This window comes from Scyliorhinus torazame, chromosome 21 (assembly GCF_047496885.1).
Source record: "Scyliorhinus torazame isolate Kashiwa2021f chromosome 21, sScyTor2.1, whole genome shotgun sequence".
Classification (NCBI taxonomy): domain Eukaryota; kingdom Metazoa; phylum Chordata; class Chondrichthyes; order Carcharhiniformes; family Scyliorhinidae; genus Scyliorhinus; species Scyliorhinus torazame.
The window spans coordinates 121,887,803-121,959,891 of record NC_092727.1 but is presented as its reverse complement, the minus strand read 5'-3'; the positions used below and the strand labels follow the sequence as shown (position 1 = coordinate 121,959,891).

At 50.0% G+C, this 72,089-nt stretch overlaps 1 protein-coding gene and 1 long non-coding RNA gene across 2 annotated transcripts in view; one reads left to right on the top strand and one right to left on the bottom strand.

Moving 5' to 3' along the window:
- Nucleotides 1-16,379: 16,379 nt before the first annotated feature.
- On the bottom strand, nucleotides 16,380-53,580 carry LOC140398038 (uncharacterized). Its single transcript, XR_011937399.1, has 3 exons — nucleotides 53,448-53,580; nucleotides 17,868-18,037; nucleotides 16,380-17,629 (listed from the first exon to the last, which is right to left on the bottom strand). It is a non-coding gene; the product is annotated as an uncharacterized lncRNA (long non-coding RNA).
- Nucleotides 53,581-62,662: 9,082 nt separating this feature from the next.
- LOC140398074 (transcription factor CP2-like protein 1) overlaps nucleotides 62,663-72,089 on the top strand; it is a 57,731-nt gene continuing 48,304 nt past the window's right edge. Inside the window, exon 1 of the mRNA XM_072486283.1 lies at nucleotides 62,663-62,823. Coding sequence (XP_072342384.1) covers nucleotides 62,738-62,823 — 86 coding nt within the window. The 5' untranslated portion in view covers nucleotides 62,663-62,737. The remainder of the gene's footprint in view (nucleotides 62,824-72,089) is intronic.

Genomic DNA, 72,089 nt, shown 5'->3' with positions numbered 1-72,089 from the left:
ACAGCCTTCTGCGGCAAAGAGTTCCACAGATTCACCACCCTCTCCCTGAAGAAATTCCTCCTCATCTCAGTTTTAAAGGATTGTCCCTTTAGTCTGAGATTGTGTCCTCTGCTTCTAGTTTTGCCTACAAGTGGAAACATCCTCTCCATGTCCACTCTATCCAGGTCTCTCAGTATCCTGTAAGTTTCAATAAGATCCCCCCCTTGTTCTTATAAACTCCAACGAGTACAGACTCAGAGTCCTCAACAGTCCCTCATATGATTTTTATTGTACTGAGAGGTAAATTGCCACTTTGATGTAGGGAGGGGGGGCTTTTTGCTGTCTGTGGGACCTGTGGGAATCTCAACACCCTTACACACGATGGGGATAAAATTCAATGGAAAATACTCCAATAGAATCTTCCAAAACCGCCACCCAGGAACACAAGGAAAACAGATGCACCACCATCTGCAGGACCATTTATTTCTCTGTCCCTTCCGAGTCATTGGATCAAAATCCTGGAACTCCCTATCTGACAGCAGCATATGTCCCATTTAGGAGGAAGTTGCAACTGTGTCATTTGGAAACCTCTCTTCTGACTTCCTCAACTTTGCAGAGGTGATGAAGCTTACAGTCGGGGCAAAGGCAGATATTAAGAAATTGCCTACTGCACCTCAAAGCACCAGCTCTCATTGCACTGTAGAAAGATGATGTGGGCAGATTTGTGCACGCTCAATGATACCAACGTTGTTTTCTGCCTGATGGGTTTTGTAAACTAGAACACAGCCAAGCAGTATACACACTGAGTGAGTCTGTAAAGTGGCAGTGATCACTGAGAATCATTAGGAGCAGACAATCACTCATTTCAGAGTTCTTATTCTTTGACTATTGAAACCTGGGGAGGCAAGAATCAGTCTCTGAGAAAAGTATCAGCAGAGCTGCAGGACCAGGTCTACAGGATGACTTCATACAGTAAAGACAATTTACGAGGAGTGGAAGTGGAGACGGGGAGAGAAAAAAAAATAAAAGATAAGGAGGTAAGGGATAAATTGCCCTGAGTGTTCAAAAAGGTTAGGTTGGGTTCCGGGGATAGGGCGGAGGCATGGGCTTAAGTGGGGTGCTCTTTCCAAGGGCCGGCGCAGACTCGATGGGCTGAATGGCCTCCTCCTGCAATGTAAATTCTATGATTCTATGAGAGAGAAAGAAAAGAAAAGAAAGGATCAAGTGTGGTGAATGTGGTGTCACAAACCGCACTGATGTGATCTGCGAAGGTATCCCAACTTGGAACACCGGTTCATGGGGGGTGTAGAGTTTTATTTTTGGAATGGTGCGAGGAGTCAGTGAGAATAAATCCCAGTCAGAATAAACAACCCGGTCGTTGTGTAATAATTATTAAAGACTATCTATGAAATTAAAGGAAAGACAATTGCACACAAACAGGACTAAACTACTCTAAGAAAATTAGGTATGTGAACCAGTAAACACAGTTTAATGTAGAATGCATCTATGGTTCCAAAATATATCTACGATACCTGAACTTATTAAGACTTCCTCATTTCAACATCCAATTCAATAAATCTACAAGTTAAAAACCAGTTTATAGTTACCACATAATACGGGGATTTAAAAAAAAAACATTTAGAGTACCCAATTATATTTTTCCAATTAAGGGGCAATTTAACGCGGCCAATTCACCTACCTTGCACATCTTTGGGTTGTGGAGGTGAAACCCACGCAAACAAGGGGAGAATATGCAAAGTCCACACAGACAGTGACCCGAGTTGGGGTTCAAATCCGCGTCTTCAGCGCCGTAGGCAGCAGTGCTAACCACTGGACCACCGTGCCGCCCATCACACAATGCAGGGATGATAATCATGCCGGGGAAACATCTTGTCCTGGTCCAGCGAAGGTTTCTGCACTGCCTTGGCCCTAAGACTTAGAGGCTCTTAGATTAAAAGCGGTCTCCAGGTTGCTAGATGTAAACTGGCTTCAATTATACCATTGTTCCCATTTGATTCTGCCTTCTGTGTGTTTGACTGTTTGCCCCCTCAAATGCCCCCTCAAATGCCTTGACTCTAGAAATGAGCATGTGTGTGCGTCACTGATCTCCCAATCCTCTCGGTAGTCTGTTCCTCACTAATAGATGAGTCACAACTGGCTACTGCTGTCACTAGGCAGATTTCTACCTGTTGCTGGGCATATCACATCCTATTATGTCTTGTTAAATTTGTGTAACTGCTGGTACTAGGCAAATCCATGACAGTTGGAGAAAGTCCAGGGAAGAGATAGAAAGGGGGAGACTAAGAGAGAACAAATAATACAAGAAGTAGGAGTAGACCATTCAGCCACTTGAGCCTCCTCTGCCAGTTAGTATGTTACAATCCAATTAGGGGCCAGTAGCTTTTTGTGTCCTAGGCCCAGCCATCTTCAGCTGCTTCATCAATGACCTCCCTTCCATCATAAAGTCAGAAGTGGGGATGTTTGCGGATGACTGCACAATGTTCAGCACCATTCGTGACTCCTCAGATAATGAAGCAGTCCATGTCCAAATGCAGCAAGATCTGGATAATATCCAGGCTTCGGCTGACAAGTGGCAAGTTACATTCGCGCCAAACAAGTGCCAGGCAATGACCATCTCCAATAAGAAAGAATCTAATCACTGTCCCCTTACATTCAATAGCATTATCATTGCTGAATCCCCCGCAATCCTAGGGATCACTCTTAATCAGAAATTGAACCGGACTAGCCACATTATTACTGTGGCTACCAGGGCAGGCCAAAGGCTAGGAATTCTGGGGTGAATAACTCACCTCCTGACCGCCCCCCCCCCCCCCCCCCCCAAGTCTATCCACCATCTACAAGGCACAAGTCAGGAGTGTGATGGAATACTCTCCACTTGCCTGGATGAGTGGAACTCCAACAGCACTCAAGAAGCTCAACAACATCCAGGACAAAGTAGCCCTGCTTGATTGCTGCCCCTTCCACAAACATTCAAACTCTCCACCATCGATGAACATTGGCAGCCGTGCGCACCATCTACAAGATGCACTGCAGTAACTCACTAAGGTTCCTTAGACAGCACCTTCCAAACCCACGACCACTACCATCTAGAAGGATAAGAGCAGCAGATACCTGGGAACCCCACCACCTGGAGGTTCCCCTCCAAGCCACTCACCACCCTGACTTGGAAATATATCTCTGTTCCATCACTGTCGCTGGGGCAACATCCTGGAACTCCCCCCCTAACAGCACTGTGGGTGTACCTATACCTCAAGGACTGCAGCAGTTCAAGAAGGCAACCCACCACCACCTTCCATAGGGCAACTAGGGTTGGGCAATAAATGCTGGCCTAACCAGCGACAACATCCCGTAAATGAATGTTAAAAAAAACTTGTTTGCAAGCAAAGAAGATGTCACATCTCCAGTTCTCTGACTAAATAAACCCACCTGCTGTTTTATGCTTCCATTTTTCTTGTTGTTAACCCCTTAAGTCAATATAGCCCCAACCTTGTTAGCGTAATAGATTTTCTGAACTGCTTTAGTTGCATTTATCCAATTTTCTAGTTAAACTTTAATCTTCCCAGAACTAGTAAGAAATCTTACAACACCAGGTTAAAGTCCAGCAGGTTTGTTTCGAATCATTAGCTTTCGGAGCGCAGCTCCTTCCTCAGGTGAATGAAGAGGTGGCTTCCAGAAACACACAGACAAAGTCAATGATGCAAGGTGATACTTTGAATGCGAGTCTTTGCAGGTAATTAAGTCTTTGCAGGTCCAGACGGAGCAACCGGAGAGAGGGATAATCACAGGTTAAAGAGGTGTGAATTGTCTCAAGCCCAGGCCAGATGGTTGGGGGTAAATGTAATGCGACATGAATCCAAGGTCCCGGTTGAGGCTGTACTCGTATGTGCGGAACATGGCTATAAGTTTCTGCTCGGCGATTCTGCGTTGTCGCGCGTCCTGAAGGCCGCCTTGGAGAACGCTTACCCGGAGATCAGAGGCTGAATGCCCTTGACTGCTGAAGAGTTCCCAGACTGGAAGGGAATATTCCGCCTGGCGATTGTCGCGCAACGTCTGTTCATCCGTTGTCGCAGAAATAAATATTACTCTAAAATATTAACATTAAACATGAACTAGATATTTGACACAAGTAATATCAAGCCTGATTTTCAACCTTTGACCTTGTTCCCATATGGAGTTGTCAATCTCACACTTGTATGTAAGGCAGGATGTAAAAATGGGGAAACTTAAAGGAAGAGAGAAAGTGGGAAATGGCGACAAAGGGAAAGACAAGGAGGAGTGCCTCAAATGGTGAATTCTCAAATATATGTTAGCCCAGGTTGGCACTCTGCAGTGATTTTAAAACTGGAACATGACAGCATATTGCGGAACAGAATGTTCTGGACTTGTGCATTCTCCGGCGGAGTTCCCCTACTGCAGAGGTGACACTAACAAGTTAAGGAAGAATACAGCCTGTGGAGTCATTGTAGCTCGCCGCTGATTAGCAAAATATTCTCACATTTGACACATTTCACAAAGGACAAACATGGAGGATGGGATCGATAGTGTGAAATGGATCCTCAGCGGACAAGGTCTGATTATAATATGGGGGGGAAGAGATCCAGCTGTATTTGAGCTTCAGATTTATTTAAGGCTAACATTGCCGTTTGCAGTTATGCTGCCACCCTCCCAGTGCTGGAAAATCAAAACTGACTCACATCACTTTCCTCAACTAGCCAATTATTTGGAGACAGGCCCTGTCAAAAGGAAAAGCACAGCTCGGGAGAAAGTCTTAAACAGTCCCTTCAACTTTAGATGTAATTGATAGGCGCTGGAACGTGTGCATGCAATAACAAACTACCTTCACTGTGTGCAAGCAATGGACTCCAGCATTATTATTGTCCAGCTCAGAGGAGAAAGGGGGAGTTAATTAAATGTGCGAAATGAGGGACCAGTCGACTCCTTTTCCAGAAGGATTCTGAACATCACCGGGACACCAAAGGTCCACCAGACGGTAAATAATTGTTGAAGAGGTTAATGTTTTCAGTAATTGAGGAAGAAAAGCTATAATGATGGACAGTGCTGTGGTCAGATTACAAACACTTAACACTTACATAGCAGGCCAGATCCATGATTTGTGTAATGATTGGTAAATGTCATTTGGAAAATGGAGTCCACACTCCCCTCTCTCTCCTTCCCACCGTCAGCCAGCTTTCACCTTCACCATGCATCTGACTTTGAACCCTTCTACTTTCTTAAATCCTCCAAATGCAGCGCAATGCTTTACATATAGAACATAGAACATACAATGCAGAAGGAGGCCATTCGGCCCATCAGGTCTGCACCAACCCACTTAAACCCTCACTTCCACCCTATCCCCATAACCCAATAACCCCTCCTAACCGTGTTGGTCACTAAGGGCAATTTATCATGGCCAATCCACCTAACCTGCACGTCTTTGGACTGTGGGAGGAAACCGGAGCACCCCAAGGAAACCCACGCAAACACGGGGAGAACGTGCAGACTCCGCACAGACAGTGACCCAGCGGGGAATCCAACCCGGGGCCCTGGCGCTGTGAAGCTACAGTGCTATCCAATTGTGCTACCGTGCTTTGGTCGTTGATCATTCTTTTCAGGGGCAATTCGACTGTTGGGGGCTCCATAGGTGAACTCACCACCCCACGCCACCAGCCCCAACACCCACCACAGCCCTTTCCCTGCCCCATCCCAACCCTATCCTATTCCACCAATCTGTCCACATCCAACCACCCACGCATGCTCATGTTTTGGGCAGGGGGGGGGGGGGGCACAGAAATCCTAGCTCAAAGGCACTGAGTCCAATTGTAACCCTAACCCTAACCCTAACCCTAACCCTAACCCTAACCCACCACTTATCAGTGAACTTTGACCCTGGGATCTTCCTGGTCGAGCTGGTTCAGAACCACACAATACAAAGCACATAGACGTGGCGATAAAGGGTAATAATATATGGATATTTAGCTCAGTGCTACACAAATCTAACAGGAAGAATGATGCTGTTTTTGATGGGACAGTCATGAGGTAATACCTGCTTCTAAACTGGGGAATGTCAGTCGCATGTTGGGCTCCACAGGTTATGACGATTTGATCCCCCACACCGGAGCCACTCTGACTCTGCACTGTCACACGAGATGAAGATGAGGGACCTTGCCTCTTCTCCCTTTGGGGTTGAATGTCAGTGACCTGAATTTCAGGCCAGCCCACAAGCCGCCTGGAGCAGCCTCGCTGACCACACCGGAAACCATTGGTCAAGCTCATCCTCCCATAGCAAAGGTGAGTCTCCCTCTCACATCATCAAACTCTGAGTCCAGAGTTTATCCCTCCGCTCCTCCACCCTCAAGACCAGTTGATATTAGTCACTCTCGTTGTGGCCTTTTCCCCACTGAGTGCAACAGGGGCATCTTGCAAAACCGTTCAGATGTTCAACTTGAAAAAGGCTACTGAAAATAAGATTCCCAGATTGGAAACAGCTTGATCATTCAGGTCAGGTTGTTCTAACAGAGAAATTGTAACATTTAAACGGGCTTGCAGTCCAGTGGACAGAGACCACCACTTGGCCACGTTAAGTATTTGGTCCATTAACAATGCACACAGGCTATCCGTAGGCTTTGAAGCTTCCAATAACTTTAAGTGCTTGACAGGCTATGTTCGGTAACAGCAACGTTCCTTGGACTCAAAGCATTGAATTGAATCATCATTGAATTTACAGTGCAGAAGGAGACCATTCGGCCCATCGAGTCTGCACCAGCTCTTGGAAAGAGCACCCTACCTAAGCCCACACCCCCACCCTATCCCCATAACCCAGTAACCTCACCCGACACTAAGGGCAATTTTGGACACTAAGGGGCAATTTAGCACGGCCAATCCACCTAACCTGCACATCTTTGGACTATGGGAGGAAATTGGAGCACCCGGAGGAAACACACGCACCCACGGGGAGAACGTACAGACTCCGCACAGACAGTGACCCAAGCCAGGAATCGAACCTGGGACCCTGGAGCTGTGAAGCAACTGTGCTAACCACTATGCTACCGTGCTGCCCAATTGTATCCAGAGTGTGAGATAACTTTGAGGCTCATTAAGACAGACCTAATGTGTCCACCTCTCAAGACTCGCCGGACTGCAATAGGATTTCTGCAGCAGATTTGGGTAAAATCCAGTCCTTTTTCTCCTGCTCTTTCTTTGCCTTGATTTAATATCGGTCAAATAACGGGAAGAGAGAACAATGACTGTCATTTATGGTAGGAAACGCACGCTTTGAGAGTGAAATTTAAAAAAAAGGCGAGTCCCAGCTACTGATGGAAATGTACAGAAGAGTTTCATTAGCTGGAGCCCGAGGGAGCGAGAAAAATGGTACATCTCAGCTGAGCTTTACAATGACCCACTTAGGCTCAGGGATCATGTTAACTTTAGATTGCAGGTATTTTTCTTTCGAGGGGGATGGATTTTGTGCTACTCCAGGGCGAACAGCGCAAGGGCTTGGCGCTGAAACATGATTTAAAAAAAAAATCTTCACCTAGTACCATTCAATGACATTTCTGGGTGGGCTCAGCCTGGGTAAAATGTAGGCTACAGCTCCCTCTGAGAGCTGCTGGTTTCTGGAGCAAAGACTCATGCTGCCCACATGAGACTTTCCCCAGGTATTTCTTGCTTCTTGACCAACTTTCAGTAGGAGCAAAATCAGCAGGAATCAAACTAAACCCCCGTGAAATGGGAAATATTAACCAGATCAGTACTAGTACGCAGGGAAATAACTAGCTTAATCCCCATACTTCCAGAAAATGGGTCAGTTTCACCTTCATTAGGAAATGTAGAGCCATTTATTCTTAATGCGTTAAGGAATGTGGATAAATTTAACCCCAGCATATTGGAATACATGGAGCAATATAATTAGTGCATTTCTAACGTGCTGAAGTCATAACAGGGTTAAATTTTGATGCAGTCTATTGTTTAAAAAAAAGTAACAACAGGCTGATAAATTACAGTTTTAATAATTACTTCTTAATAACAGCAAGGGTTTAAAGGACACAACAGTACAAGTTACCTCTGCTTCTCTGTTACTGCCAACCTCATTATTTCAGAGGCAGTGAATCTTACCGTCAACAACTGGGACAAGGCACTTTTAATGAGCTCATTTACAGCGACGGCAGAGCAGCAGAAAACCCTTAGCCTGGCATTGTGTGCTCGTCGCTGGCCTGCCGCTGATTAGCATCAATTGTAATATCTCCGAAAGCTTCATCTGTTAATGAATGCTTCATTAACCTCATTTGAATATTCTATCTGTTGGAACTTTCAGTCCGTGTTCTATTCTTTTCTGAGGCACCTTTTGGAACTCTTACTCCCTGGAAAAATGCTGAAGCTTACTTTTCCACATAAATATTAAATTAAGCCCCTGAATGACAATTTGCAGGTAAACTTCCTCTGTTACATAAATCCCACCGAGGCACAATCTGCAACACACTACATCTTTCTCCTGAATTCCACAATTTTCTCCTCGGCCAAAGCCATGAATCCCTCACTCAGCCCTAGTTCCTGGGGTACAGGTCATCAGATAGTGACCACCACGTACGTGTTAACCTGGAGGATGGATGCTAGCAGGTTAGCAAACTCTTCTTCATTCATTTATGGGTGCAAGACCGTTACTAGCCATCCCTAATTTCCCTCAAGAAGAGTTGTCTTCTTGTACGATTGTAGTTCATAGTAGTGCTGTCAGGGAGGGCTTTCCAGCACTTGGTCCATAAGACATAGAAGCAAAATTAGGCCAGTTGGCCCATCGGATGAAGGAATGTCAATAGATTCCTAAATCAGGATGGTGTGAAGCGTGGAAGGGAATGTGACGGTGCTAGTGTTCCAGTACTCCTGCTGTCCTTGTTCTTCTAGATAGTAGAGGTCACAGGATTGGGGGGATACTGTCGAAAAAGTCTTGACGAGTGCTATAGTGCATTTTGCAAATGAGGCAGATGGTGGCAGGAGTAAATGGTAACTGCAGGGGTGGACATTACCACCATTCTTTAAGGAAGATAGTACCAGAATGGTACCAAGGTTGAGGAACCTCAGTGGTACAGGGATACTACAGAAGGTCCTTCCACCAGAGATTTGATAGAGGTGTTCAAAATTATAGGCCTGGGTGGGGTAGGGGATTGTTATACTGGCTAGGGAAAAGTTATTTCGATCAGCACGATGGCCACTTGTCAAAAGATACAAATTTAAGGGAATTGGCAGAAGAGCCAGAGATGAAGGAAAACTTTTTATTTAGTGCATTGTTATGATTTAATATGTACTGCCTGAAAGAGTGATGGGAACAGATTCAACAGCAACAGATCAAAGAGAATTGGATAAGTACTTGAAGGAGGGAATATTGCAGTAAGCGCCAGGGAGTGGGGCTAATTGGGTAGCTCTTTCAAAGAGCTGGCACAGGAAGGATGGGCTGAATGGCCTTACTCTGTGGCGTATCATTCAGATCCATCGATTGGAACACACAGGTACATTGTGGAAATCAGGAGGCAGGAACCGTCATCAGTTTAGTATTCGCAAAAAACTAACCCAGGCACGAGTAAAGATTGAAGCTGGGATCTTAATTGGGGTAGCTAGGGCTTGAGCTATTTGGTCAGAAGACCTGATCCTTTTTCCTCTATTTCTCTCTTCACTAAAATGAGGGAATGTTGGTGCTGGTAATTCATTTATTTATACCATCCAGAAATCCCTGCACAGAATTATAGGCATTCGCACCTAAGTTGAGGGAGGGGTTCGAATTTGAAAACCCTAATTCCTGTTTCCAGCTTGTACATTCATGGTTGCCTTATTTTATTCCTTCAATACTTAGCACGAGATGCGGCCTGAATTTTCAGCCTGGTGGGCATGTAGCCAGGGGACTGGAATCGGATGGGAAAAACACACCGGGAGTAGCTCAGCACTGCCGATGGTGGCAGGGAGAGGTTCTGTGCAGGCGGCACAGTGGTTAGCACTGCTGCCTCATGGCACCAGTGTTCAATCCCAGCCTTGGGTCACTGTCTGTGCGGAGTCTGCACATTCTCCCCGTGTCTGCGTGGGTTTCCTCCCGGGCGCTCCAATTTCCTCCCACAGTCCAAAGATGTGGAGGTTAGGTGGATTGGCCAAGATAATAGCCCCTTAGTAGGGCAGCACGGTGGTGCCGTGGTTCGCACTGCTGTCTCACGGCGCCGAGGTCCCAGATTCGATCCCAGCTCTGGGTCACTGTCCGTGTGGAGTTTGCACATTCTCCCCGTGTTTGCGTGGGTTTCGCCCCCACAACCCAAAGATGTGCAGGGTAGGTGAATTGGCCACGCTAAGTTGCCCCTTAATTGAAAAACATTAATTGGGTACTCTAAATTTATTTTTAAAAATTAATAAAATAATTGCCCCTTAGTGTCCAACGGTTAGGTGGGCTTACTGGGTTACAGGATAGCGCGGGGAGTGGGACTAAGTTGGGTGTTATTTCAGAGGGTAGGAGCCGACTCGAAGGGCTGAATGGCCTCCTCTGCACTGTAGGGATTCTATGGATTTAAATGCAGCTCTCTGAAGGACGGCAGTCAGTTCCTAGAGCATGGTTTGGATATCGGCACATTTCGTCACCTTACCTCATTTAGAATGCTGCTAATGTGTCCAGAATGCCATTGATGCCCAGAGCCCACACCAGGCATGACAGAAACGCTGGCGCCAGTCTGCCCCCCCCCCCACCCCAGTTTCTCCAGTTGTGTGCCCTAGGGGCTTTCTGGTGGCAGTTAGTAACTGTCTTGACCTCCTGCTGCCGAGGGATGGAAGAGGCCACCTCACGTGATAAAGAGGGCAGAGGGGAAGCCCTGGTCGGCGGCCACGATGTCATTCGCAAAACCTGGATCCAGTGGCGGAAAAGGGTCAGTGACCTCCTGTGCCCAGACCGATTCCAGTTTGAACCTCGAATAGATGTCTTTGTGGATGGCAGCACATGTTGATGCTCACGGGTGTGAACTGTAGAGCACAATGTGGCACCTAATCATGTGCCTTGATAGACCATGGCTGGCATGTATGTTTACCTGTTTCTTTCCGGGAGTGGAGGACAGATGCCAGCGGTGTTTAAGAGGGCCGGTGAACCCCACGCACAAGCCCTCTGTTCCTGTCCGAGACTGACGAGATTCTGGGGAGGCCCCCGAGCCCGGGGGCAGCAATATTTGGGGTATCGGATGAGCTGTTGAATTCAGGAGGAGAGAGAGGCTGGCGTGTTGGCCTTTGCCTCTCTGGGGGAGGATTTTGTTCGGGTGGCGGGCTTTGGAGTTGCCAAGGGCAACGGGGTGGGTGGGAGATCAGCTGGAGTTTCTGTATCTGGGGAAAATTAAGTTTGATATCAGGGGATCAGAGAAGGAGTTTTGTTCGAGGTGGAGCCTGTTTCTCTCCTTCAAGAGTTTGTAATCGTCAGCGGGGGCGGGGGGGGGGGGGGGGGGATTGGAGGCGGGGATGAGGAGAGGGTGTTTGTGCTGTTATAATAAAAGGGGGCACACAAGGTAGGATGGGGGTGGGTTGTTAGATATGAAATCTGTTTAGGGTTGAATGAGTGTTGTGGTTTTTTTTGTAAACTAGAAAATGTCCTGAATAAAAATATTACGGGTAAGAGTTCAGTGGACATGTCGAGTTGACATGAAGAGTTCCAGTCCATGAAGAGTTCATGTCCAGTGGACATGAAGAGTTCAGTGGATTCATGTCGCATTACATTCATCCTCCACCATCTGGCCTGCGAAATCCTACCAACTGTCCTGGCTTGGTACAATTCACACCTCTTTAACCTGGGGTTACCCCATCTCTGGATCTGTAAGGATTTAATCACCTGCTAATGGTCGCATTCCTAGCATTGTTTGGCATCTTTGAATTTGTCTATATATGTGTTTCTGGAACAGACCTCTTCATTCACCTGAGGAAGGAGCAGCGCTCCGAAAGCTAGTGACATCGAAACAAACCTGTTGGACTTTAACCTGGTGTTGTAAGACTTCGTACTGTGCTCACCCCAGTCCAACGCCGGCATCTCCACATCAGTGAAGAGATTGGTGGAGGGTATGAGAGATGTAGGTAGCAGTTGTAAGACTGCTGTGAAATCCAGTTATTCCCATTACTCGCCTATTCAGAAATCTTTGCTCAGCCAAGTGTCCATGCGGAGCAGCAACTTTGTAATGATGTTCGGTGTTGACAATTTTTATTCCTCCCTCAGATGGCTCATCATCATGATCCCAAAAGGACCCTGAGGAACCTCCTGTAACCATCGATGATGACCAGCTGCCAGATGCACCCACGTCACATTCACCCTTTGGTTGGTGCACCAGAGCAGATATAGCCACTGCCAGATGCATAACGGTGAAGGCATGGCTCACTCGCCTGAGGAGCTGGCAGAGGGAGAGTCTCCAGGGTGCTGACAGCCGGAGAATTGCTGGAAACCAGGGCAATGCTCAGCCTGAGGAAGGTGACGAACCTCTGGAGTCATCCATCAGGCAGCAGATGCTGAATGTCCAACAGGATGCATGGGAAGTTCTGGCAGAAATCCCTGAGGTCCAGGGTCCCAGAGGAGCCCCTGAGTGCTACATTAACCCAGAGCTCTGAATACACAGAGCTCCTTCACGGAGAGAATTGGGACTCTCAGGGAGCGATAGCTCCAGGAACTCAATCAGGGTTTTCTGGAGTTACAAAGAACAAAGAAAGGTACAGCACAGGAACAGGCCCTTCGGCCCTCCAAGACTGTGCCGACTATGCTGCCCTTCTAAACTAAAATCTTCTACACTTCCTGGGTCGCCACACTACCAGAAAGATGTGGAGGCTTTAGAGAGGATGCAGAAGAGATTTACCAGGATGTTGCTTGGTATGGAGAGCATTAGCTATGAGGAGCGGTTGAATAAACTCGGTTTGTTCTCACTGGAATGACGGAGGTTGAGTTGTGTTCAGACTCCAGACCCACACACTGGCTACAGGGCCCGCACGGCAAGTGTTCTCACTAACACATTGAGTTCGGAGTACTTTGATTTGCATGTGGGGAGACAAGGCAGGGATGTCCACTTTTGCCATTATTTCTTGTGTTGGCAATTGAGCCGCTGGCGATAGCGCTAAAGACATTGACTGAGTGGAAGGGTATAGAATGTCCCAAAGGCAGACGATTTGCTGCTACAGGTGACAACCCCGCTCTCCAGTGTGAGAAGGATTATGGATGTGGATTGGATTGGATTTGTTTTTGTCACGTGTACCGACGTTGGCTCCTTTTCGGGGTACAGACTTTTTTTTAAATTTAGAGTACCCAATAATTTTTTTTTCCAATTAAGGGGCAATTTAGCGTGGCCAATCCACCTGCCCTGCACATCTTTGGGTTGCAGGGGTGAAACCCACGCAGACACGGGGAGAATGTGCAAACTCCACATGGACAGTGACCCAGGGCCGGGATTGAAACCCGGGTCCTCAGCACCATAGGCAGCAATGCTAACCACTGTGCCACCTGCCGCCCTTCGGGGTGCAGACTTAATGTTGGGAAGAGTGAGGCATTCCCAGTGAGCTCTCAGTGACAGGGTCAGTGACCAGCTTAATGCAGCTGTTGATTGGTGACAGCACGTATCTCTCAGTGATCTTTGGAAAGAACCTGAGGCATAAAAATTCAGGGCCAATACTGTTATGCCCCATTTTGCGATTATATCCACAGTGTGCTGTTTCAGCGAGAGCAAAATCTGGTCAGGGAATCGGTAACAGGTGTGGGGTCCCAATCGGAACTGGTTTTCTGTTTGAATGTCTCGCCAGAAGGCTGCGGGAAATTAACACTAAAAATTACTCTTAGATCCAATCCCCATCATCATGGGGCTTCACTAGATCTTAACTCCATCTTTTACAAACCACATTCCCATTACTATTGCATTGTCACTCAAAACAATTCTAAACTCAGATGACAGAAATTTCTTTCCTCGTATAAACTTAATTCACGTTCGTCAGGAAGCTCCAAACCAACTAAATGGCAACTGTGAATGTTTTGTGGTCCATATATTGATTATCTATTGCTTGGAGTCAAATCTGGCGTTTAATTAATGATCTGAATCCAACTCTTTTTAAAAATAATTTGATGAAGGGATCAGAGTGTTCTTGGCTAGGCTGGTCTCTCCTTGCCTTTGCGAAGGTGGTGGTGAGCTGCTCTTTTCCATCGCTACAGTCCAGGAGGTGTAGGAACACCCATGGTGCTGTTAGGAAGCAAGTTGCAGGATTTTGACCCAGCGACAGTTATAGAATCATAGAAATAGAAACCCCTACAGTGCAGAAGGAGGACATTTGGCCCATCGGGTCTGCACCAATCCTTCGAAAGGCCACCTGACCTAGGCCCAATTCCCTGCCCTATTCCTGTAACCTTACCCAATTGTTGGAGACAATGGAGCAATTTAGCACAGCCAATCCACCTAAACTGCACATCTTTGGAACGTGGGAGAAAACCGGAGTACCCGCAGGAAACCCACACAGACAGGGGGAGAACGAGCAAACGCCACACAGTCACCCAAGGTCAGAATTGAACCCGAAGGGCAGTACGGTGGCGCAGTGGTACCACTGCAGTCTCACGGCGCCGAGGTCCCAGGTTCGATCCCGGCTCTGGGTCACTGTCCGTGTGGAGTTTGCACATTCTCCCTGTGTTTGCGTGGGTTTCGCCCCCACAACCCAAAGATGTGCAGGCCAGGTGGATTGAACATGCTAAATTGCCCCTTCATTGGAAAAAATTAATTGGGTATTCTTAATTTTTTTTTTAAAGAATTGAACCCGGGTCCCTGGCGCTGTGAGGTAGCAGTGCTAGCCACTGTGCTGCCGTGCCAGTCTGAGCTTATCAACCCTCCCTGCGATGAAAGGGAGGAAGGAAATATTGAAGGCATTTCCAGATTAAACAATATCACATTGTTCAGTGAGCTCATTGATCCGTTTACAATTTGATTAGGATCCAAGTTTTGAGGAATTATCTATCATCTCAAACATGACAGGTCTCACAATATGGACAATCCTTTCCCAGCAGTGCCATCCAGTCCTGATCATTAAACTATAAGATGACAAATGACACAAACCATGGACATTCAGACAGATATTTTCTTCCGAAGAGCAGAATAGTCTGTGGTACTTGTCACAATGAAGGGTTTTGTTAATATTATTTTATTATATGTTGCATATTGTCACAATACCCTATCAATTCCAGCCACACATGACTGGGAATCGCAACACAGGTGAAATAATAATTTACTTAAAGTACCCAAGGTCCTTGACTGAGCCCACTAAGCTACAGGTTCCCCACTAGAAAGTGCTTCTGATGCTACGCCACCTGGACTACTTGCTTGTGGGTTTTCCCTGTGTTTCCAACAGACTCAAACACTCAACCCATACATCTTGGACGGGATTTTCCGAGCCTCTGCTCCAGAATCGCGATCGGCGCGGGGGCGGAAAAGGGCGTTGATGTCGGAATCCGGCGAGACGCCGCTCCCGCGCTTCTCCGGTCCCCAGAGAATGGCCGCGAATCACGTGCGCCCGGTCTACGCGGCGCGCGTAGGGGGCCATTGACAGAGGCCCCCCGCGGCGACTCTCCGACAAAAACTGGCCGAGTTCCCAACGGCGGGGTTCTAACCACCTTTTGTCTGTCGGGAACGGCCAGTGGCGGCTGCGGAGTCAGCCCTGGTGGGGTGCGGGAGGATCCTTCACCGGGGGGTGCGGGCCTCACGGATGGCCAGGCTAGCGATCGGGGGCCACCGATCCGCAGGCGCGCCCGATCACAGGGGGGCCTATATCTTCGGGGCCGGTCCGCCGAAGGCCGCTGCCCTGCGCATGCGCGGACTCCCGACCGGAAGTGCAGGGCCCCGTATCGGCAGGCAGCGCTGCGAGGAGCACTCCGGGGCCCTGCTAGTCACCTTCAGGTAGGAGAATCACTAAGGACCTTCTTCAGGAATGTCCAGAGTGAAACGCCTGCGTTTTGATGCTGGATTGGAGAATCCTGCCCCATACTCCTCTGCCCTCTTAGCTTTAACTGGCCCTTCTATTTCTAATTCATTTGCCAATTTAATTAACTCGTCTTTTCGAAGGCCCTGTAAATAAAAGAAAGACAAGTCCTCCACCTGAAGGAAGGCCTTAGCAGCTTTCACTACTACAAACTGGTTGCCTGATTAATATATATGTTCCCACAATCATCGCTGTCTACCGTTCCGAAGGTCCCAGGACTGAACTCCCAAACTAGGTCATGAAACCCTGGACTAGTGCCCGGTCAATTCCAGCCCCACTTGACCCAGAATCGTAACACGGTGATGGTGGGTTGGGTGTTCTGGATCACAAACAGGTCACCGACACTGGAAGTGGTGCAACTCTATTTTATTATAAGGTTAACTATATTAACATACTTGAACTGTGGGTAAATGCAATACCAGCTTTAACTGTTGACCCTTGCCTAGTCCTAACCAGGTGATGCACTCAGCACATGGTGAATGTCTGTGTTGCAGGCTGTGAGCCCTGTGCTCCGAGCTGGCTGCTACTAGAATGAGCGGGAACTCTCCTGTCCCCTGTCTTTATAGTGCATGTGCTCTCACTGGTGATTGGCTGCGGTGTTGTGTATGCTGATTGGTCCCACTGCATCTCCATCAGTGTGTGTCTGCACCATGATGTACTGGTGTATATTATGACAGGTGAAATAAAGGATGGGATTCTCTGGTCCTCCGGCCATGTGTTCCTCGGCGGTGCACCGTTTGCAGGTGGCTGGATTTTCTCCTTCCTCTGCTTGTCAACAGGCTTTCCCATTGGAGTCACCCCATGCCGCTGGGAAACCCACAGGCGGGAGTGCACTGCCAGCAGGAAAAGTGAATCCCAACAGCCAGAGAATTCCAGCCTAGATTTTATTTAAAATACCCAAGGTCCTTGGCTGAGACCGATAAACTACAATCGGCAGGTTTGCAATTTTAACACAAGTAATCTTTTATTATGTACCATATTCTACTTAAACTGACCATCCAATATCCCTATCCCAACCTCCCTCCCCCCTTCCTAACTACCCCTACTCTCTACACACACACACACAAACAAACAACACAGAGGAGGAAGTGAGTGGTTGAGAGGGAAAGATAATAGTAACAAAATTAAAGGATCTGTACTGCGGTGACTTCCATTTAATGTCTTTCTGAAGTTCAGGATTTGTTTTTGGTACTTCTTCCTCTAGGCTTAAGATGGTTTTCCCTGGCTAGGCTGTCTATTTTCTCTGCAGACTCAGGATCGTTTCATGTTCACAGTGAAGATGTGCCAAGATCTCACTGGTTTTAGGACAATAAAGCATTTCTTTCACTTCAGCGAGCAAGAGGCAGAGAGAAAGTGTTTCTTCTCCTTCCGAGGCTCAAACACTTCTGCCCAATTCTCTCAGAAAACATCAAGCAGGAACCAATCCCTGGTCGTTGTCAGGAAGAACACTGTTCCTGGCCAACTCGCCGGTTGCCAGCTCACCAATCAAGCCAACTTCCTCTAAAACCGGCTCCTAAGATTCACCCGGTGCCGGGGACTCTGGCCTCTGGTCTCCAAACCCAAACCTGGGAACACGCTCTCCTGGCAAACAGGCCGTTTCAACTGAGCCTTCTGCTTAAAGGCACATCCTGATCATTGGTCCAGGGACCTAAAATAATAAAATGATACAAATGAGAACAAAGGAAGTAAGCAGGAAAGACTCTTCGAATATGCTATTACATGGCATTGCATCATGCGTAACAAGTTGATAAGCTATTCTTTTGTCAGCTGTTTTAATAGAAACACTAGCCTTCCAAAATAAGAGGGTTTGCACCTGCTTTTCAATAGAGACAGTATCATACAAATGTATTAAACAAATGAATATAAATTAGTTTTTGCATTCTCACAGTTTCTGAGCTGTAAAAGGTGCAGCAAGGGAGAGTTTAAATTAAGAGCTGGAAGAGTTAGCGTCCACACTTCTTCAGGAAGGCTTCATGCTGTGTTCACTTCGCCATTGTATTTGTTTTCCATTTAGCACAGTAGGGATGTGTTCTCTCTCATGCAATGGTGCAATTGTCTGAAAAAGATTGAGAAAGCAGATCCAAAATGCTGGAAAATACAACAATTGTAAGTGTCAATAAACAAGAATTATGTGAAGGGCGCGATTCCCTGAGATATTTTCACTAAAGGTCTCCGTCCTATCTCGAGGATAACTCCCACACTTTTGAGCCAGTAGATTATGGGCTTCAGAGGCCTGGACACTGAAGGCCTGGAAATTGAAGGGGCTTTTCATTTGTTTGTGTGATGTGACTGTCACTGTAAGGCCAGCATTTATAGCCCATCCCTAATTGCCCATGAGAAGGTGGTGACGAGCCACCTCCTTGAACTGCTGTGATCCATGTAGTGTAGGTACAACCACAGTGCTGTTAGGGATCAAGTTCCAGGATTTTGGCCCAGCGACAGTGAAGGAGTATCGAAGGGCGGGATTCTCCGCTCCCCCAGCCATGTCTTTCTAGGCGGTGTGATGTTCGCTGGCTCCGGGATTCTCTACTCCCGCTGCTTGCCAATGGGATTGCCCATTAAAGCCACCTCACACCACCGGGAAACCCACGGGCGGGGGTGCGCTGCCAGCGGGAAGAGACACTCCCAACGACCAGAGAATTCCTGCCGATATATTTCTAAATTGGGATGGTGAATTATTTAAAGGAGAGCACGCAGATGGATTATGCCCCCATGCGCCTGCTGCCCCTGCCCCATTTGGGTGTTCGAGGTTACAGGCTTGAAAGATGCTGTTGAAGGAGCCTTGGCGCGTTACGGCAGTGCACCTTGTGGATGGTGCATCAGTGGCGTAAGGAGCGAACGTTTAAGATGGTGGATGGGGTCCGAATCAAGTAGCCTGGTTAGCCTTGGATTTTGTCTGGCGCCTTGAGCGTTTCTAGAGTTGTACTCATCCAGGCAATTGGGTTGTTTCTCTTTCCAAAGCATAGTTGGGCCAATGTGCTGAATTAATGGCCTGTTTCTGCCGACACTGCGAAAGGATCAGCCAATTGCATGGATCTTCCAAAGTGTCAGAAAATGCATACTAGGCTCTTTTGGAGCAGTATAATCCCATGATTCGGTGAACCACAGCTGGATCAGGATGTCTCCATTTGATTTGTCCTTTTATTCTTCTGAGCAAGCACCTCCTACCGATCACCTCCTCATATGGACCCGGCTGTGAAAATTCCATGCAGGTTGCACTCCCGTGATGCAGCACATTGAAGGACTGGGTTTGGCCAATCCCAGTGACAACAGCCCCCCCCCCATTAATGGGTTGTCTGGGGTGCCAGAGATTTCCTGAGATGAGCAACCGTTTAGTGTGACTCCACGCCAGGGGTCAGCAAGTTTACCTTGTTGTTCCTTACAGCCCGTAAACAACAGCCTCGAAGAATTTTAATAACCTGAGGTTTGACACAACTTCCTTTTCATGTACCACCGGGCCAGGTTTCGCTTTATTGCTCAATGCACCTGAGATGATCCCTTCATAACAGACTCCAGTAATCTTTGATCTCAAGATATTAAACCAACCGGTCTGTAATTTCCACGACAGGCAATCAAGTTCCAGGACAAGTTGGAGGTTTTATTAGTGCGAGTCTGAAGCAGAGTATGGGGCAATATGGTGCAAAGAACCATTAGTGCCCTCTACTGGATCTTTGTAAAGTAATGTAGGTTTCTTTGTGTTGTTTTATCCAATATTGCAAACACAAGGCTTCATTATTTCTTTCATTGTTGGGGTTTATTTTTACCTCATTCCTATGTGAACTGAGAGGCAATCTTTATTTTTATTTCTACGACGGGATGCAGAGCTGGGCTGAGAGGTGGCAGATGGAGTTCAACCTTGATAAATGTGAAGTGATTCATTTTGGAAGGTCGAATTTGAATGCTGAATACAGGGTTAAAGGCAGGATTCTTGGAAGTGTGGAGCAACAGAGGGATCTTGGAGTGCACGTACATAGATCCATCAAAGTTGCCACCCAGGTTGATAGGGTTGTTAAGAAGACGCATGGTGTGTTGGCTTTCATTAACAGGGGGATTGAGTTTAAGAACCGTGAGGTTTTGCTGCAGCTTTATAAAACTCTAGTTAGACCATACTCGGAATATTGTGTCCAGTTCTGGTTGCCTCACTATAGGAAGGATGTGCATGCTTTGGAGAGGGTGCAGAGGAGATTTACCAGGATGCTGCCTGGACTGGAGGGCATGTCTTATGAAGAAAAGTTGAGGGAGCTGTCGTGTTGGGTGTTCCGATGCACAAATGATCCAACACGGCTGTAGATGGTACAACTCTGTTTTATTGTCTTAACAACGACAACTACTAACTGCTGGCTTGGGTACGTGCTTCACCAGCTAACCTGTGGACCCAGCCCTATCACTATCTAAGTGAGGCACTCAGCACATGGTGTATGTCTGAGTGGCACGCTGTGAGCTCTGTGCTCTGAGCTATCTCCTGGTAGAATGAGCGGGAACTGTGATGTTCCCTGTTTTATAGCGCGTGTGCTCTCACTGGTGATTGGCTGCGATGTTATGTGTGCGCTGGTTGGTCCAACTGCCTGTCCATCAGTGTGTGTGTGATTGCACCATGATATGCTGATGTGGATATCATGACATCCCCCCCTTTCACAAGGATATGTGCCTACATGCTAATAAATAGAAATGTATACTGAGTGCATCTGAGTATGTGTGTGCAATATTTATAACATGTACATGAGGCTAAACTATATACAAAGGAAGGTGTCAGGTGCAACAGAGCAACGAGGTTGTACCAATAACAGAACAAATGCAATCAGCAAACGACGAAAGAAAACTTCTGGAACAATGAATGACAAGAAAAGAAACTCATTAACAGTACTGTAAAGGATTCAGTGAGTCCAATGTGCTAACAGGCTCATAAGTCAAGTCTCTCAGGTGGGCGACGAATTTGGGTTGACCGTTAGGGTGGCACACCACTCATCGCCCGGATCAATGCTGTGCACTGGCAGCGGCTGGTGGTTCCGACTTGGGGACATCTGGTTCTTGTGGATTACCGCAATGCAGAAGGGCTCCCTGTCTTCGGTATCGCTGGTCTGCATACTGTCTGGATATGACTCAGTGTAGGGGGGCTGAATCGCCCGCATGTCCCTGATGGCTGGCGGAATTGTTGGGAGTTGGCAGGTTGAGCTGGTCGACAGCTTGGCCGGACATTGCCGCTTTAAAAGGGCGGAGCCACAGTTGCCGCATGTCGTGACATCATGCCGCTCGTTGCACCGTCTGCGGCCACCCTAGTTGGGGGTGGGGGATCTGTCACTCGGGGGGGGCGGGGCCTCCAGTATGGCCAGGCCCGCCGTGCGCATGTGCAGACCCGCGGCTGGAGGTACAGGGCCCCTTATCGGCAGCCGGAGCTGCGAGGACTACTCCGGGGCCCTGCTAGCCCCTTTCAAAATGGAGAATCACTCTGGACTTTCTCCAAGAAAGTCCAGGATGATTCGCGCCCGTTTTCTCGCAGGCGTGGGGACATAGCCCCATTATTAGAGAATCCCGCCCCAGGTTTTTCATGGGGGAGCATCGAGGTTGAGTGCACCTTTTGTTACTCTTTTGGGGGGAGTATTCTTGTGGGGGGGGGGAGTTGGGAGTGGTAGAGAAGTTGGAGGCCTTGGGTGGGGCTACCATGATAGCTGGGCGGGCTAGTTAACGGGAGTGAAGTGGAGGGTTGTCAGGAGGCAGGCACGGTGGGGGGGGTTGTGTTCAAGGGTGGGGGAGAGTGACGGGAGGGTTGCTGACAAGGGTGCGGTTGATGTGGCACAGTTGGAAAAGAATCGATGACGGTGGACATTGTCATGTGAGAGTACCTTTAAAAAATGTACCTTTAAGGAATGGAGCTGCTCATGTTACTGGCGTGATGTCAGAGTGTGGGTGGAGCTGAGCTCTACTTCTGCTTTTTAGTTTCAGTTTGAGAATAAGCTTGGGTGTGTCTGTGTTTTTCAGTGAGCTGCATCTGAAGTTTAAACAAAGAGCTGTACCGTTGATCTCTGCCATCCAAAGACTATCTATGGATCATTTGGTGAAATCAGAATTGTAAAAGGTCTCATTATTGAATATAAACCTAATGTGCTCCTGTTTGAAGGGTTGTTAAGTCTTTTGGATGTTAAAAGGACAGCTTACAGGGTTACTTAATGCAGAAGTCTTTGGGGTCGTATTTGAATTAATGGTTGCTTAGACATTCACTGTTTGTTTTAAAAAGGGTTCATAGAATAAACATTGTTTTGCTTTAAAAAATACTTTCCATTTCTGCTGTACCACACCTGTAGAGTGGGCCGTGTGCTCCCCATAACCACAATCCATTAAAAGTTGTGGGTCAGGTGAATTCCATGATACACTTTGGGATTCTCTAAACCCTGGCCCATAACAACATTCGAGGGGGGGTCCTGGAGAGTCACGTAACATGGGCCAGGGGCTGGCTCATAAAGGGATATGGCTGCTCAGCAGGGAAGTGGGGTGGGGGGCTCCCCATCCACGCTGGTCACATGGAACGCGAGGGGGCTGAATGGGCCGGTCAAACGGTCACTGTATGTTGGCGCACCTGAGGAGTCTGAAGGCGGACGTGCCTTTTTGCAGGAAACGCACCTGAAGATAGGAGACCAGGCGAGGTTGAGGAAAGGATTGGGTGGGGCAGGTGTTCTAATCGGGACCGGACATGAAGACGAGGGGGGGGGTGGTTTGTGATGGTTAGTGGAAAGCTGGAGGCGATGCCGGTGGTTTTGGTAAACGTTACCGCCTCAAATTGGGACGACGTAGATTTTATGAGGTGGAGGTTCCTGGTGTACTCCCAGATTGACTTTTTAATGATAGACAAGATGTTGCTGGCGGAGGTGGTCGACTCGAAATATTGCTGATTGGGGTTTCCAACCCTACACTGCACTGGGTGGATTTGCACATGGCCCGGGGTGGGGGGGGAGGAGCGGGTACAGGCTACCATTCTGGGGTCCATGGCGTTAAACGACACGGGGGAGATCTGGGATTGGATTCTCTGATCCCTAACGGCGAAATCGTGTTCGACAACAGGGCGGAGAATCCCTGATGACGGTGAAATCGGGGGCGGCACCCGATGCTCTACCCCCTGAAAAGTGGCATGCTCGGAGAGTGCGCCGCACACCGTATCCACGGCCTCCGAACGTTGGCTGAGGCCCGCCCCGCAATGCTCTGTCCCCGACCGGCCGAGTTCCCGACGGCGCGGGTCGCGTGTAGTCCAGCGCTGCCACAGTCGGGGGAGGGCTGATCTACGGGCGGGGAGGGGCACATAGTCGGGGCTTGGGGGCACTGTGGTTGGGCGGCCCGGGGCGCACGAGCCAAGCGAACAGGGGTCTATTTCGTGGGTCCACGAGCGGCATCCGCCATGAAGCACGGCGCGGCGGCTGCAGGCCGCCCACCTGCGCATGCGCGGCCACGGATCCGGCAACTCTCCAGGCCGCAACGGCAGCTCGAGCTGGGTGCTCTATGCTGCCTTGCTGCTCGCCCCCCCCCCCGGAATAGGGAATCGGTGCCCGTTTTGCGCTAGTTTTCCTGGCGTAAAACGCCGCCGTTTTCAGGCCGCTGTGGGGACATAGTCTCCAGATGGAGAATCCAGCCCCACAGAGGCACTCAAAGCGGTGGTCAGGGGAGAGTTCATCTCAATTCAGGCGCATAGGGGGAAAGCAGAGCAGACGGCTGCTGGACAAGGTTTTGAGGGTGGACAGGAGGTTTTCGGAGGCCCCTGGAGGCAGGACTGTTGAAAGAGCGGCAGAGGCCCCAGATGGAGTTTGGGTTAGTGTCGATGGGGAAGGTGGCGAGGCCGTTATGGAGGGCCAGAGGGGCAGGTGATGAGTATGGGGAGAAGGTGAACATGATGCTGGCCCACCACCAGTTGAGAAAGCAAGGGCCGGCAAGGGTGATTAGCCAAGTAAGGGATGTTAAGGGTAGAGTGGTGTTGGACCCGGACGGGGTGAATGGTGTGTATGAGGCTTTCTACAGAAGGCTACACGAGTGTGACATCGAGGACAGTATGCGCATTTTGGAGAAGTTTGGTCAGTTCTCCAGGTACAAGTTGAATATGGGAAAGGGCGAGGTGTTTCCGATTGAGAGAAGAGGGCAAGATTGGAGGTTTGGTGAGCTGCCGTTCAGGGGTGATGGGGCGAACATGGGCACCCAGGTGACCCGGGGCTGGGCGCAGCTGCACAAGTTGAGCCTAGTCCGGCGATGGAGCAGGATGGGGAGGTGCTGCCGCTGCCGCTGGCGGTGCGAGTACAGACAGCAAAAATGACGGTGCTGCCCAGGTTTCTGTTTGTGTTTCTGAATCTCCCAATTTTCGTCCCAAAATCGTTTTTCAAGAAGGTCAATGCGCTGATCTTTGGGTTTGTGTGGGCGGGGAAGACCCCGCGGTTAAGAGGGTTTTTCTGGAGGGGGGCGAAGGGAGTGCAGGGGATGGCACTGCGAACATGATGAACTATTACTGGGTGGCGAATATCATTATGGTTAGGAAATGGGTCGTTGGGACGGGGTTGGTGTGGGGGCTGATGGAGTCGGCATCATGTAGGGGAACGAGTTTGAGGGCTTTGTTATCGGAGCCTCTGCCGTTTTGCCGGCCAAGTACTCTGTGAGCCCAGTGGTGGTGCCGGCCCTAAGGGTGCGGGGGCAGTGGAGGCAGCATTTTGGTGCTGGAGGGTGCCTCGATTTGGGCACCGAACTACGATAACCATAGGTGACCTGTTGATAGGGGGCAAATCTGCGAAGCTGGAGGACCTTGAGGAAGAGTACGAGCTGCCCAGAGCGAACAGTTATAGGTACCTGTAGGTCCGGGATATTGTAAGAAGAGAGGTGCCGTCCTACCTTTGGCTGCCGACCCTGGGGTTGCAGGACAAGGTACTGTCGAGGGACAAGATAGGGTAGGGGAAGGTATCCGAGGTCTACAAGGAGCTGACGGATTGGGAGGGGGCCCAGATGGTGGATATAAAATGCAAGTGAGAAGAGGAGCTGGGAGGGGAGGTGGGGGCCGAGACGTGGGCAGAGGCCTTGCAGAGAGTGAATGCACCCTCGTTGTGTGCGACGTTAAGCCTCATTCAGTTTAAGATAATACATAGAGCACATATGACAGTAGCAAGGACGAGTAGGTTCTTTGAGGGGCTAGAGGTTCAGTGTGGGCGATGTGCGTGGAGGCCCGTGAATGACATCCACGTGTTCTGGGCATCTTCAAGATTGAAGGTGTTTGCGGACGTAATGACCTAGATGCTGGGGGTGGGCGTGGCCCCGTGTCCAGAGGTGGTGATATTCGAGGTGTCGGAAGACCAGGGAGTCCAACGGGTGAGAGAGGACGATGTTTTGGCCTTTGCCTCCCAGATAGCCCGGAGACGGATCTTGCTCGGGTGGAGCGACTCGGAGCCGCCGAAAGCGGGGGTGTGAGTGAACGAACTGGCAATTCCTGTGGCTGGAGAAGGTCAAGTCCGTCTTTAGAGCATCGGCGAATGGGTTCAGCCAGAGGTGGAAGCCAATTATTGATTTTTTTAAGGAGATTTTAGGGGCCTGGAGGGAGGGGGGGGTCAAAATGGGGAAGGCAGGATGGGAGGAGTGGGTGGTATTAGGAGAGCTGGGGGGGAGTGGGTGGTATTAGGAGAGTTGGGGGGGGAGTGGGTGGTATTAGGAGAGCTGGGGGGGAGTGGGTGGTATTAGGAGAGCTGGGGGGGGGAGTGGGTGGTATTAGGAGGGCTGGGGGGGAGTGGGTGGTATTAGGAGAGCTGGGGGGGAGTGCGTGGTATTAGGAGAGTTGGGGAGGAGTGGGTGGTATTAGGAGAGTTGGGGGGGGAGTGGGTGGTATTAGGAGGGCTGGGGGGGAGTGGGTGGTATTATGAGAGCTGGAGGGGGAGTGGGTGGTATTAGGAGAGCTGGGGGGGGGAGTGGGTGGTATTAGGAGAGCTGGGGGGGGAGTGGGTGGTATTAGGAGAGCTGGGGGGGGAGTGGGTGGTATTAGGAGGGCTGGGGGGGAGTGGGTGGTATTATGAGAGCTGGAGGGGGAGTGGGTGGTATTAGGAGAGCTGGGGGGGGGAGTGGGTGGTATTAGGAGAGCTGGGGGGGGAGTGGGTGGTATTAGGAGAGCTGGGGGGGGAGTGGGTAGTATTAGGAGGGCTGGGGGGAGTGGGTGGTATTATGAGAGCTGGAGGGGGAGTGGGTGGTATTAGGAGAGCTGGGGGGGGGGAGTGGGTGGTATTAGGAGAGCTGGGGGGGGAGTGGGTGGTATTAGGAGGGCTGGGGGGGGGAGTGGGTGGTATTAGGAGAGCTGGGGGGGAGTGGGTGGTATTAGGAGGGCTGGGGGGGGGAGTGGGTGATATTAGGAGAGCTGGGGGGGAGTGGGTGGTATTAGGAGAGCTGGGGGGGAGTGGGTGGTATTAGGAGAGCTGGGGGGGAGTGGGTGGTATTAGGAGAGCTGGGGGGGAGTGGGTGGTATTAGGAGAGCTGGGGGGGAGTGGGTGGTATTAGGAGGGCTGGGGGGGGGGAGTGGGTGGTATTAGGAGAGCTGGGGGGGAGTGGGTGGTATTAGGAGAGCTTGGGGGGGGGGGGGGGGTTGGGGGTGCTGCTGTTTTTAAAAGCTGTTTAGCTGTCCAGTTTTTGTTAGTTTATATGAAAATATCTTGAATAAAATATCCCAAAGTTCCTTACAGAGGTGCAGGCCACCAATTTGATAATGTCCAATTTCACCTCCTGAGAGGGGTGACTAAAATTGTCGCCAACAAAGTGGATTTTAAAGAGGATTTTAAAGAAGGGTCAGAGGTGACGGGGCAGGAGGTAGGGGGTTGGGGGGGGATTTAAGGAATTACACAAGACACTCCATGCAATACAAGACTGGCTACATCCCATTCGTTGTGAAATGTTAATTGCCCCAGGGATTTAACACTAATTTAGCTGATTCAGTTTCCCTTATCTGTTAACGCACCATCGACCTCACTGACCAGGGTGAGGATTAGATAGGACAGGTGTTTGACGATGAAACACCATTAAAGGAGGCTGTTCATTCAAAACCCCCACGACAGGCACTTTGATTTACAGTAACAGTACCCAGTTGTATTTTGTATAAGCATTTTTGTTTGCAAACAGGTCGATGTTGTAAAGTGACACACAGCTGTGTTTTCTGTGTTGAACAAATAGACCAAGCATTCTGCTCCTAATGACTACTTTCTCCTCCAGACCCCATCTCATTTAGAGTTTGGATTAGAAACCAGAAATTCTGGTTACATAAACACTTGAAAGTAAGCCTCAGCCAGTGATATTAAAGATGGTAGAAGACGTGGAGCTATCACAATTCCCCTCCTGGTGCTACGCGCTGTTGGGTTGACAGAATGCAGCTTGTCTCACATTTTGCATATTTGTTCTGGAGAAAAAAAGCCCCGACCTTTAACCTTTTCTGATAAATAGATCCTTTCCGATACAAATTTAATTCCCACACCCAGGGTGCACTCAGCCAGACGTCTGTCTGCTTCCTCACTAGTAATTCACAGAACTGGTCGCTAGTCTGTTGCCAGAGAAGCGCCACTCTGCCACACACGTTGTTGACGAAGATTCTGTTCCGATCTTACCGCCAGCCATTTCCGTGTTTTGGAAGGATCTGCAGGTTGACACACTCAACCTGTTTGGCCACGTTATGAACACACCGTCCTTGGCCATCAAATCCTGGGGTGGGCATCAAGGTCAGAGACAAAGATGCTACACGTTGCTCCAGAAGACCTCCACAAGTATATCCTTTAAGTTTTGGTCAACCATTTTTCCAGATTTCTACCCTGGTGTATTAAGGAAACATGTTTGAACCTGTTCTGTGCATTGGATTCCCAGGCAAATATGAGCACAATTCCAGGTACCAACTAACAACACATCCCTGAACCCAATACAACTATTAATGCACCCAAAGGACCCAATGTACATTTTACATACCTCAGAGACCCAATATTATTCCTGACACACCCAGGGACCCAATACAATTCCTGACACACCTGTATTATTCCTTGTGTCTGAATAAAGCTCATAATCTTACAGTTGAAGTAGATGCTTTATTTCTATTAGTTCATTCTCTCTCCAGTGCTTATACTGTGTTACATCTGAGCTGCCTGTCTGTGTCCTGCTCACCAACCGCCGTTCCTGTGAAGAGAGAGACTGACTTCCTGTTTGTCTATGTAAGAGGTGCTCCCTCTAGTGGTTACTTAGGGGTAGTGCATTTACCTTAACCCCTTGTGTATAGACAGTGATGCATATCACTACATCCCCCCTTTTTTCTTTTTACATATTTTATGTACTTTGTTAAAGAAGATTGTACAAAACAGGTAGATAAATGATGATATGCACAAGTTGTGATGATATTGATGATTATACAATGCCAATTAATATTTATGAGTCCAATCTTAATTTTAACAAAAATTATGAGTCCAAACTTTATGAATTTGTTTGTTGAGTTGCTTTCCTCTTCGGTTGTTGAAGTGGTGATGTTGATGGTGTCATTTCTTTGTGAACGTCGTCAGTGTTCTTGTGTTTAGGTAACCAAGAAGTCATCATGAGGTGTTCGAATGGCCAAATCACTTTGTTGTCTGATTTGGACTTTTTTTTCTATGCTTGTGGTAGCGTTTCTGTGTTACATCTTTGTTGTCTGACCTGGACTTTTTCTGTGCTTGCAGTATTGATTCTGTATGTCATCTTTGTTGTCTGACCTAGACTTTTTTCTGTGTTAGCGGTATTGATGCTGTATGTCATCTGCCTTGAAAGCTGGTTTGCTTGTTTGTAGTTGAGCAAATGTGAATTTGTGAGATCATTGTCGTGCCATGGTATATTTGCAATCTTGCCATTGTTTTGAACTGTGCTGTTACATTGTCCTTCATGTGCAGAGTTGTACCATGTTGTACAAGTTGTTGTTTCATTGTTGTTGTTTTTGTCGTTTCTGTCTTTGTTGTTTTTGTTGGCGTACTTGTTGTTGTTTTTGTCGTGCTTGTTGTTTATGTTTTTGTTGTTTTCATTGTTGTTCTTGTTGTTGTCATGTTTGTTGTTGCTGTTGTTGGCTTCGTTATGTTTCTTGTTGTGCTTCTTGTGGTTTTTGTTGTTCTTGTTGCGCTCAATGACTGTTCCGTGTGGATAATTCGAGTCATTCTCAAAGTTATTTGTGTCAGTGTCCTTTGTGGTATCTGATGTTTCATTGAGCATTTCTTCTTGAGGATTGTGAGAATGACCTGATGTTGCATTGATCTTGGTGACATCACTCCTTTGTGGTTGATGTGATTCCTCTTTGGTTTCTTGGTGCTCCTCTTTTGGAGTCATTTCTGATTCACTTGAATCATCTTTGATTCCTTGGTGCTCCTCTTCTGGAGTCAAAATCTTCAAGATTTCATTTTCTTGTGGGTAGTTAAGAGTAGATGAAGTTTTAATTGACGTGGTCTCACTGGACTCGAGAGTAATTTCACTTGGATTGTTGAGTGCTTCTGTACAAACAAGCTGAGATCTGTCAGTCTCGCAGTGACCTTGCACATCTTGCACGGGTCGGCGCGTCGATTCTCCGGCCCAAATGGGCCGAGCGGCCGTTATCAAAAGGATGAGTCCCACTGGCGCCGTTCTTTTTTTTTTAATATGTTTATTCAAAATTTTCAACAATTTTCAACCAAACGCTCCAGAAAGAAAGACAGAAAAACAAAATTGTACATAGGAAATCAAACAAGGAGACATTAACCCCACTTAACCAATAAATACAAAAGTGGGGAAAACGCCCCCTTCTAACAAAAACATAAACCAGAACAACACCCCCCCCCCCCCGGCCGGGTTGCTGCTGTTTCGACCTCCACCTAACGCTCCGCGAGAAAGTCTAGGAACGGTTGCCACCGCCTGGAGAACCCTTGCACAGACCCTCGCAAGGCAAACTTTAACCTCTCCAACGTAATGAACCCTGCCATGTCGCTGATCCAAGCTTCCACGCTCGGGGGCTTCGCATCTCTCCACATTAGTAGGATCCTCCGCCGGGCTACCAGGGATGCAAAGGCCAGAACTCCGGCCTCTTTCGGCTCATCCGATACCCCAAACAGTGCTATCGCCCAGCTTGGCTTGACCCAGGTGTTCACAACTTTGGACATAGCCCTCGCAAAGCCCCTCCAGAACGCCTCCAGCGCCGGGCACGTCCAGAACATATGGGCGTGATTCGCTGGGCTCCCCGAACATCTCACACATCTGTCCTCCACCCCAAAAAACCTACTCATCCTCGCCCCTGTCATATGCGCCCTACGTACTACTTTGAACTGTATTAGACTGAGCCTGGCGCATGAGGAGGAGGAATTGACCCTGCTCAGGGCATCAGCCCACAGACCCTCATCCAGCTCCTCCCCGAGCTCCTCCTCTCACTTGCCCTTCAACTCCTCCATCGAGGCCTCCTCCGCTTCCTGAAGCTCCTGATAAATTGCCGAGACCTTGCCTTCTCCAACCCATACACCCAAAATAATCCTGTCCTGAATCCTTTGTGCTAGAAGTAGCGGAAATTCCCTCACCTGCCGTCTCACAAATGCCCTCATTTGCATATATCTAAAAGCGTTTCCGGGAGGCAATCCAAATTTTTCCTCCAGCGCCCCCAGGCTAGCAAAAGTCCCATCTATGAACAGGTCCCCCATTCTTTTAATTCCTGCCCGATGCCAACTTAGGAACCCCCCCCTCCATCCTGCCCGCCACAAACCTATAATTATCCCGTATTGGGGACCGAATTGAGGCCCCCACCTCACCCCTATGCTGCCTCCACTGCCCCCAGATCTTCAATGTCGCCGCCACCACCGGGCTCGTGGTGTACCGCGCCTGCGGTAGCGGCAACGGTGCCGTCACCAGCGCCCCCAAGCTAGTACCCACACAAGACGCCGCCTCTAGTCTCTTCCACGCCACCCCCTCTCCCTCCATTACCCATTTACGGATCATCGCCACATTAGCTGCCCAATAATAGCCACACAGATTCGGCAGCGCCAGCCCGCCCCTGTCCCGACTGTGCTCCAGAAAAACCCTCTTCACCCTCGGGGTCTTGCTTGCCCATACAAACCCCGTAATACCCCTGCTTACCCGCTTCAAAAAGGCCTTGGGGACTTCCGGTTGAGGCGATGCGGAGCTAAGCCGCACATTTCGGCAGCTCCCGCTTTAACAGACTTTTGGGCTCTCCAGAGGAGCCCCAACGGGAAACGTTTTGATTGAATCCCGTGTGGGAAGGGGAAGTAAGGCCCCCCCTTACGTTGTATGGTGGAGATTAGCGGTGGAGCGTCGGAGAAAGAGGCTCTGGAGCAGCGGCACAAACGAGGGGGAAAAAACAAGATGGCGGAGGGCAGAGATCAAGCAGTATGGGGGCCGGACCAGCAGGAGTTCCTCAAGCGCTGTGTGGAGGAGCTAAAAAAAGAGGTGCTGGCGCCAATGCTGTTGGCGATCGAGGGGCTGAAGGAGACCCAGAAGGCCCAGGTGGTGGAGCTCTGCGAGGTGAGGGATAAAACGAATGAGAACGAGGACGAGATCCTGGGCCTGGCGGTAAAAATGGAGGCGCACGAGGCGGTGCACAGGAGGTGGGCCGAGAGAATTGAGGTCCTGGAGAACAGGTCGAGGAGGAAGAACCTCCGGATTCTGGGTCTTCCCGAAGGAGTGGAGGGAGCTGATGCCGGGGCGTACGTGAGTACGATGCTCCATTCGCTGATGGGTGCGGAGGCCTCTCCGAGCCCCCTGGAGCTGGAAGGGGCTCACCGGGTCCTGACGAGGAGACCCAAGGCTGATGAGCCGCCAAGGGCGATAGTGGCAAGGTTCCATCGCTTCGCGGGCAAAGAAAGTGTCCTGAGATGGGCCAAGAAGGTGCGGAGCAGTAGATGGGAGAATGCGGTGATCCGAGTCTACCAGGATTGGAGCGCGGAGGTGGCAAGGAGGAGAGCTGGCTTCAACCGGGCCAAGGCGGTGCTGCACAAAAAAAGAGTCAGGTTCGGAATGCTGCAGCCTGCGCGACTGTGGGTCACTTATCAGGACCGACATCATTATTTCGAAACGCCAGAAGAGGCTTGGACCTTTATCCAAACGGAAAAATTGGACTCGAACTGAGGGGCTGTGGTTGTGGGGGGGATGTTGGTTGTATACGGGGTTGTAAATATGGGTAAAGAATGCTTCATGGGTGGGATGATGGATGGGGATGTGGGTAGAGTTCTAGTTCATTTTAAAATTCTTTCTTTTTTCTGTTGACGAGATAGTGGGGAATGTGGGCATCGGTGCTGGAGGGAGGTGAGACTCGGGGATGGGGGAACTGGGATAATGGCCGCAACAGGAGCTGTGCCACAGGGGGCGGGGCTGGCTCAGGAAAGCGCGGGCTTTTTCCCGCACTGGGGGGGGGGGAATGGAGGAAGGTAAGGAGGAGGAGAGACTCCCACACGTGGTCATCAACGGGAAGGCGGGGGAAGCCGGGGTCAGCAGAAGTCAGCTGACTCACGGAAGTAGTATGGGGGGAGCAAAAGAGCTAGATGCGGATCTAGCAGGGAGGGGGGAGGGAAGGGGGGAGAGGGGGTGACAATAGGGTTGCTGCTGCACTGGCCGAGGGGGGAACTGAAAATGGAAGAGATGGTCGGGGCGGGTGTACCCCATCTGGGGGACTGGAGGGTGCGGGAGGCGCGGGCACGGGACTGGCCTAAGATAGGAGATGGCTAGTCGGCGAGGGGGGGGGGGGGCGCGGGGCGGGGGGGTGGTAGCCCCCCAATCCGGCTAATCACGTGGAATGTGAGAGGCCTAAATGGGCCGGTTAAGAGGGCCCGAGTGTTCGCGCACCTAAAGGGACTGAAGGCAGACGTGGTCATGCTTCAGGAGACACATCTGAAGGTGGCAGATCAGGTCAGGTTAAGGAAGGGATGGGTAGGACAGGTGTTCCATTCAGGGCTGGATGCGAAGAATCGAGGGGTGGCAATACTGGTGGGGAAGCGGGTGTCGTTTGAGGCCAAGAATATAGTAGCGGACAATGGAGGCCGATACGTGATGGTGAGCAGTAGGTTGCAGGGGACGGAGGTGGTATTGGTAAATGTATACGCCCCGAACTGGGACGATGCTGGATTCATGAAACGGATGTTGGGGCGTATTCCAGACTTGGAGGTAGGGAGCTTGATAATGGGTGGGGATTTCAATACGGTGTTGGACCCTGTATTAGATCGTTCCAGATCTAGGACGGGGAAGAGACCGGCTGCGGCCAAGGTGCTCAGGGGGTTTATGGATCAGATGGGGGGAGTAGGCCCGTGGAGATTAGCCAGGCCTTTGGCCAGAGAATTCTCTTTTTTCTCCCATGTACATAAGGCCTACTCCCGGATAGATTTTTTTGTTTTGGGCAGGGCATTGATCCCGAAGATGGAGGGAACGGAGTATTCGGCCATTGCCATTTCAGACCACGCCCCGCATTGGGTGGAGCTAGAGCTGGGGGAGGAGAGAGACCAACACCCGCTGTGGCGGTTGGATGTGGGGCTGCTGGCAGACGAGGAAGTGTGTGGGAGGGTGCGGGGGTGCATCGAAAGGTACCTGGAGACCAACGACAATGGGGAGGTGCAGGTGGGAGTAGTATGGGAGGCGCTGAATGCGGTGGTCAGGGGAGAGTTAATCTCCATCAGGGCTCATAGGGCGAAGAGAGAGGGCAGGGAAAGGGAGAGGTTAGTGGGGGAGATTTTAAGGGTGGAGATTTTAAGGAGATATGCAGAGGCTCCTGATGGGGGACTACTCAGGGAGAGACAAAGTCTCCAGACGGAGTTCGACCTGTTCACCACAGGGAAGGCAGAGGTACAGTGGAGGAAGGCACAGGGGGCGATGTATGAATATGGGGAGAAGGCGAGTCGGATGCTGGCACATCAGCTCCGTAAGAGGATGGCAGCGAGGGAAATAGGTGGAGTCAAGGATGGCAGGGGAACTACGGTGCGGAGTGCGGTGAAAGTGAATGAGGCATTTAAGGCCTTTTACGAGGAGCTGTATAGGTCCCAGCCCCCAGGGGGAAAAGAGGGGATGCAACGATTCTTGGACCAACTGAGGTTCCCGAGGGTGGAGGAGCAGGAGGTGGCTGGTTTGGGGGCCACCATTGGGATGGAGGAGCTGGTTAAAGGACTGGGGAGCATGCAGGCGGGGAAGGCCCCGGGGCCAGATGGGTTCCCTGTGGATTTTTATAGGAAGTATGTAGACCTGTTAGCCCCGTTGCTGGTGAGGACCTTCAATAAAGCAAGGGAGGGGGGGACCCTGCCCCCGATAATGTCGGAGGCGACGATCTCTTTGATCTTGAAGCGGGATAAGGACCCACTGCAATGCGGGTCGTATAGACCGATCTCGCTCCTCAATGTAGATGCCAAGTTGCTGGCAAAAATGTTGGCTACGAGGATTGAGGACTGTGTCCCGGGGGTGATTCATGAGGACCAGACGGGATTCGTAAAGGGTAGGCAGTTAAACACTAATGTGCGAAGGCTCCTAAATGTGATAATGATGCCATCGGTGGAGGGAGAGGCGGAGATAGTGACAGCCATGGACGCGGAGAAGGCCTTTGACTGAGTAGAGTGGGAGTACCTCTGGGAAGTGTTGAGGAGGTTTGGTTTTGGGGGGGTGGATTTATTAGTTGGGTTAAGCTCCTGTATAGTGCCCCGGTGGCGAGTGTGGTCACGAACCGGCGGAGGTCGGAGTATTTCCGGCTGTATCGAGGGACGAGGCAGGGGTGTCCCCTGTCCTCTCTGCTGTTTGCATTAGCAATTGAACCTTTGGCCATGGCGTTAAGAGAGTCGGGGAAATGGAAGGGGGTGGTCCGAGGGGGAGAGGAACATCGAGTGTCGCTGTACGCAGACGGCCTATTGCTGTATGTGGCGGATCCAGTGGAGGGGATGGTTCAGGTCATGCAGATCCTAAGGGAATTTGGAGACTTCTCGGGCTATAAGCTCAATGTGGGAAAGGGTGAGCTCTTTGTGGTGCATTCGGGGGATCAGGGAAGAGGGATAGACGACCTACCGTTGAGGAGGGTGGAAAGGAGCTTTCGATACTTGGGGATTCAGGTAGCTAGGAGCTGGGGGGCACTGCACAAACTTAATTTGACGTGGCTGGTGGAACAGATGGAGGAGGACTTTAAAAGGTGGGACATGTTGCCACTCTCGCTGGCGGGCAGGGTACAGTCGATTAAAATGGTGGTCCTCCCGAGGTTTCTTTTTGTATTCCAATGCCTCCCAATTGTGATTACCAAGGCCTTCTTTAAGAGGGTAAGCAGGAGCATTATGGGATTTGTGTGTGCGAGCAAGACCCCGAGGGTAAGGAGGGGGTTCCTGGAGCGTAGCAGAGATAGAGGAGGGTTGGCGTTGCCGAATTTTGGTGGCTACTACTGGGCAGCCAACGTGGCGATGATCCATAAGTGGGTGATGGAGGGCGAGGGGGCGGCATGGAAGAGGTTGGAGATGGTGTCCTGCAAAGGAACGAGCATGGGGGCGCTGGTGACGGCACCGCTGCCGCTCTTGCCGACGAGGTACACCACGAGCCCGGTGGTGGCGGCAACGCTAAAGATCTGGGGGCAGTGGAGACGACACAGGGGAGCGATGGGAGCCTCGGTGTGGTCCCCGATCAGGGATAATCATCGGTTTGTCCCAGGAAGGATGGGCGGGGGGTTTCAGAGCTGGCATCGGGCAGGGATTAGAAGAACGGGGGACCTGTTCATCGATGGGACGTTTGCGAGCTTAGGGGCGGTGGAGGAGAAATTTGGACTACCCCCGGGAAATACCTTCAGGTACATGCAAGTGAGGGCGTTTGTGAGGCGGCAAGTGAGGGAATTCCTGCTGCTCCCGGCACAAGGGATTCAAGACAGGGTGATTTGGGGCGTATGGGTCGGGGAGGGCAAGGTGTCGGCGATATACCAGGAGATGAAAGAAGAGGGGGAGGCTTTGGTAGAGGAGCTGAAGGGTAAATGCACTATCAATTACGACAGACGAGAGTAGAGAGTAATCAAGGCTTTATTTACAGCAGCTTACGAAATGGCTGCTGTTCAGCGAGCGCACACATTTATCCTCCACCTACTGGGCGGAGCCAGCAGGCAGGGATCTACCCCCGTACCTGAAGTACAGGGGCCTTACCATAATACCCGTATATACAATATAATACAACAGTGGTGACTACCACAATTGTCTCCCTTGGTGTGTCAGCAATTGTATTGTGTTCCTGGGTGAGCCAGGAATTATGTTGTGTCCCTGGGTGTGTCAGCAATTGTATTGTGTCCTGGGTGTGTCAGAAATTGTATTGTGTTCCTGGGTGTGTCTGGAATTGTATCGCCTCCCTGGGTGTGTCAGGAATTGTATTGTCTGCGTGGGTGTGTCAGCAATTGTATTGTGTCCCTGGGTGTGTCAGGAATGGTATTGTATCCCTGGGTGTGTCAGGAATGGTATTGTATCCCTGGGTGTGTCAGCAATTGTATTGTGTCCCTGGGTGTGTCAGCAATTGTATTGTGTCCCTGGGTGTGTCAGGAATTGTATTGTCTCCCTGGATGTGTCAGGAATTGTATTGTGTCCCTGGGTGTGTCAGGAATTGTATTGTCTCCCTGGATGTGTCAGGAATTGTATTGTGTCCCTGGGTGTGTCAGGAATTGTATTGTCTGCCTGGGTGTGTCAGGAATTGTATTGTGTCCCTGGGTGTGTCAGGAATGGTATTGTATCCCTGGGTGTGTCAGGAATTGTATTGGGTCCCTGGGTGTTGGAGTGATATGCATCACTGTATATACATAAGGGGTTAAGGTAAATACACTACAACTAAGTAACCACTAGAGGGAGCACCAGAGATGTATATATACATAGACAAACAGGAAGTCAGGGCGGGATTCTCCCATCGGGTGGCTAAGTGCCGTAGCCGGAGTAAAAACGGGAGTGTTTTACTCTGGCATCGGTGCCCGTTCCGGGATCCCATTCTGCCGCCCACAGGGGGCTAGGACGGCGCTGGAGCGGCTTCCGCCGCCCCAGCTGCCGATCCCGTCCTGAACTCGGGTCCGCGGGGTCCACGCATGCGCAGTTGGGACGGCGGCAACTAGCGCATGCGCAGTGGCCTTCTTCACTGCGGCGACCCCAATGCCAAATGGCGCAGGGCTACAGGAACCGGCACGGGGAAAGGAGGCCCCCAGCCAGAGAGGCCGGCCCGCCGATCCGTGGGCCTCGTTCGCGGGCCAGGCTACAAGGGAGGCCCCCCTGGTGCCGAACCCCCCTCCCCTCCCCACTGGCCGCCCCCGGACTCTTCAAGGCCGAGGTCCCACTGACTCAGAGGATGTTAGAACGGCGCCAGCGAAGGGGGGAGCGGCCGGTGTCAGCTGACTTACGGGTGTGCACTATATTACATGTTGTACGGTTTTGGCTCTGCCCGTGGCTCCTCCCCCTAGGGCCTGGGTATATAAGCTGCCGACCTCTCACACTGCCTCATTCTGGGGCACGCTGCCAGCTCTGTTGTAAGTCAATTAAAGCCATAGTTAATTCACTCTGCGTTCTCCGTCTTGATTGATGGCATATCAATTTAATTGACTGACATTAAATTAAAGAGCTGTTTAACATGGATCCAGGCCTCAAAACGGACCTCCTGCAGATAGACCCCCAATCAGCCGATGCCGATGTCAACTTCGCACACTGGCTACACTGTCTAGAATCTTTCCTCAATTCTGCCGCCGTCGCCGTCTCCGAGGAGCATAAGCTGCGAGTCCTCATCTCCCGGGTGAGCCTGCAGATATTTTGCATCTTCCAGGACGCGGCCTCGTTTGATGAAGCCATTAATCTCTTGAAAGGACGGTATGTGAGGCGGGTTAACGGGCTGTTCGCCAGGCACCTCCTTGCCACGCAGCGTCAGCGCCCTGGAGAGTCGCTGGCAGAATTTCTGCCTGTTTTGCGGGTGCTCGGCGGGGCCTGCAACTGCGAGGCGGTGTCGGCTACTAAGCACACCGAACTCCTGATCCGGGACGCGTATGTTGCCGGCATTGACTCACACTGCATTCGCCAGCACCTGCTAGAGAGGGAGACACTCGACCTCCGGGAAACGGTGCAGCTTGCTGAATCGCTGGAGGTGGCCTTCCGTAACATGGGTGCCTATGCCTCCGACCATGCGGCACCCTCGTGGACGTCATCTCCGACGCCATCTTTGAAGTCCACCGCTGCCTCCCGGAACTCCTGCTCGCCCGTCCGTGAGCTGGCCTCTGCTACACTTGACCGGCCCACCCGCTGTCCAAAGCCCGCCCGCCGTCCGAAGCCAGCCCGCCGTCACGTGGCCGCCTCCATCACCCTAGACCAGTCTCGGCCTCGTCAGCTCGCAAAATCTATGATGGCGGTCCGGATCAACGGCCACGAGACGGCCTGCCTTTTGACTCCGGGAGCACAGACAGCTTCATACACCCAGACACGGTACGGCGCTACTCCCTTCCCGTTTTACCCGCAGCCCAGAGAATCTGCCTGGCCTCTGGGTCGAATACCGTGCAAATCCGTGGGTACTGTGTCGTGACTCTCATGGTACGGGGCGTAGATTTCAAAAATTTTGGGCTCTATGTCCTCCCACACCTCTGCGCGGAAGTTCTTCTGGGTCTCGACTTCCAGTGCATCCTCCAGAGTATCACCCTGATGTTCGATGGACCCCTGCCCCCACTCACCGTCTGTAGCCTCTGTAGCCTATCAACCCTTAAGGTCGTCCCTTCCTCGCTGTTCGCCAACCTCACCCCAGACTGTAAGCCCGTCGCCACTAAGAGCAGACGATACAGTGCTCGGGATATGACCTTCATCAGGTCGGAGGTTCAGAGGCTCCTGCGGGAAGGTATCATAGAGGCCAGTAACAGCCCCTGGAGAGCTCAAATGGTGGTCGTCAAGACTGGGGAGAAGCATTGGATGGTCGACTACAGTCAGACCATCAATCGGTACACGCAGCTCGATGCGTACCCCCTCCCACGCATATCTGACATGGTCAATCAGATTGCGCAGTACCGAGTCTTCTCCAACGTGGACCTGAAGTCCGCGCACCACCAGCTCCCTATCTGCCCGGAGGACCGCCAGTACACTGCCTTCGAGGCAGCCGGCTGCCTCTACCACTTTCTCCGGGTTTCCTTCGGCGTCACCAATGGGGTCTCGGTCTTCCAGCGAGCGATGGACCGGATGGTTGACCAGTACGGGCTGCGGGCCAGGTTCCCGTATCTGGATAATGTCACCATCTGCGGCCATGATCAGCAGGACCACGACGCTAACCTCAAGAAATTCCTCCACGCTGCCCAGCTCCTTAATCTGACATATAATAAGGAGAAATGCGTTTTCCGCACAACCCGATTAGCCATCCTTGGCTACGTCGTGGAAAATAGAGTCCTAGGGCCTGACCCTGACCGCATGCACCCCCTCCTGCAACTCCCCCCCTCCCCCCCTTCCCCCCCTTCCCCCTCCCCCCCCCCCCCCCCCCCCCCCCCCCACTGCCCCAAGGCCCTGAAGAGATGCCTGGGGTTCTTTTCGTACTATGCCTGGTGGGTCCCCAATTATGCGGTGGCACACTCACCATTTTTCCCCTGACGGCTGAGGCTCGCCTGGCCTACGACCGCATCAGAGCCGACATTGCCAAGGCCACGATGCACGCTGTGGACGAATCCATCCCGTTCCAGGTGGAGAGCGATGCGTCGGACTTTGCCCTGGCCGCTACCCTCAACCAGGCAGGAAGGCCCGTGGCCTTCTTCTCCCGTACCCGCCAGGCTTCCGAAATCCGGCACTCCTCCGTCGAAAAGGAAGCCCAAGCCATTGTGGAAGCTGTGCGATATTGAAGGCATTACCTGGCCGGCAAGAGATTCACTCTCCTCACTGACGGTCGGGTGCCTTCATGTTCAGTGACACTCAGCGGGGCAAGATCAAGAATGATAAGATATTGAGGTGGAGGATCGAACTCTCCACCTACAACTATGATATCCAGTATCGTCCTGGGAAGCTGAATGAGCCCCCAGATGCCCTTTCCCGAGGTACTTGTGCCAGCGCACAAGTAGACCGACTGCGGGCCCTCCACAATGACCTCTGTCACCCGGGGGGTCACCCGGCTTTTCCATTATTTCAAGACCTGCAACGTGCCTTACTCCATCGAGGAGGTCAGGACCATGACCAGGGACTGCCAGGTCTACGCGGAATGCAAACCACACTTTTATCGGCCAGACAGAACATGCCTGGTAAAGGCCTCACGTCCCTTTGAACGCCTCAGCAATGATTTCAAAAGGCCCCTCGACTGACTGTAACGTGTACTTCCTCAACATCCTTGCTGAGTACTCACATTTCCCTTTCGCCATCCCATGCCCAGACATGACCTCTGCCACAGTCATCAAGGCCCTGAGCAGTGTCTTCACCTTGTTCGGTTTCCCCACTTACATCCATAGTGATCGGGGTTCCTCCTTCATGAGTGATGAGCTGCATCAGTTCCTGCTTAGCAAGGGCATCGCCTCAAACAGGACTACCAGCTACAATCCCCAGGGGAACGGACAGGTGGAGAGGGAGAACGCGACGGTCTGGAAGGCCGTCCTTCTTGCCCTATGGTCTAGAGGTCTCCCAGTCTCCTGCTGGCAGGAGGTCCTTCCCAATGCGCTCCAATCCATCCGGTTGCTTCTCTGCACCACTACTAATGTGACCCCCCCACGAGAGGATGTTTGCCTTCCCCAGAAGGTCCACCTCAGGAGTCTTGCTCCCGACCTGGCTGACGGTTCCAGGGCCCGTCCTCCTCCAATGACATGTGAGGACTCATAAGTCGGATCCTCTGGTAGAGAGGGTCATTCTCCTCCATGCAAATCCCCAGTACGCCTACGTGGCTCACCATGACGGGCGGGAGGACACAGTCTCCCTTCGGGATTTGGCACCCGCCGGTTCCCCAGCGACTGTCACCGGCGCTCCTGACTCTATTCCTCCCCTCTCCACTACTACTCGACCCGACCCTATACCCCCTTCCCCCGTTGCTGCCCACCCGCCTGAGAACACAGAAGCTGTCTTGCGCCCGGGCACGCAGGCCTCAACGCTTCAGCCGACTACGATACCCACATCACAGCCGGAACTGAGGCGGTCACGGTGGACAATCAATGCCCCCGTCAGACGTGATCTCTGCGCAACTTGTTCATTTCACCCCCGCCAGACTTTTTTTTTAAACAGGGGGTGAATGTGGTGAAACCACTGTGTTGTATTGTGCTGCCACAGTATTATGTGTTGTACAGTATTGCTACTATATGACATGTTGTACGGTTTTGGCTCTGCCCGTGGCTCCTCCCCCTAGGGCCTGGGTATATAAGCTGCCGACCTCTCACACTGCCTCATTCTGGGGCACGCTGCCAGCTCTGTTGTAAGTCAATTAAAGCCATAGTTAATTCACTCTGCGTTCTCCGTCTTAATTGATGGCATATCAATATGTTTAATAACATCGATGAGATAAATAACCAGACTGTCATTGCCCCCACGGGTAAACCACTGTCAATCACCCCATGGGACCCGTGGAGTACGAGATTCCCAGGTAAGGAGCGGAGGCCACCAGCTGGGGCTCGTTAGACTTTCATATAAAGCCGGCCCAAGCAGGGCCCGGAGCTGTTCGTTGTCCCAACAGGGACTGGATTGGGAGAGAGTTACTGTCGTGGGCAGAGCTTGTACATAGTTCAATAAATCCTGTTCCACTACCGCCAACTTCCTCAAGTTACTAAACAGACAATCTGATTTTGTTTCTGGTTGAGGGACATTAACCAGGGCACTAGAAGGGAACCCCACTTCTCTTCGAATAATGTCTAGGCATCTTGTACCTCCACTTGAGGCCTTTTTTTAATGCCTCCTCCAGAAGGCCCATTTTTAAAAAACCTGTCTTCCTGATGCTGTTGGGCTTCTTGGGGCTTTGGGGGGCTTGGGGTGGCTTGGTGATTGGGGAGGCGAGGAGCTGTTGTGAGGGGTTTGGGTGAGGGGAATGAGATATGAGGGGTGGTGGGGGGCAGGAGTATGGTGGGTGGCTTAGAGTGGGGTGGGTTTAGTACCGCAAAATTAAATACTGTAGAATTCTGAATATTCTCTTTTGAATTTAAACCAGCATTTAAATTGCATTCTAAATTTTAATTAAGCCCTAATGTAAACAGAATTCTGAATACATGTTGTGTTGATGTACCAGACAGAGACTTGAGAGACTTGGGCCTCATCCAAATAAATGCAACAAACAAAAAATTGGGAATTATGCAAAACACAAAGTCAATTCAGTAATGTCCATTTAATTGCTCTTGCAAAGTCTGGGGTTGAAATCCCAATTTCAGAGTAAAATAAAGTTTGCTTATCTCTGCTCCATCCCAGGTTTACCCCAGATAGACTGTAAATTCACAATGTACAACATAATTTGTTTGATGGCTTCTGGAGGAAGGTGAAATAATCTGGGGCTAGATTCTCTGTTTTCGGGACTATGTGTCCACGCCGCCGTGAAAACTGTGGTCTTTTATGCCAGGAAAACTGGTGTCAGAAGGCCACAGATTCACCGTCTTGCAGGGGGCTGGCAGATGGCTATCGTGGAGCCCGCCGCCTCAGCTGCCGATACGGCTCCCCACACTTCCGGGTCAGAGGCCGCGCATGCGCACGGCGGCAGCATCCAGCCATGCTCCATGGCGGACTCAGCCCACGGACCTGGAACCGCCGAATTAGTGCCCCGCAACGGCCGCTCACTCGCCCCGGACCGCCAACACACATAGCCGCCAATCCCGAATGAGGCCCCCCTGCCCTCCGATCGGCCCTCCCCCGAGTTCCCGAACAGCAGAACCAGATTAGAGCCACACCGTTGGGGATTCGGCCGGTCGGGTCAGAGAATAGTGGGACGGGCCTCAGGCAATGGCCTGAGGCGGTGGATACTCAGCGCGGAGTACTCCTGAGTATGCACCTTTTTCTGGGGGCGGAGAGTTACTGGTAGATGCCTGATTGACATATTTTGGTGACAGTCTTATTAGCATAAAAGGAGCTGATGCTCCTTTGGCACCACGGAAGTCAGAACGGTACGGTTGTATTAGCTACAGAGCTGAATTGTTTAGTGAATGTAGTGATTTTGTTTGTATCCACTTTCTTAACAACAGTTGATTGCTCTGTGATTAATTATCCTTAGAGAATCAGCATTGGGCTCCAATTTCACCATTGGTACAGTTATTCTACATACTGTCTGCAGATGTAATGAAAGAAAGAAAAAAAACTACATTTATCGAGCATCTTTCACAATGTCACAAATCACTTTACAGCCAATTTGGTACTTTCCATTTGTCATTACTGTTATGGTTTAGGCAGGATTGCGCTTGGCAATACTTATACCAAAGCCTGCCTGATAGAGTTCCTGCAGTGGGGGTTGGAGTATAATGCTGGGAGAGTGCGTGTGTGGGGTGGGGCGGGGGGGGGGGGGGGGGGGGGGGGGAGTGATAGATTCAGGTCTCCAGCCCGTTATTTACATTCAAAACAATTCAAATCAGCAGTTTGCATGTTCCTGCTGGCGTGGGGCAGGAGGCCCGCTACGGCCAGTGGCCCGGTAACGGAGACTGGGGACAGTACGCCGCCCGGGCCGATCCCGTGGGGTTCTCCGCCCGACCGGGATTCCCGATCTTTGCAAAGCCGAATGGAGAATGCCACTCGCTGACAATGAAGATCTGTGCTGTTGAACCATTCCACCTTATTGTTCAGGGGACATTTGATCTTTCTGTCCTGTGAGATTACTGGTAAAATAGAATTCAGTTGCACCCCTTCTATGAAATAATTATATAGAATTATAGTTTATACCCAGGCAGAAGCAAATCTTGAAATTCTTCTACAAAACGGAAAAACTATTATGCAGTTTATCTGGGCTGCAGATATTGAATCTTTCCCCGAAATATGAATTTACTGTCACCTTGTCCATGTGCTGCAATGTGCCGAGCATGTTAATGAGGCTGAGGCGGTCACTAAAATCAGTGTTATCATTTGCAGTTGTTATAAATGACTAATGGGATATTTGCCTGTCAAATTAAGAATATTGCACGATGATCACAGTGAGATCACCTACAGGGTGCACACAGACTAACACTGTGTTATATCTTAGCTCCTCTACAGGGTGCACACAGACGAACACTGCGTTATATCTTAGCTCCTCTACAGGGTGCACACAGACGAACACTGCGTTATATCTTAGCTCCTCTACAGGGTGCACACAGACGAACACTGCGTTATATCTTAGCTCCTCTACAGGGTGCACACAGATAAACACTGCGTTATATCTTAGCTCCTCTGTAGGGTGCACAAAGACTAACACTGCGTTATATCTTAGCTCCTCTGCAGGGTGCACACAGACGAACACTGCGTTATATCTTAGCTCCTCTACAGGGTGCACAAAGACTAACACTGCGTTATATCTTAGCTCCTCTGCAGGGTGCACACAGACGAACACTGCGTTATATCTTAGCTCCTCTACAGGGTGCACACAGACTAACACTGCGTTATATCTTAGCTCCTCTGCTTGGTGCACACAGACTAACACTGCGTTATATCTTAGCTCCTCTGCAGGGTGCACACAGACGAACACTGCGTTATATCTTAGCTCCTCTACAGGGTGCACAAAGACTAACACTGCGTTATATCTTAGCTCCTCTGCTTGGTGCACACAGACTAACACTGCGTTATATCTTAGCTCCTCTGCAGGGTGCACACAGACTAACACTGCGTTATATCTTAGCTCCTCTGCAGGGTGCACACAGACGAACACTGTGTTATATCTTAGCCCCTCTGAACATTAATGACCCATGCTGCATATATATCGGACAATATTTGTAACCAATTGCCAACAATGGGTGTTCTCATTTTACTTGGACCTTTCTGCGCTTGTTTGGTGAATTGATTGGTGAATCTTGAAAGGGGAAAAGATATCATGCCTAAAGTTAGGGTGGGGTGGAATAAGGGGCCTGCAAACAGGAAAAGCAGCAAAGCAATGGGGCCAGATTCTCCGATGCTGAGGTTTTGTGCGGAGGGTCTGTGGCGTTTTACATGGAAAGAATCGCGGCGCCCCATCATCGATGCTGTGACTGATGAGGGGCGAGCATCATCGCGCCATGTAAAACCCCCGGCCTCCACAAAATAAACGGCTGGAGAATGGCCGATTCCGTGGCCGCGCATGCGCGTGGTGACCTGCAGTGGTCACGCCGTAAAGCACGGACCCGACACCTGCCAGATAGTGCCCCCTGGCCACCCGGTGACCACCCCTCACCAGTCCCCGCAGCCCTCGCGGAAGCTCCCCCGGCCAGCAGCACGGCTCCCGCCCGACTGTGGCAGCGCTGGATACTGTCCACAGCCGCCACGCCGGGTTCCTGCGCGGCTGAGACCATAAGGGAACCGCGCCGCCGGGAACCCGGCCCTTAGGGGGCGGAGCATCAGGGGAGGGGCTTCAGGCGACGCGCTGAGGCTGTCCCAACGGCGTGCGGCGCGTGCCACGATGTCGCCGTTGTGGAAGGGGCGGAGCTATGAAACCTGCGTCGGCCAGGCGCCGCTCCCGATTTCAGAGTCTGAAGAGATACTCTGCTCGATTGCTCATTACGAAAGTGGCCTCGGGGAGGGAGAATCCCGCGCATGATTACTCTCTGTGCAACTGATGGGGAGGGTAGCAGGGCTCCCGGCCTGTAATCAGTGACCATTCAATTCAACTAACTAAAAACTGAATGAGACCTAATGGCAGAGACCGGCTGGAAACTTTAGGCCCATATGGGTGTCATGGAAGGGGCCAGCTACCTGTGGGTGGCCTCCCAGTGGCAGACCTGGGTACTGTGCTCCAGGCAGCCTGAATGGACACTCTTTGCCTGCTTGGCTCTCGCTGAAGTACCCGCCACAATGGTGGCTTGGTTGCTAAGGCCTTTTTTATTTTCAATTTTATGAAGTTGGAGAGAGGGGGCTTCAGTCTTGAGGAACTGTCTCCCTCACTTATCTTGAAAGGTCAGCTACTTCTTCTTCAACGCTGGAGGCCAGGCCTCTTATTGTTTCTCCAGCTTAGTCAGCCTGCTTGCCACCCTTAATTGGGCAGCAAGTTCACCATCTGGCCATTAATTGGCCAATTTGGGGAAAATCACAGACGACTGTTTGCCACACAGTGCGGGACATGGCGCTCATTAGATCCTGACAGTGGGCTCCTGAAGCCCTCAAGGAAAATCCTGCCCTTCGGGACCAATGTGAGTGTTTTGCCAGCAGCAACAGAGGGCAGTCGCTTGTAATGGCATCATTTTGCAACCCCATGGCATCACCACATTCAGTAATGACTGTCACCTTGAGGTGTCAGCACTTTACGCTTACAAATTGGCCAAATTCTCGCAGCCAGTCTGTGCATGTGCAAAATGAGGAGCCTTACAAAGCAGCTGGTTTCGAGCAAGTATACAGACACAGACGGACAGACACAGACACAGATAGAGAGACACAGGCGGACAGACACAGACAGACAGAGAGACACAGACAGACAGACACAGATAGACAGACACAGATAGACACACACAGACAGACAGGGACACAGATAAACAGACACAGGTGAACAGACACAGACGGACAAACACAGACAGATGGACACAGCTAGACAGACACAGATGGACAGACACAGACGGACAGACACAGATAGACAGACACAGACGGACACAGATGGACAGACACAGACAGACAGGGACACAGATAAACAGACACAGGTAGACAGACAGATAGACAGGCACAGACGGACAGACACAGATAGACAGACACAGATAGACACATATGGATAGACACAGACGGACAGGGACACAGATAAACAGACACGGGTAGACAGAGACAGGTAGACAGACACAGACAGACAGACACAGATAGAGAGACACAGATAGAGAGACACCGACGGACAGACACAGACAGACAGACACAGACAGACACAGATAGAGAGACACAGATGGACAGACACAGACAGACAGACACAGATAGACAGACACAGATGGACACACACAGACAGACAGGGACACAGATAAACAGACACAGGTATACAGACACAGACGGACAGACACAGATAGACACAGATGGACAGACACAGACGGACAGGGACACAGATAAACAGACTCGAGTAGACAGAGACAGAGAGACAGACACAGACGGATAGACACAGACAGACACAGATAGACAGAGACACACAGACACAGATAGGTCCCACTTGCACGTTACCGTCTAAAATAAAAATTTGAGGAAGCAATTTCTAATTTCATCAAGGATATTCTGCTTCTGAAACAATGGTGCACTTTAGAAAGGATTCAGTGGAATATAGCCTTTAATATTTCATATTTTCTTTTAGCATTTCATATTTCCTTTAATTCAGTGAAATCCTCCACAGTTTACACTTGGCTAACCTAGTAAAATCTCATTAAAAATCTTAATGTCTGCATCAACATTAGAACAGAATAATATAGGAACTTTCATTCCTTTGAACCCATTCTTCCAGTCAATTAAGAACAAAGAAAAGTACAGCACAGGAACAGGCCCTTCGGCCCTCCTAGCCTGCGCCGACCATTCTGCCCGTCTAAACTAAAACCTTCTGCACTTCCGGGGTCCGTATCCCTCTATTCCCATCCTATTCATGTGTTCATCAAGATGCCTCTTAAACGTCGCTATCGTATCTGCTTCCACCACCTCCTCCGGCAGCGAGTTCCAGGCACTCACCACCCTCTGTATAAAACCTCACACATCTCCTCTAAACTTTCCCCCTCGCACCTTAAGCCAATGGCCCCTGCTAATTGACTTTTCCACCCTGGGAAAATGTATCTGACCATCCACTCTGTCCATGCCACTCATGATTTTGTAAACCTCTATCAGGCCGTTCCAGTGAAAACAATTCAATCATTCTATAATTCTATGGCTGATCTTTATCTTCATTCCATTGGTCCCATAATCCTTAATACCGTTGCTGAACAAAGACCTATCAATCTCATTTTTGAGATTTCTACTGATCGAACCTCATCCTTGGTGAGGGAGAGAGTTCATATTTCCACGACTCATTGTGTAAGGAGGTGCTACCTAACTTTAAAACTACAGCTAAGCACTTCAAGGGTAATATCGCGCCTTCAGGTGTCAGCTCTGTCTCATTTGGTAGCACTGAAGTGCAGGACTGAGGGAGTGCTGCACTGTCAGCGTTACCGTCTTTCCGACAAGGCATTAAACTGGGGTTCGGTCAGGCGTCTCAGATGCATATGAAATATTCCATGGCACTATTATGAAATAAAACAGGGAAGGCCACCCTGGTGTCCAGGCCAATACTTTGCCATCAATTAGCTGAATATCTTTTTTCCCCCTTTTTTTTAAACTTAGATTACCCAATTATTTTTTTCCAATTAAGGGGCAATTTAGCGTGGCCAATCCACCCAACATGCACATCTTTGGGTTGTGGGGGGGAAATCCACGCAGACACGGGGAGAATGTGCAAACTCCACACAGACAGTGACCCGTGGCTGGGATCGACCCCGAGTCCTCAGCAGCAGAGGCAGCAGGGGTAACCACTGCGCCCTATACAGCTGAATACCTGCTCATTATCACTTTTCTGTTTATGGGAGCTTGCTCTGAACATCTCATTTCCCCCACATTGCAACAGTGGCTACATTTCAAAAACACTTTGAAACTCATTGGCTCATCCTGGGGGATGTGAAAGGCACTATATAAATGCAAGTCTTTTCTATCTGTTCCGATGAAAGGTCACCAAGTTGAAATGTGAGCTCTGTTTCTCTGATACCTGCCGAGTATTCCTGGCATCTCCTGTTTTTGCTTCAAGTCCTCCTTTTGGTTATTTGGTCTGCCATATTGAAATGTCCGGTAGGTTTATATTCATATTGGCAGCGGCTGTTACAGGAGAAGCAACATTAATGTGTAAGTGAGGTGTGCATCCAGCTGTAACTGGCAGAGATCAAGTCTGCAGAATTCAGGTGGAACTCACCTTTGATCATCGCTCCAGTGTACTTGTTGGTGTTTGTAGTGTAAACAGAGTCTCAAGCCACTGTGTTTCCTAAACAGTGAGTGTGACGCGGAGACGCGGGGCTGATAAAAGACAGGGGCAGGGACTGTAAGCAATGGCTCTTGCAGCTAAAAGGGAAATCACATCAGACAGCATGACTGAAAGGTCTGTGATCCACCATCAGGTCAAGCTGATCGAGCCACCTGTACTGAGATCGACAGTCCCTCAGCAAGAAACGTTCAGCTCCGGTTAATCACCAATAAGTTCAACAACCACTTATATACCACCGTTAATTTAATGAAACATCCAAGGGCTTCTCAGGAGCGATGTAAAAGAAAATACACCATCGAGCCAAATAAGGAGATATTGGGTCAGGTGACCAATAGCTTGGTTACAGGTGTAGGTTGTGAGGAGCAGAATGGTTGGGTAGTGTTTTCTTTTTGTTTTTCTTGCGTGGGATGTGGGCACCTCACTGGCGAGGCCAGCATTCCATTGCAGAAGGCTTAAGCACATTGCTGTTGTTCTGGTTTCACAGGTAGGCCAGACCCAGTAAGCTGGCACATTTCCTTCCATGCAGGACATTAGTAAACCAGATGGGATTTTACCGCAATTGATGGATAGTTGTCCTGGTCACCATTGCTGAGACTAGCTTCATTTTGCAGATCCATTAATTGAACTTAAATTCCACCAGGTGCCATGATGGGATTTAGACCCGTGCCCCCAGATCAATCTTGGTCTCTTGCGCATACTTGATTTTAATCGCCCTGCCGTTGGTGGTGGTGATTTTAGCTACTGGGCCATAAACTGTAGAATTCCGTCACTAAACATCTCTGCCTCTCTTTCCTCATGGGCTGCACAGTGGTTAGCAGTGCTGCCTCACAGCGCCAGGGACCCAGGCTCAATTCTGTCTGTGCGGAGTCTGCACGTTCTCCCCATGTCTGCGTGGGTTTCCTCCGGGTGCTCCGGTTTTCTCCCAGTCCAAAGATGTGAAGATTAGGTGGATTGGCCATGCTAAATTGCCCTTAGTGGCGAGGGATGTGTAGGTTAGGTTACGGGGTGATCTGGGGAGTTGCCCTGATAGAATATTCTTTCAGAGGGTTGGTGCAGCCTCGATGGGCCGAATGGCCTCCTTCTGCACTGTAGTGATTCTATGATGCTACGGCATTCCTTAAAACTTTGATTAAAATCTTACGTGGTTCAGCGTATCCAATTAATTTATTTTTCAATTAAGGGGCAATCCACCGAGCCTGCACATCTTTGGGTTGTGGGGGTGAAACCCACGTAAACATGGGGAGAATGTGCAAACTCCACACGGACAGTGACCCAGAGCCGGGATCGAACCTGGGACCTTGGCGCCGTGAGGCAGCAGGGCTAACCCACTGCGCCACCGTGCTGCCCTTGTGGTTCAGTGTTTAAGTAGTTCGAAGTTAAGGTATGGTAAAGTTGTCATAGTCCCAGATGACCACAGGCTGTTTTCCCCTTTGAGGGGGGAGAGCTGACTGGTGGTGATTTAACCTGAGGGTCTCCACACCTCAGGCGAGGGGCAGTGTTGAATCACTCTGGACTTCATGAATAACCTCAGACGGTACGGGAATTGAATGCGCTCTGCTTGCCTCGCTCTGCACCATGAACCAGCTGTCCAGCCAAGTGAGCTAAACCGGCCCAATCACTCCTGGGAAGAATCTTGAGACAGCTTTACAATCTTAAAGGTGCTATATAAATGCAAGTTGTTATTCGTAAAGGACGAAGAGCATATCATGAGAAATACGACTTCTTTAATCTTCTCTGCTGTTCAATAAGGCCATGGCTGATCTGATTCTGGCCTTGATTGCACTCTCTTGCCTACACACATGACCCTTGACACCCTTGACAATCAAATATCTGACTCACTTAGCCTTCAGTATATTCACTGCTCCCTCGGGAAGAGAGTTCCAAACACTAACGGCCCTCAGAGAGAAGAAATTCCTCCTCCTCTCCATATTAAATTGGAGCCCCCTGATTCTGAGACTGTGCCCCTAGTTCCAGACTCCCCTGTGGTGATAGACCTATGGGCTATATCACAGATGGATGGTGAGTGACCTCCAACCAGCAGGTGGCGGTGCAGACACACCATACGGTCTCCAGACCAAGGTCGTGTGAGCTGTGACTCCCATATAAGGGGAGACACATCCGGCCATCTTCAGAAGAAGATTGAGAGGGTAATAAGACATACATCTGAATGGTCAGTGCTTGGTGCAAGTTCCAGAGGAGTATTAAGCAAACTCCATGATAATGTGCTCTGTGTCAGATTGCTATCTTACCATGCGAGACTCAATAAAAGATTCTGGTTCGGACAAGTCAAGGTGTTTGGTGGACTCTCTGAACCTCCGAGCCGAAATCGCGAACGTCGCTGGGGCGGAGAATGGGCATCAACGCCGAAACCCGGCAAGACACTGCTCCTGCGATTCTCCGGTCCCCGCGGGTAGGGGGCCATTGACAGAGGCCCCCACGGCAATTCTCCAGGTATAACTGCCGAGTTCCCGACGGCGTGGTTCTCTCATGGTCCCACCCGTTGGGAACTCGGCGTGGCGTCTGCGGACTCGGTCCGCGGCCGCCCTGGTGGGGAGCAGGGGGACCCTTCGCTGGAGGGGGGGGGGGCTCACAGGCGGCCAGTCTATTGATCGGGGGCCACCGAACCGCGGGCGCACGCAACCTCAGGGCGGTCTATCTTTTTGGTGCCGGTCCGCGATGTGGGCCCGCCATGTCGCGCGGGGCGGCTGACGCAGGCCGCCACCGTGCGCGTACGCGGACCCCCGACCGGAAGTGCAGGGCCCCGTATCGGCAGCCGGAGCTGCGAGAAGCACTCCAGGGCCCTGCCAGCCCCCTCCAGGTAGGAGAATCACTCTGGACCTTCTGCAGGAAAGTCCAGAGTAATTCGCCCGGGTTTTCACGCTGGAGTGGGGACATAGCCCCATTACTGAAGAATCCTGCCAACATTCCCCACAAGGGGAAATATCCTCTCAGCATTCACCCTGTCAACCACCCTCAAGTTCTTACATGTCTCAATAAGGTCGCCTCGCATTCGGCCTAACTCCAATCAGGCCCAACCTGCTCAAACCTTTCCTCGTAAGACAAACCGTGTCATCCCAGGAATCAGCCAAGTGACCTTTCTCTGAACCGCCCCCAATGTAAGTATTTCACTCCTTATGTGGAGTGATCCTGCACACACTGTTTCTTGGTGTACTCTCGCCAATGTCCTGTATAGCTTCAGAAAGACATTCCTGCTTTTATATTCCATTCCCCTTGCAAGAAAAGCCAACACTGAGTTTGCCTTCCAAATTATTTGCCAACTGGTGGGGCATCAGTACTTTGTGGTTCAATGTCAGTATGAATTTAGCAGGAGAGCAAAAGAGAGAGCATTGTACAGAAAATGCAATAAGAGCATGGCGGCAAAATGTAACACAGGAATAGACACACCTGTCCTCCAATGATAGCAATATTGTCCTGATACCATTGTATAATTTGGGACAATTACCAGATCATTGTTTGTTTAGAGGATAAAGAGTAACACAGACAAATTGGTCCAAATGGCCTGTCTCCAAGCTGAAATTCCTACGTAATTCTGTGTAATTTACAAATTTAAGATTAAGAAAGAACTTGCTTGAGCGACAGCAGCGAGAGATAAGTAGCCAATGAATGCGCTGACTTTAAAAGCAGTGGAGGAGGTGGTCATGGGAGAATGTGAAGCAGTTTATTGTTCAATGCCCACACCATCTCAAATGGCTTTTGGTTTCCTGAGATGCAACTATTGACAAAGAACCTTCTCGAGTGAATAATAAAATCTCATCAGAACTATTAAATCAAACAAGACTGAATAAGTTGGATTGCACTTTGTATCAGAATAACAGGGCCTCAGTTGGACATCTCCCCTGAAGGACAGCACCTCAGACACTGCAACATTCCATCAGTGCTGCATTGGAGCATCAGCCGAGAATCTTATGGGCAACATAGAAATATGGAAACATGGACAATCAGAGCAGGGGTAGGCCATTTGGCCCATCGAGCCTGCTCCATGATTCAATGTGATTGTGGCTGATCCTCTATCTCGACGCCACACTCCCACTTTCTCCCCACATCCCTGGACTCCTTTAGTGTCTAGAAATCAATGTATTTCTTTTCTAAATTTGGTCAGTGATTTGGCCTCCACAGCTTTACGCGAATTCCACAGGTTCGCCATGCTCTGAGTGAAGAAATTTCTCCTCAGTTCTAAACGGCCTTTCCTGTATCCTGCCACCGTGAGCCCTGCCTTTCTCGCTCTGGCGGGTACGAAAGATTCAACAGCACAACTTGAATAAGTGCAGGCGAGTTACCCTTGCTCAATATTCATCTTTCAAGCGGATCAATAAAGAAGACAGATTATTTGATCATCACATTGTTGTTTGTAGGAGCTTGCTGTGTGTAAATTAGCTGCCTAACGTTCCCTGCACTTCAGAAAGAGATGAATTGGCTTTTGGATGTCCTGAGGACGATGATAGGCGCTATATAAAAGCACGTCTTTCTCTTACCTTCAAGTTCTCAGGTTGCTCATACCAGCAGATCTTTGTGTTCTGATTCAGCCCTGGAGCAACAGTGCAGAGAATAACTATTTTCAAATCATTAGGCTCGGAGACTACGAACAACCAAGGAAGGAAAGAAAAAACATCAGCGTAAAATAGGCCTGAGTTGTCAAGTAGTTCAGCTTCTGGCGGAAGCTTGGGCCTGCGCCCAAAGTTGAAAAATAGCTGCCTGCATCATGAGGTAATGGAAGGTTCTAGATGCGCATGGAAGTCTACCCCAACAACAAGAGTCACGACTTTCAGGTGAGATGGATCCTAATAGAAGAGGGAATTAAATTGATGAGGAGGGATTACCAAAAAAAACGTAAAAAGCAACTTCTGTACAAGAGTTTAAAAATAGAAGGAAGGAAATATAATAAAGCTGCTGAGCTCAGTTGGGAATTAATTAAACAGTGCAGTACAGTTTCTTGCTCTTCTCGAAGGTTTAAAGTCAATGACCTGAAGCTATTTCTACTTGTCAAAGAAAGCTATCTATAAATAGAATTATTTGTGTGTGTTTCGTTGGTTGGGAATGAGCACAGATCCCAGTGGAATCGTCAAGGAAAATGAGAATTATTATTCCTCATTAGGAGAGGGATTGTACAAATCCATTGGCAGTGATTGGCCAGCATTCTTGGCAGTAGCGAGCCCGTGTACCCAGAACGAGTTCAGTCTTTAGGTCTGTTTAATTAAATTCAGTTGCTAACATGAATACCGGGACTGCGGCAACCTCTCTGTGCGCTTGCGAAGACACACGGGGGCACTTTCTGTAACCATGGCAACAACAAAGGGTGGCGATTGCATCCTGAAACTTCCGACTGAAACATCTGAACCTCAATCAATATTTTAAAAGGTGGACAGAAGAAGGGGAAGGAGAAGAGAACAAATGAGTTGGTCATTTGTACAGTTAGAGAACCAAAAGACTTTTTTTAATCACAAAGGCAAAAGCAAATTACTGCAGATGCTGGAATCTGAAACAAAAACAGGAAATGCTGGACGATCTCAACAGGTCTGACAGCCTCTGTGGACAGAGAAGGGGGCTTACGTTTTGATTCTGGGTGACTCTTTGTCAAAGCTTTGAGTCATCCAGACTCGAAACGTTAGCTCCCTCTCCACAGATGCTGTCAGACCTGCTGAGATCGTCCAGACTTTTGTTACTATATATTTATTCATGGGACGTGTGCGCTGCTGGCTGGCTCAGTGTTTATTGCCCATCCCTAATTCTCCCTTGAGAAGATCGTAATGAGCCTCCTTGAACCGCTGTAGCCCATGTGAAGTAGGTACACGCACAGGACTGTTTTGGAGGAGATTCCAGGATTTTGATCCGGTCACAAAATGACAATATGGTTCCAGTTAAGGTTGGTGCATGGCTTGGAGGGAAACTTGCAGATGGGAGAGTTCCCACGCAGCTGCTGTCCTTCCCCTAGTTGAAGGAGCCTTGCTGAGATGCTGCAGTGCATCTTGTAGATGGTACACACGGCTGCCACTGTGTGTCGGCGGTGGAAGAAATCAATGTATAAGGTGATGGATGGGGTGCCAATCAAGGTAGGCTGCTTTGCCCTGGATGGTGTTGAGGTTCTTGAGTGCTGTTGGAGCTGCACTCATCCAGGCAAGTGGAGAGAATTCCACCACACTCCTGACTTGTGACTTGTATATGGTCAGGCTTTGGGGAGTCAGGAGGTTAATGACTCATCGCAAAATACCCAGCCTTTGACCTACTCTTGTAGCCACAGTATTTATATGGCCAGTCCAGTTCAGTTTCTAGTCAATGGTAACCCTCAGGATATTGAGAGTGGGGGATTCAGCTATGGTAATGCTACTGAATGTCGAGAGAAGATGGTTAGATAGTCTCTTGTTGGAGGCGGTCATCACCTGGCACTTGCATGGCGAGAATGTTACTTGCCGCTGCTCAGCCCAAGCCTGAATGTTGTCCAGGTCTTGCTGCATATGGACGAGGACTGTTTCAGTGTCTGAGGAGTCTGAAATAGTGCTGAACATTTAAAAGTGAAATGGTCCAATATTCATTCCCCATTTTCTAATGAGTTCAACTGGAGGGGGCATAATTGGTCTCACCTCCCCTCAGGTTAGGGAGCAGCAGACAATCCGCCAGGGTTTCTGCATCTGATCCACATCTAGTAATTTGTACTGGAAGATGCCCATGTGTCCACTACAGGTGCGGATGGAAGCTTGTGTGACTGTGATACCTCCCGTGGCTGAACACCAACCAGGACTATCCATGCACAATGGTCACTGGAGCAAAGTAAAGAAGGATTGGTAGGGCAGCACGGTGGCGCAGTGGGTTAGCACTGCGGCCTCACGGCGCTGAGGTCCCAGGTTCGATCCCGGCTCTGGATCACTGTCCGTGTGGAGAAAAACATTCACCCCGTGTTTGCCTGGGTTTCGCCCCCACAACCCAAAAGATGAGCAGGGTAGGTGGATTGGCCACGCTAAATCGCCCCTTAATTGGAAAAAATGAATTGGGTCCTCTAAATTTATTTTAAAAAAAGGATTGGTGGCCCCCCGTAAAATCATTCAGCGATACAAGTCAGAGCCTTGGGGGGTTGGGGGGGGCGGGTGTTGGGAGGAAGCGGGGGAACGGAGGGAAGCTGAATAAGAGAAAATGATGGATAAAAGAAATTGAGAATTCTAAAAGTATGAAGGAAGCAATTAAACAATTGAAATATTAACCAAAGATTGGGATTTGCTACCACAAGGAGTAGTTGAAGAGAATTAAATACATTAAAGGGGAAACATGAGAGTGAAACAAAGAGAAAAATGTGCTCAAAGGGTGAGGTGAAGAGGAGTTGGAGGAGGCTAGCACAGAGCAGAAACACTAGTGGATCAGTTGAGTCTGTTTCTGACCTGTCCATTTGATGTTGGAAATACATAGCTTCATGGTGTTGGTCCTGTACCCAAAAATTCAACATGCTGTCTATCTGCACAATGTACTTGCATTCACATAGCACTTTACACATCCTCAGGACATCCCAAAGCATTTTTGAAGTCTGGGCAAATGTAACACATCCAACGGGCACATAGCAAGATCCCATAAACTGGGATGTGATATTTGTCCTTAGTGTCCAAAATTGCCCTTAGTGTTGGGTGGGGTTACTGGGTTATGGGGATAGGGTGGAGGTGTTGACCTTGGGTAGGGTGCTCTTTCCAAGAGCCGGTGCAGACTTGATGGTCCGAATGGCCTCCGGTTATGTGCATTTAACGGTGTTGTTTGAGAGTTGGTTGCTGGCCAGGACAGCAGGAGATCATTTTGCCCGTCTCTGAATTGTGCTGCAGGATCTTTATCATTTACCCAGGCGGGCAGGCGGAGCTTCGGTAATGTCACGTCCAAAGATCATCAGCTCCGACAGCGCGGCACTCACTCAGCACATTGTGATCTGGTATCGCCAGCACGATGCTCAGTGAAAATAGAATCTCTGGGCGGGGCTTCTCGCACCCTGCCCCCGTGGCGTGTTTTACAATGGCGGAAGCAGACTGCTGTTGGCCAACGGTGGGGTCCTCTGGTCGGATTCAATGGGATTTCCTGTTGGTCGCATCCTCCGCAGCCAGGGAACCGCAGCAAGGGGTCGCCATCAGCGGGTGTGAAGAACCCGTCAGTGGGAATGGCGGGAAAATCACACCCAGCGTAATCAAAGTCTATTTGGACCCTGTGCTGGCATGTTGATCGAGCTCTCCAATTAGTCCCACTTCCCTCCCCCACCCCCATAGCTCTGCAATTGTTTCGTTTTCAAATATTTATGCAGTTCCTTTTCGAAAGTTACTGTTGAATTTTCTTTCATCGGCCCTTCATCACCGCATTTCGATATAACACTATATAAAAAAAGCTCTCCTATGTCTTTTTTTTTACCATAGAATTTACAGTGCAGAAGGAGGCCATTCGGCCCATCAAGTCTGCACCGGCTCTTGGAAAGAGCACCCTACCCAAGGTCCACACCTCCACCCTTTCCCCATAACCCAGTAACCCCACCCAACACTAAGGGCAATTTTGGACACTAAGGGCAATTTATCACGGCCAATCCATCTAACCTGCACATCTTTGGACTGTCGGAGGAAACCGGAGCACCCGGAGGAAACCCACGCGCACACGGGGAGGATGTGCAGACTCCGCACAGACAGTGACCCAAGCCGGAATCGAACCTGGGACCCTGGAGCTGTGAAGCAATTGTGCTATCAACATTGCTACCCAATTTTAGTGTACCCAATTATTTTTATTCCAATTAAGGGGCGATTTAGCGTGGCCAATCCACCAACCTTGCACATCTTTGGGTTGTGGGGGTGAAACCCACGCAGACACGGGGAGAATGTGCAAACTCCACACGGGCAGTGACCCGGGGGTGGGATCGAACCTGGGACCTCGGCGCCATGAGGCAGCAGCGTGCCGTCTCCAGCTACTTTGCAAATGTATGTCCTCGGTTAAAGACTATCAATGATAGTGAAAATAATTCCTCCTTATACGCTACCAAAACAACTGACTGATGTTGAACACCACTATCAAATCTCCGCTTAGCGTTTCCTGCACATTTAGCAGAACGTTGCCAGTCTCTTAATACAACTGAAGTATAAATCTGTAATCCCTGGCATAATTCTAGTAAATCTCCTCTGCACCATCTCAAAGGCCTCGAAATCCTGAACTGAACACAACATTCCAGGATGTTGAAGTTGGTGCAGAATGTCTGAGGTTGAGAGTTCCAGCTGTACCTGGATGAGATTGTATCTACACGATTCGGGCGTAACTTACCGTTGAACCTCACTCTGTTGTACATGGTGATGTTTGTAATATAAACATAGTCTCAAGCCACCATGTTTCCTAAACAATGTTTGTGACGCGGAGACAGGGGGCTGATAGAAGACAGGGGATGGGACTGTAAGCAATGGCTCTTATTACAACTGAAGGGAAATCACAACAGACAGCATTCGATCTCAGCGATTTACTAACAGGACAGGCTATATTCTGAGATCGACCTTCCGGCAGATACAAATATGTTTCTCAGCTATAGTTTGATGTTGCATTTATATTATAGAATTCCATCAATGGACATGGGGCCAAAGTAGTCTTAGCTCCATCTGGTTTGCACCACTGATTGGTCTAGCGAACCATAGAATTCCGAAAGTGCAGAAGGAGGCCATTCAGTCCATCAAGTCTGCACCGGCCCTCTGATATAGCATCATACCTAGGCCCAATCTCCCCCACCCTACCCCATAACCCCACCTAACCTGCACATCTTTGAATTGTGGGAGGAAACTGGAGCACCCGGAGGAAACCCACCCAGACACGGGGAGACAGTGCAAACTCTGCACACAGTCACCTGAGGCCGGAATTGAACCCAGGTCCCTGGCGCTGTGAGGCAGCAGTGCTAACCACTGTGCCACCGTGCCACCCCTGAATCCGAAGCACATCGCAATTCCCATTTCAGGGAAAGGGTTGTTTAATAATTGTTTAGAACCTGATACCTATTGTTTGGATATAAATACTTATGTTTACCCTTGGGCACAATCATGCAGAACATATTTATTCCACAGAATAGATCCTCTATATAATAGATCATTGTTGCAACTCCTAGGGTAAGTACATTCTCTCAAGAATTAACCCTTCCGTGTATTTCAGCATACACCAAATCCATCTTTCTAATACAGAGTTCTTTGTGTTTTGTGTGACTTATTCAGCAAGAACAGTGTAGTAGCAGTATTAACTAAATTAATGATTGCTACCTTGAATGCACAACTCATTATCATTGCTCTGCCCAATATTCCCTTCCTCCTTGAAAGTTCTAGATCATTCGGAGACAAGGCACTCCCTGGCTCCCAAGTAACCATTCTCTGCCGATGAGTGCAGATGGTGAACGTTAGCTAGCTATTGGCCCACAGTAGAGTATCACAGTCAACGCCAACCCACCTTGCACCCACCCTTACCAAACACTAGTCTGTAAGCGCTTCCCAGCGGTGGTTTTTGCCTATTGTTGTGAATGCTGACTCTGGTACCACAATACTGGGAGTGCAATGGAAGTGTGATTCTGGGAAAACAGCTAACTGCTGTTTCCATTTGGGGGTCAATGGGTGTCAAGTCCGAACTGAACTTTGACCCCCGCATTTCGAAACCCAATCAGCCCGAGGCAGCAGATCCCATGGGTAGCTATCAAGCTGGCAAACACCTTTCACAGTTCAACTGTTTCCAATGTGCACATGCAAAAGCCATAAAGGAGCAGCCGGTCTCATTAGATACATCACCACAGAGTAACTACATTGGACTTCTTTTCAAACACTAATCCGCATGTTTTTAGAAGATTCCTTCTTGTTTTTCTTTGATTTTCCAGTTTTGGTTTGACCAAAGCTTCTTAGCGGGAGGAATAGGAGTGGACAGCAAGGCGAGAGACTTGTCAAAATGAATAAATAGCATTTTCAAAGTTAATCCTGAAGGTGTATGAAATTGACCGCACATTCTCAGGAAACAAAATGTACAGCTGGAGCTTTCTGTCCAGCTCTGGGCCCAACACAATAGGATGGACGTCAACGCCTTGGCGTGAATGCAGAGGGGATTTACTCAAATCCCAGGGACAGTGGCTTTTATTTATGTGTAGAATCTAGAGGAGTTGGGATTGTGCATCTAGGAGCAGAGTTGGTTAGGGCCTTTGACCAAAAGTCTTCTCAAAGAGAGAGGGAAGGAAAGAGAGGTGGACATATTTACAGAGGGGATGTCAGTAATTAGACCCTGGCCGATGAAGGCATGGCCACCAATGGTGCAACAATTAAAATCTGGGTTGTGCATGATGCCTGAATTTCCAGCCCTTCCCGCAATGGAATCTTCTGGTCTTGTTGAAGGTGACCCCCTCTGCCCCCAGAGCCGTGCAGGGCAGGTTGGGGGATGGCAGGGCAGGTTAATGAACACGGGTGAAACGTGAACAAGAATTGGAATGGGTTAGAATACCAGCAGCGAAGCTTTGAATGGGCCGATTTGTTCAGATAAGACAAGGTTGCAAAAGTGCCTGGACTCACTGATACCTCACACAAGCATATCTCCCGGACGTCCAGTTGAGATTCAACACACCATTCCACCTAGTGGAGCATCATGGCTCGTCCTACCCTCATCCATGTGTCAGTGCAGATGGAGTTTTCCACTGGGATCATGATCAGGGGTGTGAATATTCACAAATTCTGAGCCAATTGTCGCAACTCCAGTTGCCACCTTGGAATCAGCAAACTCCACAACAGGCTGGGAATCAAAGTTAGATTGTTCTGCATTGTGTAGCTCAATACCATACTATGCACTGCACTCTTCACCCACTTGTCCCAAGTCAGCATTGGGACAAGAACCACAAGCATTTGTATAGCGCCATTAATACACTAAAATGTCCCAAGACCCTTCTTCACAGGAGCGTCATCAATCAAAATCTGACACCAAACCACAAAACAAGCGGTTAAGTCAGGTGTCCACAAGCTGGGTCTGATGATTCGATTTAATATCCCAGTCTAAAGGTGGCACCTCTGACAATGCAGCACTCCCTCGGTGCTGTACTGGGGTGTTGGTTTATACGCTCCGAGCCTAGAGGGGATTCTAACCCTTCTGGCACAGTTTCAGGAGTGTGATCACTGCTTCTCAATGGGATGAGGGGAACGTTTTCAGAAGGAGATCTGTGTCAGTATAGGCTCCGTTAGAAAAGATGAGATGGAGGGAATGTGGATCCATAAGGATAGAAAATCTTTCTCAATGAGTAACTAAATATTTAAAGAACACATGGGGCGCGATTCTCCCCCCTCCCCCCAACCGCGTCGGAGAATCGCCGGGGGCTGGCGTGAATCCCGCCCCCGCCGTGTCCCGAATTCTCCGCCACCAGAGATTCGGCGGGGGCGGGAATCACACCGCGCCGGCTGGCGGGCCCCCCCCGGCGATTCTCCGGCCCGCGATGGGCCGAAGTCCCGCCGCTGTCAACCCTCGCCGCCGGCGTGGATTGAACCACCTTTTGAATGGCGGGACAAGGTGGCGCGGGCGGGCTCCGGGGCCCCAGGGGGGCGCGGGGCGATCTGGCCCCGGGGGGTGACCCCACGGTGGCCTGGCCCGTGATCGGGGCCCATCGATCCACGGGCGGGCCTGTGCCGCGGGGGCACTCTTTTTCTTCCGCCTTCGGTATGGTCTTCACTATGGCGGAGGCGGAAGAGACTCCCTCCACTGTGCATGCGCGTGGATGACGTCAGCAGCCGCTGACGCTCCCGTGCATGCGTCGCCCGGCGAAGACTTTTGGCGCCGGCTCGCTTGGCGCCAAAGGCTTTTCCCGCCAGCCGGCGGAGCAGAAACCACTCCAGCGCGGGCCTAGCCCCTCAAGGTGAGGTCTTGGCCCCTAAAGGTTCGGAGACTTCCGCACCTTTGGGGCGGCCCGACACCGGAGTGGTTCCCGCCACTCCATTACGCCGGAACCCCCCGCCCCGCCGGGTACGGGAGAATCCCGCCCATGATATTCTTTCCTGCATTACTGGGCAGCACGGTAGCATTGTGGTGAGCACAATTGTTTCACAGCTCCAGAGTCCCAGGTTTGATTCCCAGCTTGGGTCACTGTCTGTGCGGAGTCTGCACATCCTCCCCGTGTGTGCATGGGTTTCCTCCGGGTGCTCCGGTTTCCTGCCACAGTCCAAAGATGTGCAGGTTAGGAGGATTGGCCATGATAAATTGCCCTTAGTGTCCAAAATTGGGGTTACTGGGTTATGGGGATAGGCTTGGGTAGGGTGCACTTTCCAAGGGCTGGTGCAGACTCGATGGGCCGAATGACTTCCTTCTGCACTGTAAATTCTATGAAATTATTTTAACCAATTGATTTTAAACAGTTCAGCCGCCCTGTGGAGGTGCCAATATTGCCAGCAATAATAAGTAAACCCGTGAAAATAAATGGACAGAAAATCAAAAGAAGATTCATTGCGTAAAAGAAAGTATACTTCTTTGCAAAATTCTGGACCAAAAAGCTTTCTTGTTCCTGGTTTCAGTCAAACTGTTGCAGCAATGTTTTGGGCCAATGGCCAGGTTTCCCCAGGGCGTGCACTGATCATTCACCTGAAATGGCGTTTTAATGCTGTGCCTGAGGGGGTTGTTTATTCTCTATTTGCATGTAAATTGCTGCGTAGAACTTTCCACCCATTCCCCTCCCGCTCCACCTGCTGCAAGGTACTGCTTGCAGAATATAAGGACAGGCGTGCAGGTGCTCAGTTTCCAGCTCCCTCGGACAGCCAGCAAACTTTTGCTTACCCTTGAAACTTTCCCAACCATGTTGTACTGGCACAACCAGACAGAGCATTACTGGCCGGCTCAAACTGAACACTACCACCAGTATGTCACTGCTAATGGAGGACGGTGAGTAAGGACATCGGTGAACTTAAATCCAGTGCACTGAAGGCTTTTTCGAGTTCTTTTTAAAATAAACTGTGTTTGGTTGTTCGTTCAAATCTCATTGTAAGTGCAGCTTTAAGAAAGCTTTTGACAATTTGTGTGTCAGCTTTGGTTTAGAGGTTGCAGGTTGGTTAGCTCTGTTGGCTGGATGGCTGGTTCGTGAGCGACGGCCACAGCGCAGGTTCAATTCCTGTACCGGCTGAGGTTATTCATGAAGGCCCCACCTTCTCGACCTTGCCCCTCACCTGAGGTGTGGTGACCCTCAGGTTAAATCTCCACCAGTCAGCCCTCCCCCTCAAACAGGGAGAGAGCAGCCTATAGTTCTCTGGGACTTTTGCGATTTACATTTTTTACAGCGGTTGCAGTTTGACTCAGAAGGCTGTGGATTGAAAGTCATACTCCAGTGCAGTACTGAGGGCGGGTTGCACAGTCAGAGATACCAACTTCTGGATGAAACATTAAATCAAGGGCTGGATTCTCCAGCCGCGTGTAACTCGGAGGTGCGGCGTTTGCTGGCAACGGGATTCTACATTCCTGTCGCTTGTTGATGGGATTTCCCATTGTAACCACCCTACACCGCCAGGAAACCCGTGGGCTGGGGTGCGCTGCCGGCGGGAAAAGTGAATCGCCACAGCGGAGAATTCTGACCCAAGTCTCCACTTGTCCCCTCAGGTGGATATACAAGGTCCTACTTTGAAGCAGAGTCCTGGTCAACATTTATCCCACAATCAACATCACAAAACCAGATTATCTAAGAATTCTCTCATTGCTGTTTGTGGTATCTTGCTATGATTGCAAAGTTTGCACTGCAAAAATATTTTATTGGGTATAAAGTGTTTTGGGACAACTGGTGGTTGTGTAAGGTGCTATGTAAATGCAAGTTTTTCTTATGACCACAGTAGATTTGTTGAAATGCTATTTACATGCAAATTAAAGTCATTTTGCTTCTGGGTCAAAAACGTTGTTGATCCATATCCCGTGGGATTTGGACCACATCAACTAATCTGACGTTACAGTGCAGCAGGGAGCGAATGCTGTAGTTGGAGCTGTCATCCTTTATCTAAGGTTTCCAACCAAGGCTCTATCTGCTTGTTCCTGTGGTTCAGACAAAGGCTAAAGATCCGGTTAGGCCACACTTGAAGAACTGTGAGCAGTTCTGGATACCACACCTTAGGAAGAATTTATTGGCCTTGGAGGGAGAGAGACGTAGATTTACTGGAATGATACCTGTCGTGGATACGGGTCGTGTTATGAGCAGAAAGTAATCAAACTAAGGTCACATTCCCTGGAATTTAGAACGTGATTAAAATATTTAAGCTTTTAAGGGAACAAATAGGATAGATTAGGAGAAATTGTTTCCATTGGTTGGGGGAGTCTAAGTCTCAGGCTCATAGCCCAACATTTAGAGATGGTCCCTTCCGGAGTGAAATTAGAAAACATTTCTTAGGGCAATAGGAGATTGGAATTCTATCCACAAATGACAATTTATGACAGATAATTGTTAATTTTAAAACTGAGATTGCTAGATTGTTGTTAGCTGAAGATGTAAAGGTCAATGCGACAAAGGTGGGTAAGGTGTTACGCCACAGATCAGCCATGATCTTACTGAATGGAACCACAGGCGGGAGGGTCTAAATTGCCTCTCTCTGTTCCCGTGCTTCCCTGATCCGAATGCCGCTATCTGTAGAGCAGGGAGTTCCCTCAAGTTCCCAACATTACTGTATCTGGAGTCGCCCTGCTGTGTTTCTCTGTCCACTTCATAAAATTAATTGAATGTAAAGTGGTGTTTCTTAGTGGCATTAAGGTGGAAGTCTCTTTTCGTCTAGGATGTACAATTGCTGATATCTTAAATGTAAATAAATCGTAAACATTTAATTTTCTACATATGTTGCATGCTCGCTATTACCCATTTGGTGAATCGTGACTGCACCCTGAAGGAAAGCGCATCGATTCCAACTACTGGCAATGTTATAAGAATCCAGAGAATCCATAGAATCCTGATAGTGCAGAAGGAGGCCATTTGGCCCATCGAATCTGCACTGGCCTTCTGAAAGAGAACCCTACCTAGGCCCATTCCCCCGCCCCATTCCGTAACCCCACCTAACCTTTGGACACTAAGGGGCAATTTAGCATGGCCAACCCACCTAACCGGCACATCTTTGGACTGTGGGAGGAAACCGGAGCACCCGGAGGAAACCCACCCACACAGACACGGGAGAACGTACAAACTCCACACAGTCACCCAAGGCCAGAATTGAACCCCGGTCCCTGCGCTGTGAGGCAGCAGTGCTAACCACTGTGCCTAGTGATAGATTCAGTAGACCTAGTAAGGATCCAGCAGTTCGCAACTGAGTCGTGTGTTTGTGTGAAATTTCTCTGTCCATTATTTTAATGGAAATATTTGCTATAAATTGATTAATGTCTCCATTAAAGCATTAGTAAATGAATTCTATGCAATCCATAAAGCAGTGATAACTACCATTCCTGACTATCATTTTAGTGAGAGAACACTTGCTTAAAATAAATTCCCTGCTCCTGTGGTGAGAGTACTGATTCATGCTGACCTCCACTCCAGATACACTTGACAAACTCACTGGTACTTCTGTGTACAAACTTAATAGTGAACGACTATCAAATACTCCCAAGACTTAAATCCTGCTCTCATATCCGTGGAGCAAGTTTTGAAAGCCTCGTTCATACTCCAGGACAGGATACAAGTAAAATCAAAGACTTACATTAATATAGAGCCTCTCATAATCTCAGGATATCCTCAAATGCTTTACGTCTGAAGTGTAGTCATTGTTGTAAGACACAGAGTAGTTAACCTGCACAACAAGATTCCAGAAACAGCAACGGGACAATGGCCAGGTCATCTGTTTTTGTGACGTTGAATTAGGGTTGAATATTGGCCAGGACATTGGGGACAATTCCCTTGCTCTTCTTCAAAATTCTGCCATGGGCTTGTTTGCATCCAATGAGAGGGAAGACTCACTGCAGAGCCGCAGGTGAAAGTGAACTTTTGGCAGTCTAAATACTTGTGCTTAAGTCCCTAGAGTGGGACTTGAACCCACAACCTTCTGAATCAGGAGTACTACCACTGAGCCAAAGGTGATCCCTGTAAACTGTAATCTCCCCCTCCATTCGAATTGTTTTCATCATTCTCTGCTTTATTACACCTACCGTTTCAGGTCCTTTACATTTCCCTTTCTCGGTCCTTCTGAGCTAATGCAGCATCCCACACGTTAATTCTTCTCACAATATCCAGATTCATTGCGCAATCTCTCATACTTTATTCTTTACTACTATCGCAAAACTGTGGAATTCCTCGCTTACCCCCCGCCGCCCCTTTAATGTGCAATCATCACCTTTTTAAATGCTAAACTTGGTATAAGGTCAGCCCTTGCCTAACTTCCACAGAGAGGCTGTACGCACACCGGGGACAATTGGATAACAGTAGCACTGACTGATCACTCCAGTCTTTAACTGAAGCAAATAGCATCACCTCTATTTCTCCCTCGATTGAGATTAGTTAACATACATCCAGTGCTAAACCAGGGAGACCCCCTTGTCTGTATGGTGCTGCATTGCAGTGTGCCCTTAACAGTCCATAATCTATGTAACTGACAAGTAATATACAAGACATGAATGTGTACTAATGGTAACCCCATGGCATTGCTAGCAGTCTGTTGTTGATATGAAAGCAAAGTAACAATATATCATACTGTGCAAAACATATTTATCTGTTGCTAAGATGACCATGGAGTTGAATTGTTGTTAAGTAAGCACAGTGTGAGTTAATCTGTTTGAGATGCTGCAGATATTCTGGCTCTGGTATTTTCTATTGCTGGGCAGTTTCTCTGTATACACAAAACCAGGACAAAGCAGCCCACTGAATCAGCACCCCATCCACCACCTTAAACAACAACTCCTCCACCAACATTGCATTTGGCAGCAGTGTTAAGCTGATACGAGATGCACTCCAGTAACTCATAAAGCCTTCTTTGACAGCAACCTCCAAACCTACTGCCTCTACCTCGAAGAAGCAGGGTAGCAGATGCATGGGAACACCACTATCTGCCAATTCCCCTCCACTCCACTCAACATCCTGACTTGGAAATATATCGGCCGTTCCTTCTTTGTCACTGGTTCGAAAACCTGGAACTCCCTCCCTAGGAGCACTGTGGGTGTACCTGCAACACACGGATTGCAGTGGTTCAAGAAGGCAGCTGACCACCACCTTCTCCAGGGCAGTTAGGGATGAGCAATAAATGCTGGATGAGCCAGCGATACTAACGTTCATTGAAGGATCTTTAAAAAGCTAGGTTTTGTCATAATATACACCAGTATATCATGGTGCTGACACACACTGATGGACACACAATGGGACCAATCAACATACACAACACCACAGCCAATCACCAGTGAGAGCACATGCACTATAAAGACAGGGGACATCAGAGTTCCCGCTCATTCGAGTTGCAGCTAGCTAGGAGCACAGAGCTCACAGCCCGCAACACAAACATTCACCATGTGCTGAGTGCATCGACTGGTTAGGACAAGGCAAAGGTCTTTAGTTAAAGCTAGTGTCGTATTAACCCACAGTCTGAGTATGTTTAAACAGTTAATGATTCAATAAATAGTGTTGCACTATTTCAAGTGTTGGTGACCTACCTGCAAGTGATCTGCCTTCCGCCAGCATTCCGTCATCCTGCAACATGGACAACATCAGCCCGCCACCGCCGCTCCGCATCGCCGGCAACCTCGGTGCCAACTGGAAGATTTTCAAACTGTGCTTCCAGCTCTTCCTCGGATACCAGAAAGATTGCTCTTCTCCTCTCCACGGCTGGGGACCATGCCATCCACATTTTCAACTCTCTCACCTTTGCGGATGATGAAGATAAGACGAAGTTCAAGACGGTCCTCCTCAAGTTTGACACTCACTGCAGCGTAGAGGTGAATGGAAGTTTCGAGCGCTACGTGTTCCAGCAGCGTTTGCAGGGTAAGGATGAACCTTTCCAATCCTTTCTCATGCACCTCCGCATCCTTGCGCAGTCTTGCAGCTACGGGCCCACCTCCGACTCCATGATACGCGACCAGATCGTTTTCGGTGTTCAGTGGGACCCCCTACGCCAGCAGCTCCTCAAAGTAAAGCAGCTCACCCTAGCAACCGCCATCGAGACCTGTGTCTTACATGAAAACGCCACGAGTCGGTATTCCCATATACAAGCGGCTGAAACGGCGCGGCAAGGTACCCACGAGGCGGAACGGGTCCAAGTGATTGAGCACCTCCAGGCCCTCAGCCTGGATGAGGGCGGCCATTTTGCTCGCTTTTCGCCGACTCCCGCACTTGTACGCACCAATCGAGGGGACGGCAACGTTGAGGAACATAATGCACAGGCGCACACCACGCACGCCTGCACCGCCCATGCGCGGTGGCGCAGCGAACGTGCTGACGTCACGACGTGCGGCAACTGTGGCTCCGCCCATTTAAAGCGGCAAAATCTCGACAATGCCTACGATGTGGAAGACTTGGCCACTATGCTGCCTTCTGTCGAGCAGCTCAGCCTGCCAACTCCCATCGCTTCAGCCAGCCTCGCAGGAATGTTCGGGCAATTCAACCCACGGTCACCGAGTCCGATGCGGACCTCCCGCACAGCAGTGACACCGAGGACCTGAAGGTGCCTTTTCGAGTCAGTGTCGTAATGAAAAGCAGGCTGTCCCCAAAGCAATGACACCAGCCGCTGTCGGTATACAGCTTCGATCCAGACGATGAGTGGTGTGCCACCCTGACGGTCAACCGGTCCCAAATACGATTCCGCCTGGACACTGGTGCCTCTGCCAATCTCATGGCATGGTCTGCTTTCCAAAGCCTTCGTGTCAAACCAGCCATCCTTCCATCGGCCTACCAGTTATTGGACTACAATGGCAACATCATTCCTGCTACCGGCTCGTGCCAACTTGAAGTGACGCACAAGTCACGGAAAGCTATCCTTCCTTTCGAGATTGTGGGCTCCTCAAAGGACTCCATGCTTGGCGCACAGGCGTGCAAGCTGTTGAACCTCGTTCAAAGAGTTCACTCTCTCTCTCCTGATGACACGCCTGCCTTCCAGGACGCTGACTTCAGGGCGCAACTCGACGCCATCATCGACCAGCACTGCCGAAGGCATGGGCACGCTCCCAAATACTTACGAGATCCTACTCAAACAGAACGCCACGCCTGTGGTGCATGCACCTCGCAGAGTCCCAGCACCCCTCAAGGACCGCCTCAAGCAGCAGCTGCAGGACCTCCAAGACCAAGGAGTGATCTCCAGAGTTACGGAACCAACCGACTGGGTCAGTTCCATGGTGTGCGTAAAAAAGCCTTCCGGCGAGCTGAGAATTTGCATTGATCCCAAGGATCGAAATCGCAATATCATGAAGGAGCATTATCCAATTCCCAAGCGCGAAGAGATCACATGCGAGATGGCTCGGGCCAAGCTCTTCACCAAACTTGACGCCTCGAAAGGATTCTGGCAGATCCAGCTCGACAAATCCAGCAGGAAACTGTGTACCTTTAACACCCCCTTTGGCAGATATTGTTACAACAGGATGCCGTTTGGGATCATATCAGCTTCAGAAGTGTTCCACAGGATCATGGAACAAATGATGGAAGGCATGGAAGGTGTTTGCGTCTATGTCGACGACATAATCATTTGGTCCACCATTTGCAGGAGCATGTCAGTCACCTCCAGCGTGTGTTCAAACGCATACGTGAGCAGGGCCTCCGCCTCAACAGAGCCAAATGCTCCTTTGGTCAGACGGAACTCAAGTTCCTCGGGGACCACATCTCCCAGTTGGGTGTGCGGCCGGATGCGGACAAGGTGGCTGCTATCACAGCAATGAAAACGCCAGAGGACAAGAAGGCGGTCCTCCGATTTCTGAGCATGGTCAACTTCCGAGGGAAGTTCATCCCGAACCTTGCCTCTCATACCATGGCTCTCAGGAACCTGGTCAGGATGACGACAGACTTCCAATGGCTTCCTGCCCACGAGCGCGAATGGAGAGAACTCAAAACCAAACTCACCACGGCCCCGGTCTTAGCCTTTTTTGATCCAGCGAAAGAGACCAAAATTTCGACCGATGCCAGCCAATCCTGCATTGTGGCAGTGCTCCTGCAACGCGATGAGGCCTCATCATGGCCCCCGTTGCATATGCATCACGCGCCATGACCCCCACGGAACAGCGCTACGCGCAAATAGAAAAGGAGTGCCTAGGCCTGTTGACCGGTGTCGTCAAGTTTCACGATTATGTGTACGGCCTTCCCCAATTCACCGTCGAGACCGACCATCGCCCGCTGGTCAATATAATACAGAAAGACTTGAACGACATGACGCCTCGCCTCCAGCGTATTCTGCTCAGGCTCCAGCGATACGACTTCCAGCTGGTATACACCCCGGGCAAAGACCTAATCATTGCCGACGATCTCTCCAGGGCAGTCAACACTCCATGTGACCCAGCGGGATTCGTCTGCCAGGTTGACGCCCATGTGGCCTTCGTGGCCTCCAATCTACCTGCCACGGATGAACGCCTCATTCAAATTCGCCGCGAGACAGCGGCTGACCCTTTGCTACAGCGTGTCATGCACCACCTAACAGACGGGTTGCTCAAGGGCCAATGCCCACAGTTCTGCAACATCAGAGATGATCTGGCGGTAGTCGATGGTGTTCTCCTGAAACTGGACCGCATTGTCATCCCGCACAGCATGCGCCAGCTCGTCTTGGAACAGCTACACGAGGGCCATCTTGGCATGGAGAAGTGCCGCCGACGGGCCTGAGAGGCAGTGTACTGGCCCGGCATCAATGACGACATCGCCAACACAATGCTCAACTGCCCCAATTGTCAGAGGTTCCAGCCGGCCCAACCATGTGAGACCCTACAGCCCCATAAGTTGGTCACGTCCCCTTGGTCCAAGGTCGGCATCGACCTGTTCCACGCACTGGGCAGGGACTATGTCCTGATTGTAGACTACTTTTCAAACTACCCGGAGGTGGTACGTTTACACGACATCACATCGTCTGCAGTCATCCGTACCTATAAGGACACCTTTGCTCGACACGGCATCCCACTCACTGTGATGTCGGACAATGGCCCCTGCTTCGCAAGCCAGGAATGGTCCAACTTTGCCAGGAGGTACAACTTTGTGCATGTGACATCCAGACCCCTGTAACCCCAATCCAACGGCAAAGCGGAGAAGGGAGTCCACATAGTCAAACGGCTCCTCTGCAAGGCTGCCGATGCGGGATCCGACTTCTACCTCGCCCTGCTGGCCTATCGCTCGGCCCCACTGTCCACTGGCCTGTCGCCAGCCCAGCTGCTCATGGGTCGCACCCTGAGGACGACGGTGCTGTCCATTCATGTCCCAGGCCTCGACCACGTTCCGGTCCTTCGACGGATGCAGCTGTCTCGTGCACAGCACAAGGCGGCTCATGACTCCCGTGCAGCTGATCTCCCTGCTCTGGCTCCAGATGACAATGTCCGCATCCATCTTCCGGATGGTGGCTGGTCTGCAACCGCTGTGGTTCTTCGGCAGGTGGCCCCCCACTTGTTCCTGGTTCGTCGACCGGATGGTCCATTAGCACCGCAATCGACGTGCCCTTCGTCTCATTCCGTGCTTGCTATGTGATCCTCCGCCATTGCCACGCCCTCCTGTTGGCCCTGACCTGGACTATGCAGAGATCCCGGTCACTCTGCATCCTCCTCACTCTGACGTGGTCCAGCCCGCTCCTCAGCCGGCGGCTCCCGACCCACCCTTGAGGCGGTCAACCAGAATTCGTCGCCCACCTCAGAGACTTAATTTGTGAACTTTGTGGACTTATGGACTTTCTGATTTGTTCTGTTCTTCCGTTTAATCGTTCAAGTGGTTTGTACATAGTGTTCATCTCGTTATTCTGGTGACACACTGTTTTTCTGCACCAGGCACCTTCCCATGTAAATAGCTTAGTTCTCATGTACATAGCCCTGTAAATATTTCGCACACACGTCAGGAACATTCACCATACACTATTTATTGCCACGGAGGTACATTTTTTATAAAAGGGGGGATGTCATAATATACACCAGTATATCATGGTGCAGACACACACAGTGGGACCAATCAACATACACAACACCGCAGCCCATCACCAGTGAGAGCACATGCACTATAAAGACAGGGAGCATCAGAGTTCCCGCTCATTCGAGTTGCAGCTAGC